Below are 69,671 nucleotides of genomic sequence, written 5' to 3' on the forward strand. Positions count from 1 at the left end.
GAGGCAAAGGATTCCCTGTGGCTGAGGGAGGGTGAGGGGCTGGATGGGCTTGTTCCCCCATCACTGCTCTGCTCAGCCCCCTCTGCTTCCCTGAGCATCTCCCTGGGCATGGACATCCCCTCCTGAGAGGTGCCTTGTCCCTGCCAGCGCTCACAGAGCCCATCCCACCCTGTGTGCCCTCGGCCCGGCCCTACAGAAACCTGCCTGTGTGCAGGGCCCTGGCTGGGGCAGGCTCTGTGTGCAGCTGGGCAAGGGCAGCTCAGGAGAGCACTGCTGGGCCCTGCAGAGGTGATGCTGCTGCTGCCCAGGGCTGAGGAGTGGCTGAAGGCCCTTTGGGAGGCTCCCAGCAGAGACACTGACCACCCAAAGTCACAGTTCTGGAGTCTCTGTAAATGTTCAAACTTTCCTTTGATGATCCTGTGTGTCCCTTTCAATTCAGAATGTTCTGTCATTCTGGGATTATAATTCCTGTTCGCTTCTCTCATCCCCCTGTTGTCTATATAAAGAGAAAAAAAGCCCTTGCAACAGTGTTAGAACAGTAAAGTAAAAACCAGACCTTTATTGGAAGCTTCCAGGTCTCCCAGTGGGGATGAGGCACACCCAGCCCCTGATTTCAATAATTCATTAAGGTTGATTTATTAGAATTTTTAACAAGGACATTCGAAAGGATATTTACTTGTCCCAGTTACACACCCCTGGCTCAGCACATTGGAGGAGGTCCAAGGGCTTTTTTCCCCCAGTTTTTGTTATCACTGCTGGCATACAAAAACCAAAATGTTCTTCTTGTAGGTGCTCATCCTGTTGAAAAGACTATATAATATTCAAAAATGTATTTATACAGTCAGGTTATTTGTCTAAATTCTAAGAGAAACAATATGGAAATATAGTGAACTTAATTAAATATTATAGATCTAGAGGTATATAATAACAGTTTAATTGTGTTCAGTAAGAGTTTAACATAGTTAATCAAGAGTTTAATAGTAATAATAAAGGATTATAGTTTTCTAAGTTTATAAGTATAATCCTAGGCTTACCTTCTTTGGGAAGTATCCTCCGGAGCTGTGCCCAGGCTGGTCTGGAGCTGGGAGCAGCCCTGCCCCAGCCAGCCCCTCTCAGCAGCAGCACCTGCCCTGCTCAGGGTGGCTCCTTCCCCCCACAGCTCCTGGCCAGCGCTGGGAGCAGCTCCAGGGCCGGCTGAGAGCTGTCCCTGGCAGGCAGCAGAGTCCCTGGCCCAGCACAGCGCCCTGGGCTGCAGGACCCTGCTCTGCAGGACAGCCCTGGGCACCCCTGGCTGCTCTGCACAGGAGATGAGCAGAGAATGCACTCACAGGGTCTGTGGGCATTGGCATGTTCCAGCTTTAGGAGATCTCTCCAGGAGCTGCAGCTGCATTGTCCTGCAGCCAGAGGTTCCTGTGCCAAGGGCTGGCAGTGATTCTGCCCCAGGCACTTCTCAGCCCCTTCCCAGCCCTGACTGATTGAAGCTCTCTGTGCCTCTGTGCTGTGCCCAGGCTGGCTGCAGGCAGTGCCCCAGCCCTGCTGGGATGGCAGAAGAGCTGCTCAGCAAGAGAAATGTGCTTTTGAAGCTCTGCTTGGTTACCAGCATCCCCTCTGTGCCAGGAGCCCGGCCCAGCTCAGCAGCACAGACACAGCACAAGGACTTTAATGACCCTCTGAGGCTTTGTGCTCAGGCCCTGAACATCAGGCCCTGAGAGGGAGATGCAGAAACTTCTCCAGAACTCCAAGTCAGAATCCAACTCCAAAGTTTCTTGGACTTTTAATGGGTCCCATTGAGGGACATGACTGAGAAAGTGTCCCCAGGCCCCAGGCAGAGCAGAGAACTGGAGGCACTGATGCCAGGTGGGGACAAAGAGAAGCCAAGTCTTGGTGCCCTGGGGCACAGCAGGGTCTGTGCCACCAAGGGCTGTGAGGAGACACCTTGTCCTGAGGCCCTGGGGCCTCCTGGCACAGCCCCAGCCAGGCTGGGCACAGTCAGCCCCTGGTCCTGCCCTCAGCACCCCCCCCAGCCCACATCCCAGTGGCCTCAAGGATCTGCTGGAAGGAGTCCCTGGGGAGCCTTGGTCAGGAATGGCCCTGGGGGCTCCTTCATGCTCCCAGGGACTGCAGGTTTTTCAAAGGACTTTGGGTTTGGCTTTTGCCTTGCAGTCTCTGAGAGCTTTCTGCAATCCTGGCCTCCAATTATCTGCTTTAATTATTCCCTGGAGAGGCTTTGTCAGGAACAACACTCAGTGGGGCTCATTAATGCTTCAAGGTACTTCAGTTCTTTTAAGGTACTTGGTGTTTCCCTTTTGATACAGACTCTATGCGAAAGATAGTACAGTCACAGCCTCCAATTATCTGCTTTAATGAGTCCCTGGAGAGCTTTCTACTGACACTCAGTGAGGTTCATTAATACTTTGAGATACTCAAGAAATTTAAAGTACTTTGGATTTTCCTTTCCACACTGAGAGATTTTTGTGCCATTTTGAGTCTCTGAGAAGATGTTGTGCAATCCTGGCCTCCAGTTCTCTCCTCCAAGGAGTCCATGAGGAGCCTGTGTTGGGGATGGACCTCAGTGGCACCCATTAATGCCTCGAGAAACTTTGGTTTTTCTTCTGAGTTTGACTCCTGGAAAGGTTTGTGCAATCTCCCCTCAAGCCCTGAGGTTCCAAGGCTCAGCTCCAAATGCACCACGGAGCTCATTAAGATCAAGCAAGTCCTGACAAACCATGGCTGTGCCTCGATTTCCCTCTTGTCTGGAGCAGTTCAACAGGAAGATGTCTATGGTGGTTTTTGTTCACCAATTTGAGATTTCTCGGCCAATGCATCAATTAGTGTGGTGGGTTCAGTGCTGACTAATTACCAGTGCACACACTAGAATATACTTACTCATTTCCTGCTGAGAGATAGGATTAGGAGAAAGGCATATTAGGCACAACTTAAGGAATGTAAAGAAAAGTTTGTTGAAAGTAACTAAAAGAAGGAATAATAAGGATCAGAACAAAATTTCAGAATACATCCACTCTCCATTCAACCTTTTCTTACTTAGTGATTATGTAAAGGGACAAAGCAAAAAAATTTCAGTCACTTTACCACCTCTTGAATAGTCTTTCTTTAGTTCACTTAGAGAGAGGAGTCTCTCTTTCTTGCTATGGAGATTTCTCCACAAGAAAACAGGTCTCTTGTGGCTCTCAATTTGCATGAATAGCAGCCACTCGGAAAAAGTGAAATCATGACACCCCTCCCATTTATTCACAGCCATTCATACAGCTGTGTTTATGGGCCATCCAACTTATGGTATATTAGTTTCAAGATGAGCTGTTTAAGAGCAAAGATTGTCTTAATCTCTTTCTGAAATCATCTTCATCTTTGCAGATATCTTCTTCTCTCCCTGAGGGCACAGGGTCTCATCACTCTTCTCTCCTTCTCTGTTCAAACTTCTCATGGGATCACAGCTACTGCAACATTTGCTCACTTTAGAATGGAGGCCTTTGCTGAACAAAACATCTCCCCATACTTTTCAATGCCTTATAGGGAAAAAGAGAGTCTGATATATATCAATGACATCCTTCTCCATAGTTTTAACAGAGGATTCCAGCCCCAAGATCAAGGCATCTCCTCATCCCTCTCACCTGGGACTCAACTTCCTCTTCCCTGATCTCGGTGTGTTCATGTTGCTCCTCTGTGTGCCTGCCCTGTGTCCTTTTCTCTCACTGGAGGGAGGATGGCAGCACTGGCAGAGTCAATATCTGCCCGGGGTTGCAGATGGTTACATGACCCAGGCCAGGCTCGGTGGCCAATTCTAATTTTGGCCATGGTCCCTGGACATGAAGACCAGTTCTTTTCCATAGGAATGAAGGAACAGAGCGACATTGTTTTAGGGGCAGATGAGAGGTGACCACAATAGGACAAGGCCAGCCAGAGCCACCAGATTGTGTTCTGAGAGATACCCTTGAATACAGGAAATTTTTTAGGCAAAATTTAAGTTTTGGCAATGGGCATCTGAAAAGATGGACAGTTCTTTTCCATAAAGAGGAGAGCATGGAGCCCCAGTGCTCCAGGAGTTGGTGAGAGGTAGCCCTTGACATCCCAAGATCAGCCAGACCTGTCAGGTGGCCGCTGGCAGGCCAAGCCAGCCAGACCTGTTCCATGTTCCCTCGCTTCCATGGGGCCCCTTGCTTCCAGGAGGCCCTGAGGTGTCACAATGCCCCCCTTGGTGACACCAGGCCCTGAAGGGTCAGAATGGTCTCCATGGTTCCATCAGGCCCCACAGAGTCATAATGGTCTCTGGGTCCATGAAGCCCCGCGGTGTCACCATGGCCCCTTGGTTCCAAGGGCTCCAGTGGTGCCACAATGATCCCCTTGGTTCCATGAGGTGCCCACAGTGTCACAGGGATCTCCATGGGAAGGAAAGAACCGAGCCCCAGTGTGGCAGGGGCAGCCACCAGAGGCCAAGGCCAGCCAGACTTGACAGTACTGGCAGATTTTGGCTGGGAGCAACCCTTGGATATAGGTAATTTCAGCCGTGGAATCCCAATTTCATGCATGGACACCCAAAGTAGAAGGACATTTCTTTCCAAAGGATTGAATGGACGGAACACTGGTGTTTGGGAGCCAGATGAAAGGTGGCTACCAGAGGCCTAGACCAGCCATACCTCTCTGTCCTGGTAGCTTTTGTCTAAAAGCAACCCTTGGATATAGGGAATTTGGGATGTGGAATCCCATTTTTGGTCATTACTGTATAAAAAAGAAGAACAGTTCTTTTCCATAGGAAGGAAAGCACAGAGCTCCAGTGTTTCAAAAGCAGGTGAGAAGCAGCCCCCAAGTGTCCAAGGGCAGCCAGACCTGTCTCTCCTGTCTGATTTCACTTGTCAGCAATCCTTGGATCTACGGAGTTTTGGAAGTGGAAGGTCAGTTTTGGCCATGGGTGCCTGGACAGGATGGATGATTTTTTCCTATAGGAAAGAAAAACTTGAAGTCCAAGTGTTCTGGAAGAAGATGAGAGGCGGCCACGGCCAAACCAGCCAGACCTGTCTCTCCTGACACCTTTCGTCTAGGGGCTATCCTTGGACATAGGGCATTTTGGAGGTGGAATCTCAGTTTTGTCTGTGGGTGCCTGGACAGGGAGAAGAGTTCTTTTCATTAGGAATGAAAGCACAGAGTCCCAGAGTTTCAGAGGCAGATGAGTGCCAGCCCTCAGGAAGCCAAGGTCAGACAGATTTGTGATTCTTGGCATCATTTTTCTGGGAGCTATCATTGGATATAGGGAATACTGGAGGCAGATCCCAAATTTTGGCCGTGGGTGCCTAGTTGAGATGGATGGCTTTTCCCATAAGAAAGAAAAGCACATGGTCCCAGTGTCTGAAAGGCAAATGAGAGGTGGCCCTTGGGTGGTCAAGGCAGCCAGACTTGTTTCTCCTGGCAGATTTCATCTGGGAAAAATCTTTGCAATATAAGGAAATTTGCAGAAGGAATCCCAATTTTGGCCCTGGGTCCCTGGAGGAGAAGGAGAAGGACAGTTATCTCTCATAGGAAGGAAAGCCCAGAGCCACAGTGCTTCAGGGAAGACGAGAAGCAGCCCTAATCATGCCAAGGTGGTCAGGTGGTCCCCAGGAGGCCCAGCCAGCCAGACCTGTTCCATGTTCCCTTCGTTTTGTGGGACCCCACAGTGTCACAATGGTCTCCTTGGTTCCATGAGGCCCTGGAGTGTCACGATGTTCCCCTTGCTTCTGCAGTGTCACAATGGCCCCGTGCTTCCATGAGGCCTTGCAATGTCACAATGGCTTTGTGGTTCCACAAAGCCCTGATGTATCACAATGGCCCCTCAGCTCTGTGTGCCCTCGCTGTGTCACAACGGCTCCTCTGTGACACTGCGGCTGCACAAGGTCACCCTGGACCCTTGGTTCCTTGGGGTCACCAAATTCCACGGTGGTTTCCATGATTCCATGAGGCCCCACAGTGTCACAATGGCCCCTTGGTCCCATGGGCCCAACAGTGCCACAATGTTCCCCTTGGTTCCATAACTTCCCACAGTGTCACAGTGGCCCCTTGGTTCCATTTGGATCTGCAGGGTCACACAGGTTTATGACATTTGTCCTTGCTGCCCCTCACATCCCCTGCCCCACAAACATCCCCGAGCCCCCCATGAGGGACAGGCCCTGCTGTGCCAGGCTGGGCTCAGGGCTTGGCCTTTCTGCTTCCCCCAGCCAGCCCAGGCCTTGCTCAGCATTGCAGTTCCCTGCTCTGAGCCTTTGGATCCCTGCAATCCTGGCCTCAAGGATCTGCTCTCACCAGTCCCTGGGGAGCCTTTGGCAGTCTCTGCCCTCAGTAGGGCCCAGTGATGCTCCAAGGGACTTGGAATTTTGTTCCAGACTCCTTCAGCAGCTTCTTCAGCCTTCTCTCAGTGTCTCAGGGTCCTGGACTCAGTCCCAAAACCACGGTGGGATCATCAAAATACAGGAAGCTCTCAGGGGCGGTTTGTCTTCATTCAATTGTCTGCAAGTCTCCAGGGCTTGTGCAGCTGATTGGAGTAAGTTTGGAGTTCTTGTAGGGAGAAAGATTTCCAAGTGGACGTCATGACCTTTTATTCTTCAATTAAATTAGTGTTTTTTTTATTTCCCAGTTTGGAGAAGAGCGGATAGAAGCATTCCCCAGATGATCCTGACACTGAAATTCTCCTTAGGAGGTCTAGACATGTAGAAGAATGAGCCCCCTGAGGGCTGACCCGGTTTGGACAAGCTGCTCCTCACCCCCAGCCTCACCATGTCTGACATCGCCCATCTGGCACTGACATCCCTGTGCCCTGCAGCAGAACCTTGTCCCTGAGCTCTGCAGCTCCATGTCCCAGCCCCTTGCACCGTGTCCCACCTGCTATCCTCAGGGCTCTGCCTGCACACGGGCCCAGGAGAAGTTTTCCTGTTGGGAAAGAAAGAATGGAAATCCTAAGCAGGTTTCCTAAACAACAAACCCCACTCAGGAACCACCTGCTCAGTACAGGCTGCCTGGAGTGGTGTCACCTTTCTACAAGGAAGAGTGTGACCAGAAATGATCTCTGAAAGCAGAATTCTCTGAGTCTCCCAGCTGTATTCTCTGTCCCTGTCCTTTCTCTGGATCCATGCTGCAGGTGGAAGCTGCTGGTGCCAGCCTCACCTTTAACTGCCCTCTGGAATGCAAACAGATGTTCCCAGCTGTGTTAAGCAGGATTTTCTCTATGTTTCTATAAATCTTTTGTGTCCCCCATGGAACGAAGGGGCCATTTTGGAACTGAGGGAGTCACCTGGAAGCAAAGAGTGAATGGTGACCCTGGGGTCCCATGGAACCAAGGGGCCATGGTGACACAGCATGGCCACGTGGATCCAGTGGTCCATTGTGACACTGTGGATCCAAGGAGACCATGGAGACACCCCCAGAACCTCATGGAACCAAGGAGTCCATGGTGACCCAGCGGGGCTGCATGGAGCCAGTGGTCCATGGGGACACTGCCCATGCAAGGAGGCCATTTGGACACTGTGGAAGCTCATGGGGTGAGGTGGCCATTGTGACACTGAAGAACTTCATGACACCAAATATCCATGGGGACACAGCAGGACATCATGGAACCCAGAAACCGCTGTTGGAAGTTTGGAAACTCATGGAACCAGGGGCTGTTGTGGCACTGAAGAACCAGCACAGCTGCTGCACCTTGTCCCCTGCCCTGCACAGCTCCTTGGGAGGCACGGCAGGAGCCGCACCCTGGGAACCTTGGGAATGCCCCTCTGAGATCCATGGCACACACTCCCAGGGGCTGGAATTCCAGTTCCCAGCCAGGAAAAGATGTTCCTGCCCTTGAAGGCAAAGCTCTTAAGGAAGAGTCAAAAGCCAAGTGGAGCAAGATCTTAGAGTGCCATTTTACTGCCAGCCTTCATAATTTCACCTCTGGTTGTCGTACTCCATGGATTGGGACTTAAATCAGGGCAGGGTCTTTGGTGGGAGCTGCCCTGGGTCAAAGGGGACACTGAGAGAGTAACAGAGCAGGCAAAGGAAGGCAGGAGAGAAAGGAGGTGTTTTGGTTTGGAAAGACAGGTGTCTTCTGTGGAAAGCAGGAGCCTCCCCTGAAATGAAATAATGTAGAATTTTTCAGAATTGTCATAAATTTGAAATTAAAGGGGGCTCACAGATAAAAATATGGGAGCAGGAATAACTGTTTTTTATTAGGGAATAAAATAGAACTATAAAATTAACAATGCAGTAAACTGAATTAACACTGACAGTGACAAAATATAACCTTTTTGGACAGGGTATTGGCCACAATCCAATTGGAATTGTGTCTGCAGTCCTGCAGGAGTGTCAGGTGTGGTTCTGTTGGAGAAGTGATCCTATAAGAAAGGGTGTCTTCCTCTGAAGAGGAAGAGGCAGCTGTTCCTCTGGGAAAATCCAGCCCAGAAAAAGCTGTGTTGGTGGGCCAGAATCTCAAGACTAGATGCAGGTAGGAATGCTTGGCTCCTCCCTCTGGGCGGGGCATCTCACAATGGGATGTTATAGTTCTTATCAGTCATGCAGTGACATTCAATAGCCCATTATCAGCAGATGTCTCCCCTGAGGGAGGATTGATTGTGGAAGAGATAAGGAAAAACTGCCCACTTAACACAGGACAACTGCCATACAGATGGCAAAAAGAACACATCTTGCTTTTCAGTCTGGGACAGGAGGCCACAAAATCAGCTGAGAAGGTGGCACTCTGAAAAGCAAACCAGAACTGACAGAAACTGAATGGGACAGAAATCAGTAATTCTGAAAGTTTTATTTATTATAAAAATAAATCACACCCACCCAGCCCCACACAATCCTGACCCCACAACCTCAAATTTGGATCTCACTTCTCCTGATCACCTTCCAACCCCATCTCATCCTGGAGGCTGAGGAATTGAGCAATTTTGGCATGGGACTGAGGTGGGAACCAGCCATTTTGAGGTGGGATTGAGTCACTTTGAGGTGACAGACCAATCCACCTTGGCTTTTGGAGTGCAAAGATATGGAGAATACTCCCAGATATCCCCCAAGAAGCCACAAATCCTCCAGAATATGTTCCCAAACAGTAAATTCCACCTCAAATACCTCTTAAATGGTGGAACTTCTGACATCTCTGGTCCATACTCTTTTTAGTCATTTTTCAGGTGTTTTTAAGTGATAAAGACAAATCAGAAGTAAATTAGGGCCAAACGAAAACCAGAGACCCCTTGAGCATCCCCTGGACACTGGACAAAACAAACTCAGCAGAAATCAAATTTAACCCTCCATAAAATGCCTTGAGGAAGATTTGCTCTTCCCACAAGTCATTTCTGATGGAAACACAAATCATAACATTAATCGACCAACAACAGAATAAATTCTCTGGCAATTCCAAATTTCATCAGTTTCAGCACAGCTCCAGCTCAGATGCTGGCAGGTTCCAAAAAAAACCCAAAAAAAACCCATAGAAATTTGGCCCAATACAGATTATTAAAAGGAAGGGAAAGGTCTGTGTAGCTGTCACAAAGGTGACAGGGACCAAGGAAATAATGCTTCTCTCCCCAAAGCCCGTGAATTCCGGAGTTATTTGGGAATTTAGCTACTTGAGCTGGGCTTCTTGTAGGATTTAAGTAGCCTTGTGTTCCTCACTTTGGGGTGAATGATCCTTGTCAATCTGGCTGGTATCATTTGGTCCCTTTCCTCCAGTGATTTTAACAGACTTTTCAAAGAAGGAAAACAAAATATTTTCTTTACACTGGCCACTCACAAGAGCAATTTTTTTCATAAGTTCTCCCAAAAGTCACTCAGAGGAAGCTGCATCCAAGTTTCCAAGAGTTCCTCCTGAAAGAGCCAGAAGGTCCTCAGAGGAGAGAACCATGCTGTTGTCAAAGGAACTCAGGGTCAGACAACAGAGCCCTGAACTCACTGTACAAAATAATGTTGCAATTCTGGATAATAAAATTGTTAAGGAGATGCCTCTGCCCCAATTAAGGTGCTCACAAGACCAAATCCAAAGTGGATTTTATTGACCAGTAAATGTGAGGTAGAGACAGATGGAAAGAAAGAGACGAGAGAGCAAAGGAGTGACAGAGACAGAAATCTCCCCTGAAGCGGGGCAAGTGTGACATTGTCCCCTGTGTGCGTGGCCTTCCCAGGGTGGGGGTTTTACACCTGAGCCAGTTTGGGTAAGGGGGGTGGTGTTCACCCCCCACCCCGAGCAGGGATTGCCTCACTGTTTCAGGTTTCAGTGTCAGATGTAACCAAAAGTGTTTTCAGTCACCATCTCCATAAACTGTTATCAACAGGTGGGGCAGTGTTCTTTATCTCTTCCATGGCTCAGCCCTGATAATGCCCTCCAGGGGCCATCTTCTGTTAATGGGCCATTGAGTGTCACTGCAGCACTGATAAAATTACATCATCCCATTGTGGGATTCTCCGCCCAGGGGGAGGAACCAAGCATTCCTACCTGGATATAATCTCACCATTTGCAACACCACAACCACCTTTCCTACTGCATTCCCAGAGGACAAGAGCTCCATAACCACCACTGGACCTGCAGAGGAAGACCAGACCCTTCTACAGGATCACTGCTTTGACAGAATCACGTTCATCACTCCAGCTGGACTGCAGCCACCATTTCATCAGACTGCTACCACCACCCTGACCAACGGGGTGTCAGGTTATATCCTGACTCTGTGAGTTTAAAGCAGGGTTTCTGTATCATTGCCTTGATCTTAATTTTCTTACTAATTGTCATTCTGGCTTAGACTCTCTCCCTGGTTTGCCTTCAAACCAGTACAAAACTCACTGTGCTCATCCCCTGTTTTCCTCCCAAAACAGGATTTCCCATACCCAAATATTCACCAGATGGAGAAGAAGGTTGCAAGGAAGAGGAAGATGCCCTGGGACACTGAGGCAGGTGAGGAGGAAGTCAGTGCCCCTTTCCCCTTCTCTCCTGCTCCATCTCCCAGCCCAGCACGGCCCCCAGCTGCAGGACAGCCCCGCTGCTGGTGCCCTCCTGCCGGAGACGCACTGGGGGGATCTCCTTGCCCTTTCCTGTGGCATGGAGGCAAATCCCATCCTCTCTCTATCCTTCCTCCCCCAGACAAGGAGCTGAGGATGGAGAGCAGGAAGGAGAAATCCCCATGGCAGAACCTCATGGAAGAGGCCATTTTGAGCAACTCCACAGTGCAGCAACCCAACGGGGAGGAAAATCCCTGGAGATCTCACAGGAGGAGGTACTGCAAACCCAGCCCTGGGTGCTCTGAGGAGGAAAGGTCCGCTCTGGGCCAGGAAGGTGGGCAGAGCTTCAGCCAGAGCTCAGAGCTGGTGGTCCCTGAGAAGCTTCCTGATGGGGAGAAGCCCTACAAGTGCTTGGAGTGTGGGAAGAGCTTCAGGAAGAGCAACAGTCTGAAACTGCACATGATGATCCACACTGGGGAATGGCCCTACGAGTGTGGGGAGTGTGGGAAGGGCTTCAGCTGCAGCTCTGCCCTTATCAAGCACCAACGCATCCACACTGGGGAGAGGCCATATGAGTGTCCTGAGTGTCAGAAGAGGTTTAAGACCAGCTCCAATCTCTTCAAACACCAGCGGATTCACACAGATGAAAGGCCCTTCCGCTGCCCTGACTGCGGGAAGGGCTTCAAGTGCAACTCCGACCTCATCATACACCAGCGCATCCACTCTGGCGAGAGGCCCTACATGTGCCCCACTTGTGGGAAGACGTTTAACAGCAGCTCAAATCTCCTCCTGCATGAGCGGATTCACACTGAGGAGAGGCGCTTCCTTTGCCCCGACTGTGGCAAGGGCTTCAAGCACAAGTGCAATCTTGTCAGCCACCAACGCATCCACACTGGAGAGAGGCCCTACTTGTGTCCCCAGTGTGGGAAGAGCTTCACCCAAAGCTCTCACTTGACCAAACACCAACGGAGCCACAGGTATAGGAGGCCCTGAAAATTCCCCAGCTGCAGGAAGAGCTTCGTGCACTGCTCCAGTTTCATCCCCCATTGGAAGACCACATTGGGAAGAGCCCTGGTGATCCATGTTCCCTGTGATCCATGCTAGGAAGACACCTGTCCCTTTTCCTGCCCCTGCCAATGACCTGATGTGGGATTGAAGAACATGAGGGTCTGGCCATGGCCCTGTCACTACATTCACTCCCACCTCAGGTCATTGCCAGGGGCAGGAAAGGGACTCTCTCTCTGTCTTTCCCTGAGGAGACAGGTGTACTTTCCATGCAGGAGGAAACACGTGGCCAGGAAGATACAATTGATGGTGATGTGGTTTTCTCCGTAAATAGTTTTTCTTATCCCTTCTGTTTTCAATATTTTTTCTGTTTCTCTTTGTTCCTTATCTTGTTGCTGTTCCCAGTAAATTGTTCTTATCCCAGCTAGGGATCTTTCCCTTTTTTCCTTCAATGGAAGGTGGGAGGGCAACGAGCGCCAGCAGGGTTTTAGCGAGAGCAGGAAATTGGGGAATCCCATTCCTGAACCCCGGCCCCTGGAAATGGAGCATCCCAGCTGGTGCCAGCCCTGGTGGCCATGGCAGCAGCCTTGGGAGCGGGTCCCTGGCTGGGACTGAGGGAACCTCTTCACTCTGGTGCCCAGGGACAGGAGTGGAGGGAGTGGCTGCAGCTGAGTCGGGGCAGGCTTAGGTTGGATCTCGGAAAAGGTTTTTGCCCAGAGGCTGCTGGGGCACTGCCCAGGCTCCCCAGGGAAGGGTGACAGCTCCAGGGCTCTCTGAGCTCCAGCAGCGTTTGGACAGCGCTGCCAGGCCCAGGCTGGCAGTGTTGGGGTGTCCTGTGCAGGGCCAGCAGTTGGACTCGAGGATCCTGATGGGCCCCTCCCAGCTCAGCCAATTCTGTGGTTCTGGGATCCCATGACCCTGGGGATGGGAGTGCCAATGGTTGCCATGGCAACGGGCTCCAGGCCTGAGCTGGTGTCCATGGCAACCACCCCTGGCATGGGGTCTCCATGGAGCTGCCCAGGGACTGACCATAGCAACAGGGGCTGGGGATGGTTGCCATGGAAACTGACCATAGCAACAGGGGCTGGGGATGGTTGCCATGGAAACTGACCATAGAAAAATGTTTCCTGGAGATGGTTGCCATGGAAACTGACCATAGCAACAGGGGCTGGTGATGTTTCCATGGGAACTGACCATAGCAACAGGGGCTGGTATGGTTGCCATGGAAACTGACCAGAGCAACAGGGGATGGGGATGGTTGCCATGGATACTGACCATAGAAACAGGGTTTTCTGATGATGGTTGCCTTCTAAGGATCAGATTTGTTACAGGACCTCAGATGGGTTCCATGGGGACTTTCCAAGAGTCTCCAGGCTGTTCAAGAGCTGGAATGTCACACACAGAGACAGGGGCTCCATGGAGCCCTCCCAAGGGTTTCTGGGGATGGCAAAGAGCCGTGTGGTCGGAGGCAGTCACAGCCATTCCATGGTGACATCCCAGGGCACCTTGGGCTGCAAAGGCACTGATCTGTCACAGGCACTCACGGGGGCTCCACAGTGACATCCCCAGGCTGCCAAAGAGCCAGGATGTCACAGGTACTCACAGGGGTTCCTGTCATGGGCAGAGAGGGAGCTTCAGGCAAAAGCTTTATTTCATTATTGGAGAAACTCCTGCTGAGTCATGAGATGGAGACACACAGCAGCCACCATGGTTTCTAAAAGCCCTGAAGAGCCCCCAGACTTCTAAAATTCCTTTTAAGAGAGGAAACTGGGAGTGACTGGATCCAATCCCGGCCCCAGAATTTGTCAATGGTTTATGTATAAACAATTGGACAGGTAGAATTGAACAATTTGTCAATGCAATTTTTCATACAGGATTAATGATGTAATACCAGATATATTTATATAAATACAATCTGATAATGACTAGACAGTAAGCTCTTAACCAGAGTTATTTACTCCACAGTCCAGAATCTATAACAATTATAGGATATTCTGCTCTAGGAAGCAATTTTGAAGTCAGCAGGGCCTTGCTGGAGTTGTTTGAGCCCATTGCAGGCAGAGCCTCCTGCTCCAGCAGGAACTGCCTTTCCTGTACCAGGAGCAGGGCAGGTCCCGCTGCAGGAACAGCCCCAGGCCAGCCCCAGCACAGGGAAGGCCTCGGGCACAAGGGCAGAGTGCCGTGCTGGGAGCTGTGCCAGGGACAGCCCGAGGCACCAAAGGCACCTTGGCAGCAGCAGCTGCTTGCAGGGCATGGCCAGAAGCCTCCCTTGCAATCCGGCCTGGTGGCCAGCGCTGCAGAGCTGCTGCCTCAGGGCTCATTTCTGGCTGGGCTCTGAAAAGCCACTTCTGCTCCAGGAGCCTGACTGGGAAGCCATTGGCCCAGCACCTTGGGGACAAGATATTATCAACAAAACTCTTCATGCCAGCAGACACAAGGCAGGGGCAGAGGAAAGGGGAGAGCCAAGCCCAGGGGACAGGGCTGCCATGGTGATGGCTGTGAGGTCACTGCCCTGCAGCAGCCTGGCTGCCCTCAGCAGACATTCTGACCAGAAGAGTTGTGAGGGCACCCAGCACATCCCAGAACCCACACAACAGGAATTCCATCCTTGGGGAGGGGATTTCACTGGGTCAGGTTGCAGACACTCCCTGATTTTTGAGCATTCCTGGGATGGGAAATCCACTTCTCTGGAAAAAAAATTGCCGTTTTGTGCCACTCTCATCACTGTAAGTTATTTCCTCCGTCTAACAAATCTAAATTCTCTCTCGTTCAATTTAGAGATATTGACCATTGTTCTGTCACTGCTAGACTTGGGAGAAAATAACTTTGATAACTATTTTTCCATTTTCACAGATCTTGGGGAGGACCCAAATATCTCCCAAGATGGGGTTTGAAGGCTGCATCACATAACGAGCAGGTAGAGGCTGCAGGCTCTGGGCTCAGTTGTGTGCAGACTGAGGACAGAACAGGAGTAGCCTGGGAGGGATTGAAGGGTGGTTCCAGAGATGTTGGAGTTTTATTTCATTGTATAAAACAGCCGGAGAAAGAAATAATGGCACCAAAGGTGTGGAGTGCCCCTGCCCAATGAGGTGGGAATTCTACCCAGACACAGCATCTGGCGAGAGCGTGACTTAAAGAAGATTCCACCCCTCCACGCTGTGAGGTGTGCCCTTGAAATCCTGGGAAAAGACACTCCACCCTATCTGATCAAATGAGGAATGGCCCCAGAATGTTCTTCTTTTTCTGTACCCTTATTGGCTTAAATTGTGCTGCAATGTCCCCACTGTAGTTTTTTCCATTTATTGTCCTCCTCAATCCACCCCTTTGCAGTCTCCTGCTCCTCTTAATATTGGACCTTGATCCTAAACTCCACCCCTACCCTGTAATATAAAAGTCTTGACCCTACCACCTTGTTTCTTGTGTTGGTTCCCGGGAAAATGAAAAATCCTCGGTTTTCTAAACCAAGACCTGTCCTGTTGCCTTCCTTTCCCTGTTGGCCATTGGTGTCTGCCTGAGGTCTGAGACTCTGGGGCCTGGGGCAGTTGTTGTGCCCTTTGCTGCGGCGGAACACAACAGTGCTTTCCTCCCTATGGAAAAAAGAACCGTCCTTATCTATGCAGAAATGGCTGAAATTTGGCTTCCAACTCCCAAATTTCCTATATCCAAGGGATGCTTTCAGACAAAAGCTACCAGGACAGAGAAGTCTGGCTGACCTACGCGTCTGGTGGCCACCTTTCATCTGCCCCCAAAAAACCGGTGTTCCATCCTTTCCTTCCTATGGAGAGAACCATCCTACTACTCTGGGAGTCTATGTGTGAAATTGGGATGCCACCTCTAAAATTCCCTATATCCAAGGGTTCCTCCCAGACAAAATCTGTCAGTACTAGCAAGTCTGGCTGGCCTTGGCCTCTGGTGGCTGCTCCTGCCACACTGGGGCTCAGTTCTTTCCTTCCCATGGAGATCACTGTGACACTGTGGGCACCTCATGGAACCAAGGGGATCATTGTGGCACCACTGGAGCCCATGGAACCAAGGGGCCATGGTGACACCGTGGGGCTCCATGGACCCAGAGACCACCATGACTCTGTGGGGCCTGATGGAACCATGGAGAGCATTCCGACCCTTCAGGGCCTGGTATCACCAAGGGGGCATTGTGACACCTCAGGGCATCCTGGAAGCAAGGGACCATTGGGACACTGTGGGGCCCCATGGAAGCGAGGGAACATGGACCAGGTTTGGCTGGCTTGGCCTGCCAGGGGTCACCTGACAGGTCTGGCTGATGTTGGGATGCCAAGGGCTGCCTCTCATCAGCTCCTGGAGCACTAGGACTCCACACTTTCCTTGCTGTGGAAAAGAACTCTCCCTCTTTTCAGATGCTCATTGCCCAAACTGTTATTCTCCCTAAAAACTTCCTATATGCAAGGGAATCTCTCAGAACAAAATCAGGCAGCTCTGGTTAGCCTCTGGTAGTCACCTGTCATTCCCCCAGGAAACATTGTCACACTGTTCTTTCATTCCTGTGATAAAGAACTGGCCTTCATGTCCAGGGACCATGGCCTAAATTAGAATTTGGCCTCCCAAATTCTGTATATCCAAGGATTGCTCCCAGAGAAGAGTAGCCAGGACAGACAGGTCAGGCTGGTCCTGTCCGCTGGTGATTTCCTTAGACTCTGAGCTGAATGTTTTCATTTGAAAACACCTTGGAGAGGGCCCAGAGATCTCCTAAGGAGGGGTTCTGAGGTCTCGGGCACATGGCCACTACATATGGACAGAGGAGCTCTGTGCTCTGTGCTGCTGTGGTGGTTTTGCATCACAGAAAGGATGTCCTGAGAGAAGCTGCTAGCAGTTTCCTGTGTGTCTGACAAAAACCAATCAGTAATTGACTTTGAGAGTTGACAATCTGTTAAAGCACTAAGGAAGCTGCAGATGCCTCTGTGCAGACACAGGTTACAGATGAGAAAGCCTGGCTGGGTCTCTCTCCCTTCTGGCCCCACAGAGGTGCCAAGGCCGGCCCAGCCCCGTCTCAGCCTTCTGGCCTGGCTGCTGAGATCCTGGCCCTGCCCCAGCATGGCCCAGCCTGACACAGCCCCAGCGCAGCCGCTGCAGAAACCTCCATGGCAAAACAGCTCCGGCCACAAGCACCGAGCCTGGCCGGGCTCACGGAACCATCTGCAGCCCCGGGAGATATTGACTCTGCCAGTGCTGCCATCCTCCCTCCAGTGAGAGAAAAGGACACACGGCAGGCACACAGAGGAGCAACATGGACACACCGAGGGCAGGGAAGAGGAAGTTGAGTCCCAGATGGGAGGGATGAGGAGATGCCTTGATCTTGGGGCTGAAATCCTCTGGTAAAGCTATGGAGAAGGATGTCATTGATACATCAGACTCTCTTGTTCCCCGTAAGGCATTGGAAAGTAAGGGGAGATGACTTGTTTCAGCAAAGGCCTCCATGCTAAAGTGTGCAAATGTTGAAGTAGCTGTGATCCCATGAGAAGTTTGAACACTGAAAGAGAGCAGAGTGATGAGACCCTGTGCCCCAGGGAGAGAAAGAAGACCTCTGTTCCCAGAGATGAAGATGATTTCAAAAGGAGATGAAAAAAACCTTTGTTCTTAAACAGCTCATCTTGAAGCTAATACCCCATAAGTTGGCAAGGCTCATAAACACAGCTGTGGGAAAGGCTGTGAAAGAAATGGGAAGAACTTCACAATTGCAGATTTTCCTGAGCAGCTGCTATTAATGGAAATGAAAAGCCATTAGATAACTGTTATCTTGTGGATAAGTCTCCATAACATTAACAAGAGGAACTTTTCTGCCAAAGTGAACTGCAGAAAGACTATTCTAGATGGTACTTGGCTGAAAATATTAGGTTTTGTCTCTTTACATTGTCAGGTTTTATGGAGAGAGGAAGTGTTCTGAAAGTTTTCTTCTAATTCTTATTACACTTTATTTTAGTTATAATTTATGAACTTTTCTTTATACCCATTTAAAGTACTGAGCCTACTTTGCCTTTCTCCTAATCCTACCTCACAGCAGGAAATGAGTAAATACATTCTAGTAAGTGCACTGGTAATTAGCTAACACTGAACCCACAAAACTAATAAATGCATTGGCTGAGAAATCTCAAATTGCCAAAACAAAAGGACTACAGAAACTTCCTGATGAACTGCATGAGAGCAGAGGGTGATTAAGGCAGAGCCATGGTTTGTCAGGACTTGCTTGATTCTAATGAGCCCTGTGGTGCATTTAGAGCTGAGCCTTGGAACCTCAGGGCCTGAGAGGAGATTGCACAAACATTTCCCGGAGTCAAAGTCAACACCCAAAGTGTCTCAAGGAATTCATGGAACCCACTGAGGTTTGTCCCCAACACAGGCTCCTCATGGATTCCTTGGAGGAGAGAAATGGAGGCCAGAATGGCACAGAAACCTCTCAGATAGACTCAGTGTGGAAAGGAGAATCCAAAGTACCTTAAAAAGTATTTATAAGCCTAACAGGATGTCAGTGCCAAGCTCTCAAGGGACTCATTAAAGCAGATAACTGGGGCCATGATTGCACAAACCTCTCACAGAGTCTGTATCAAAAGGGAAACACCAAGTACCTTAAAAGAACTGAAATACCTTGAAGCATTAATGAGCCCCTATGAGTGTTGTTCCTGACAAAGCCTCTCCAGGGACTAAGTACAGCAGATAATTGGAGGCCATGATTGCAGAAAGCTCTCCAAGAACCAAGGCAAAAGCAAAAGCCAAAGTCCTTTGAAAAACCTGCAGTCCCTGGGAGCATGAAGGAGCCCCCAGGGCCATTCCTGACCAAGGCTCCCCAGGGACTCCTTCCAGCAGATCCTTGAAGCCACTGGGATGTGGGCTAGTGGGGGGATGCTGAGGGCAGGACCAGGGGTGACAGTGCCCAGCCTGGCTGGGGCTGTGCCAGGAGGCCCCAGGGCCTCAGGACAAGGTGTCTCCTCACAGCCCTTGGTGGCACAGACCCTGCTGTGCCCCAGGGCACCAAGACTTGGCTTCTCTTTGTCCCCACCTGGCATCAGTGCCTCCAGTTCTCTGCTCTGCCTGGGGCCTGGGGACATTTTCTCAGTCGTGTCCCTCAGTGGGACCCATTAAAAGTCCAAGAAACTTTGGAGTTGGATTCTGGAGAGGTTTCTGCAGCTCCCTCTCAGGGCCTGATGTTCAGGGCCTGAGCACAAAGCCCCCAGAGGGTCATTAAAATCCTTGTGCTGTGTCTGTGCTGCTGAGCTGGGCTGGGCTCCTGGCACAGAGGGTGATGCTGGTAACCAAGCAGAGCTTCAAAAGCACATTTCTCTTGCTGAGCAGCTCTTCTCCCAGCCCAGCAGGGCTGGGGCACTGCCTGCAGCCAGCCCGGGCACAGCACAGAGGCACAGAGAGCTTCAATCAGTCAGGGCTGGGAAGGGGCTGAGAAGTGCCTGGGGCAGAATCACTGCCAGCCCTTGGCACAGGAACCTCTGGCTGCAGGACAATGCAGCTGCAGCTCCTGCAGTGATCTCCTAAAGCTGGAACATCTCAATGCCCACAGACCCTGTGAATACAACTCTGAGTATTTCTGGTGCAGGGCAGGTGAAATGCTCATGAAGCTCTGACATGCTGAGGGTTTCTGATCAGCCATAGAATATTTCCAACAGAAGGATTTTGAAAAGAATTGAGGAAATTTTCTAACACTTTATATCCAATTTCCTACTGGATATAAAGGGATAGAAGGATAAATATTAAAGTATGATTATGAATTATTATTTATGAATTTTGACAAGTGCCTGAGACATCTGAATTGTTACTTTTAGGAATCAATAAGTTCATAGGAGATCCCTAATGTGCTTTCAGCCACTGTGCCCATGGACAGCAGCAGCATCACCTTTGCTGGAGCCATCAGGCTCAGTCTGAGCTGTCCTTTCTCCAAGCTGCAAACAGAACCTGCCCCCAGCCAGTGCCCTGCAAACAGGCAGGGTTCTGTCAGGCCAAGGAGAGTGCACAGAGATTTGGGGTCTGGGAGTGCTGGCAGGGAGAGATCAGGCACAGGGAAACAGCTGCAGGAGGAAAATCTCCAGGAAGCAGAGAGAAGATCAGGGAAGGGGAGAGAACGAATCCCAGAAATGCTGTGGCAGGGAGAGTTTAGAGATGTCCAGAGGATCCCCTCCAGTGCAGCCCCTCCCTCTGCACAAGCCCCCTCCCTCCTGTGCCCCAGCCAAGCCTCTGCCCTCAGGGCCGGGGCTCCAAGGCGTGCAGCCCCTCCTGTGCAGGCAGAGCTGCAGCAGAGCCGTGGGGCAGCTCTGCAGCCCCGGGCCCAGTTCCCTCTGCAGAGCACAGGGCTGGGAGCAGCTGCCCGGCACTGGGGGCTCTGGCAGGGGGCACAGCTGGCTCAGGGTGACACAGCTGTCCCCAGTGCCCGGCTCTGGGCAATGCTGGCAGTGCAGCCAGGGAAGGAGCTGCACCTCCCTTCATCCAGTGCCATCAGAGGGACACTTGGAAGTGTCCCTGAGATTTCAGTCCAAGCTGGGAGCTTCAATGCAGGGTGCAAACCTGTCCTAGAGCATCTCTGAGTGATAAGATTGATAGGTGAAGGCAAAGGTGTTTTGAGACTGAAAATGTGGTAGGGTTGGTGAAATGATCAATGTGAGTCCTTCGCAACAAATGTGGAGCTGGGCTGTGGTGGATCCATCTGCTCTCAGAAGTACCTGGGGGTTTTTATGGGAAAATGTGGGAAGGTGATCACCTTGCAGCTGATAAAGGGTAAAGCCGAGGGAAATCTGAATAGGTCAGAATGACAAAGCATACACCCTCACTCTCAAGTCCTCACTTTGCCTCATAGAACTCGCTCTGTTCTCCCTGCGGGAAATAGATATGCAGAGATTTCGATATCCAAGAATACTGGGGAAAATATTGGGGAGATTATAATGAAATCCCCATAACTCTTAAACACAAAATGGGTCTGTGTGTGCTACAGAGGAGGGTGTATGGGAAATGGCTTTGATTTTGGTTACAGGTATCTCCTCTATCTCTTCACTGTCCTTTCTCCATGAACAGGTGCCCATGTGCAGCCACAGCAAATGTCCAACAACAGCTCCATCAGCCACTTCCTCCTGCTGGCACTGGCAGACACGCGGCAGCTGCAGCTCCTGCACTTCTGCCTCTTCCTGGGCATCTCCTTGGCTGCCCTCCTGGGCAACGGCCTCATCATCAGCGCCGTAGCCTGCGGCCACCACCTGCACATGCCCATGTTCTTCTTCCTGCTCAACCTGGCCCTCAGCAACCTGGGCTCCATCTGCACCACTGTCCCCAAAGCCATGCACAATTCCCTCTGGGACACCATAAACATCTCCTACACAGGATGTGCTGCTCAGCTCTTTTTCTTTGTCTTTTTCATCTCAGCAGAGCTTTCCCTCCTGACCATCATGTGCTATGACCGCTACGTGTCCATCTGCAAACCCCTGCACTATGGGACCCTCCTGGGCAGCAGAGCTTGTGCCCACATGGCAGCAGCTGCCTGGGCCAGTGCCTTTCTCAATGCTCTGCTGCACACAACCAGTACATTTTCCCTGCCCCTGTGCCATGGCAATACCCTGGGCCACTTCTTCTGTGAGGTGCCCCAGATCCTCAAACTGTCTTGCTTCAAATCCTACATCAGGGAACTTGGGCTCATTGCTGTTAGTGCCTGTTTGGTATTTGGTTGTTTTGTGTTCATTGTTTTCTCCTATGTGCAGATCTTCAGGGCTGTGCTGAGGATCCCCTCTGAGCAGGGACGGCACAAAGCCTTTTCCACCTGCCTCCCTCACCTGGCCGTGGTCTCCCTGTTTGTCAGCACTGCAGTGTTTGCTCACCTAAAGCCCCGCTCCATCTCCTCCCCATCCCTGGATCTGTCAGTGTCAGTTCTGTACTCGGTGGTGCCTCCAGCCCTGAACCCCCTCATCTACAGCCTGAGGAACCAGGAGCTCAAGGCTGCACTGAAGAGACTGATGACTGGATGGTTTCAAGAACATTAAAAAGTTGGCCAATTTTGGCAAATTATTTGTAATAAAAGTCATCTTTGATACTTCTTGTTGTTTTTCTCTGGAGCTTCTTTTCCTTTTTTTTTATATTTTAATATTGTCGACAAAAAATGTCATGGTTTGTGCCATTTCTCATTTTGATTCTCTTCACCTTCCCTGTGGCCACACACTGTGTCAATTAGGGGCTGTGCTCTCAGTGGATGTATAGGAACTAAAGGATCTCCCAGCACAGTTTTCTGCAAAGATGTCATTTTGTTGCCTTCTCTGGAGCTGCAGCAGCAATGTCTGTGTGCAGAGCTGGGGCAGATCAGTGCTGGCACAGCAGCTCTGCTCCTGCTGGCCACACCATTCCTGATCCAGATCAGGAGCCATTGGCCTTCTTGGACACCTGGGCACACAGCTGGCTCATGTCTAGCCTGCTGTCCATCAGTCCCTGCAGGTCCCTTTCTGCCTGGCTGCTGTCCAGCCCCTCTGTCCCCAGCCTGTAGCGCTGCAGGGGTTGTTGTGGCCAAAGTGCAGGACCCGGCACTTGGACTTGTTAAACCTCACCTTGTTGGATTTGGGCCCTGGATCCAGCCTGTCCAGGGCCCTGTGCAGAGCCCTCCTACCCTCCAGCAGATCAACACTCACATCCAGCTTGGTGTCATCTGCAAAGATGTCCTTGGTTCCAAGGGGCCCCTCCGTGTCACAATGTCCCTTTGGTTACACCAGGCCCTGCACTGTCACACTGGTCTCCTTGGTTCCATGGACCCCAAAATGTGACAATGGACTCCTTGGTTCCATGGGGTTCACAGTGTCACAATGTTCTCATGGTGCCGCATTTTCACAGTGGCCCCTTGGTTCCATGGGGCCCCAGGGTGTCACAAAGGCCCCATGGTCACATGAGGTCCCACACTGTCACAATGCTCTCTGTGGTTCCACAAGTCCCCTCAGTGTCACAATGGACTCCTTGTTTTCACAAGGCCACACAGTGTCACAATGTCCTTCCAGATTCCCTGAGGCCCCAGAGTGTCACAGTGGCCCCTTGGTTACACAAGGTCCTGCAGTGTCACAGTGTCCCCTTGGTTCCATGAGGCCCCGCAGTGTCAGAAGGGCCCCTTCATTCCACTTGGCCCTGGACTCTCCCAATGCTCTCCTTGGTTTGGCAGTGTCACAGTGGTGAAACCCCTCGGTCACACGAGGCCCCGCAGTGTCACCATGGCCTCTGTGGTTCCACCAGGACCCAGTGTCACAGGGACTCCCTGGTTCCATTTGGCCCCAGAGCACCACAGTGGAGCCCTGGTTCTATGGGGCTGCACAGGGTCATCGTGGTCCTCTTAGCTCCACGAGGCCCTGCAGGGTCACAATGGTCCCAGAGTGTCCCAATCATCACAGAATGACAGAATCAAATAGGCTGGAAAAGACCTTTGGGATCATCAAGTCCAACCAATGCCCTAATACCGCCTTGTCACCCAGACCATGCCACTGAGTGCCACTGGAGAGGGACAGTGACTCTGCCACCTCCCCCCTGGCCTGCCCATTCCAATGCCCACTCACCCTTTCTGTGAAGAACTTCTTCCTCTTGTCCAGCCCAAACCTCCCCTGGTGCAGCTGGAGGCTGTGTCTTCTTGTCCTGCCCTCCAGCAGATCCACACTCACACCCAGCTTGGTGTCACCTGCAAATCTGGGGATGGTGGGCTCGATCCCCTCCCCCAGATCATCGGTGAAGATGTTAAACAGGACTGGGCCCAACACAGATCCCTGGGGACAGCACCAGGGACTGGATACCAGCTGGGTGCAGCACCATCTCCACCCCTCTCTGGGCCCAGCCTCCAGCCAGCTCTTCCATCTCCCAGACAGGAGGGAACCTGCCCCAGCCGTGGGCTGCAGCTTTTCCAGGGAATGCTGTCAGAGACAGTGTCCAAGGCTTTGCTGAAGTCCAGATGGACACATCCACAGCCTTTCCCACATCCACAGGTGGGTCACCTGGTTATAAAAGGAGATCAGGTTGCTCAGGAAGGACCTGCCCCTCTTAAATCCACGCTGGCTGGCTCTGACCCCTCGGCCATCCTGTGGCTGCCCTGTGGTGGCTCTCAAGGTGATCTGTTCCATAACCTTGCCGTGCACCGAGGTCAGGCTGACAGGCCTGGAGCTCCCCAGATCCTCCTTCCAGCCCTTCTTGGGGATGGGTTCACACTGGCACCTCCAATGCTCTGGGACCTCCCTGGTGAGCCAGGACTGATGGTAAATGATGGGGAGCAGCTTTGGGGAGCTCATCCACCAGCTCCCTCATCCCCTCAGGATGGATCCCATCTGATCCCATACACCTGTGAGCATCTGAGTGGCTCAGCAGGTCAGCAGCTGCTTCCACCTGGATTACAGGGGCCTGTTCTGCTGCCTGTGCCCATCTACCAGCTCAGGAGAACTCTTGTCCTGAGGACAATTTCTCCGTATATTGAAAGTTGAGACAAACAAAGTCTTAAATAGTTTTGCCTTTTCCTTATCTTTACTTACTCTATTTTTCTCTGCATCCAAAAAAGAGTTGAGGTTCTCCTTATCCCACGTTTTGCTATTAATTTATTCATAAAAATATTTTTTATTATTTTTCACAGAAGTGGCCAGGTTAATCTCTTAGTGAGATTTCACCTCTTTCCTTTATTTTCTGCATGACCTAGCAACATCCTTAAACATTTGTTAAGTTGCCTGACCTTCTGTCCAAAGTTGATGCACATTCTTCTTTCCCCTGAGTTCCCACAAAGTCTCCATGGGCAGCTAGGACAGTCATTTTCCTCACCAGGTCATATTTTTGCCACACTGGTACAGGCTGCTCCTTCCCCCTTAAGATTACTTTCTGGAACTCTGTCCATTCTCCCTGGACCCCTTTGTTTTTAAGGGCTGTTTCCCCTAAAAAATCAGTACCTGATTCAGTACTCCCCAAATCTGCATCCTAAATAGGCCAAAGGCTGTCCTTCCTAAATTCCAGTGTGGAAATTTTGTTGCTGCTCCTCCTTCTTTCACAGATCATTGAAAACTTGATTATTTCATGGTCCCTGTGCCCCAGGCAGCCTCTGACGCCCACATTTGATTTTCATATCTATTCAAATTGCATGAGGAGGTGCTTGGATTCAGTGTCAATAGGAGATTGCACATAACAGTGAATTAAAAGGGGAAAAAAAACCTAAATAGGACTTAGGAAATCTTTTCTCACTGACTTGCTACATATAATATATTTCAAATACACTTCTGAATTCTACTTAGCTGCAGAAGATTTGAAAACTTAGATCAAATTGTTTCCAGAGGCTTGATTCCTTAAGGTGTTCTGAATATTAATGAACCCTGGGGCACTGAATTCCTGAACTGAAGAGCTGAAGGCTGAAGAAGCCTCTGGAGCAGTAAAATTCAGCAGCAGCCTCCAAGTGTCTGAGGATGTCAGCAGCCCCCACTGAGGCCATCCCTGCCCAGAGGCCCTGGGGGAATGGGCAGACAAGGAGAGCGTCCCTGGGGCTGGGGCAGCAGAACTCAGAGGCACCAGCGGCTCCAGGTGGGAAATGGAGTGTGGGATGGGGCTGTGAAAGCCCTGCCTGGGCTGTGCCAAGCAGGACACACAAGCCCCGAGCCCCATTCACTAAAAAACTCTCTCAAGGAGACATTTAAAAGGAATGACAATAATTTGTGTCCTCTGAGTTGGATGCACTGGAGCAATACTATCAAGAGTTTCTCAGGAGCTCTAAACAACAAAACAGCCTTTACTAGGAAATTTAGAAAAATCAGAGAAAATTTGGCAAACATTTTAATATGGCATTCAATCAACAAAAAAAACTTCTCTAAGCATTAACTTGGCCCATTCAACTTCACAAACTCTAAGCCTGTTCAATTTAAAGTTAATCAATATTTGCAAGAGTACAGAAATAGAAGAGGTAGATACAGAAAGAGAGAAAAATAAAATACAGAGAAGCACATCTTGACCCTACCTCCTCTTGGATTCCAGCAATGTTCAGATGGAAATTCCAAGAGGAGGTAGGGTCAAGATGTGCACTTGCCTTGTGGTCAGCCTTAAATACCCCTTGGTGTTCCTGGGCCCTTCCCCCAGGTGGGACTTGGGGTCATTTGGTCACTCAGGAGCTGGGCTGGGGCTCCAGAGGTGGCTGTGGAGCATTGCCTGTGCTGTGCCAGGGACTGGCAGACACTGCTGGGCTGGGATAGAGGCTCTGAGGGGATTGGGATTCCAGGGCAGGGCAGGGCTGGGGTTCCAGGGCAGGGCAGGGCTGGACCTGCCCCTTCCTCCCCCACACATGAAATGTTTCCAGCCAACAATCTCCCCCAGTCTGTCACAATAGGCCATGTTGGAGGTGGAACCCAAATTTGGCCATGAGCACTTGGACAAGGACAGTTCTTTTCCATAGGAAGGAAAGCAGGGAGCCCCAGTGTTTCAGCAGCAGATGAGACCCTCCACATAACAAGGTCAGCTGGACGACTCAGGTGGTCCCCAGGAGGCAAAGCCAGACCTCTTTCAGGTTCCCTTGGTTTTATGGTGCCCCATAGTGTCACAGTGGCACCTTGGAACAGGGCCTTGATTCCATGGGCTCCAGCAGTGTCACAATAGCTCTTGGTTTGATGGGCTTCCACAGTGTGGCAATGGCCCCTAGGTTCCAGCCAGCCCTGCAGTGTCCCAAAGGTCCCAATGATTCCATGAGGCCCTGCAGTGTCCCAAAGGTCTCCATGGTTCCCCAGGCCCCACACTGACACGTCACTCCTCTGTTCCATTATCACTGCAGTGTCATAATGGACGTCTGGACCCTGGGGCTTTGCTGTGCCACAAAGGTCTCCTGATCTCCCCCGGCTCCACAGTGTCACAATGGACCATTGATGACAGGAGGCCCCTCTGTGTCACTCTGGAGCTTTGGCTCTCTGCAGCCCTGTCCTAGATTGCAAGGCAAGATGTATTCCATTGCCATCTGCTAGAGGTGTGGCTGTTATCTTCCCTTATTTGGGCAGTTTTCTTTATCTCTTCCACAAACCAACCCTCCCTCTGGCGAGATATCAGCTGTTAATGGGCTACTGAATGTCACTGCATGACTGAGAAAAGTGACAGCATCCTATTGTGAGATGCTCCGCCCAGAGGGAGGAGCCAAGCATTCCTACCTGCATATATAGTCTTGAGACTCTGACCTACCAGCACAGCTTTTTCTGTGCTAGATTTTCTGAGAAGAACAGCTGCCTCTTCCACTGCCTCTTCAGAGGAAGACTACACCCTTTTTCAATAGGATCACTGCTCCAACAGAACCACACCTGACACTCCAGGAGGGTTGCAGCCATAATTCCCAATCGGACTGTGGTCAACACCCTGACCAAGAGGGTGTCAGGTTGTATTCTGACTCTGTCAGTGTTGTTTTGGTTCACTGCATTGCTTATTTTATCTTTTTATGTTTTTCCCTCATAAAAAACTGTTATTCCTGCTCCCATATTTTTGCCTGAGAGCCCACTTAGTTTCAAATTTATAACAATTCGGAGGGAGGGGGTCTACATTTTTTTTCCCATTACAGTGGAGGCTCCTGCTTTCCTTAGCAGACACCTGTCTTTCCAAACCAAAGAAAGCCCTGCAGTATAACAATGAACCTTTGGCCTGATGGGGTTCCATCATGTCACAATGGCCCCTACGTTCCATGCTGCCCTGTGGTGCCACAATGATCTTCTTTGGTTGCCCAGTGTCACAATGGAGCGCTGATGACACGAGGCCCCACAATTTCACAATGGACCTTTGGTTCCCTGCAGCCCTGCAGTGCCACAAAGGCTTCTTGGTCTCACGAGGCCCCACAGTGTCACAATGGTCCTCTTGGTTCTGTGGTCACCCAGGGGGTCACAATGGTCTCACTGGTGCCGTGAAGACTCCCAGTGTCACAATGCTTTGCTTATTCCGTGGGGCCTCATAGTGTCCCAATGGTCCTCATGATCCCATGAGTCCCCTCAGTGTCACAATGGCCTCCATAGTTCCCTGGTGCCCCACAGTGTCACACTGGTCCCTTGGTCTCACAGGGCCCCACAGTGTCACAATGTCCACAGTGGCAGTGGATTGGAGGATGTAATTGCTACTTCTCTAACTTCACTGGTTAAACTAACAGTCCAGCATTTCTCCCTTCTTATAAAGAAGAATGTACAGCAATTATTATTTACATGAACAGTGCATGAGAAGTCTAGTAGAAATATGTAAAAATTAGGAGGCAGATAAAATTTTAAGGTAACTTTAAAACATTTAAAAGAGCATGTTGATATTACACTGCCTTCCTGTGATGTCGCACATGCCTGTGATGTCTCACAGCCTCCTGAGATGTCACAAGGACATTTCTGTGATGTCACACCTCTTCTGATGTTACACTGACATCTCTGTGATGTCACACTGATATCTCTGTGATGTCACACAGCTCTCTGTGATGCCACACAGACATCTCTGTGTTGTCACACTGCCCCTGTGATGTCACATTCACCCTGCAATGTCACAGTCAGTTCTGTGATGTCGCAGCCTGCTGCATGATGTCACACAGCCCCTGAGGTGTCACACAGCATCCTGTGATGACACATGGACATTTCTGTGATGTCACACAACCTCCTGTGATATCACACGGAGTCCTGTGATGACACACTGTTCCTTTGATGTCATACAGCTCTCCGTGATGTCACACAGACATTTATGTGACATCATATTGCCCCTGTGATGTCACACAGCTTCATTTGATGTCACACAGCCCCTGTCATATCATACTGTTGCACTAAACCACAAAATAACTCACATACTCATATGAAGATTAAAAGAGTAAAAGGAAGTAACAATTATTTTTTATTTTTGTACTATATGAAATTTAAAAGCGGCAATGGATTAGAGGATGTAATTGCTACTTCTCTAATTTCACTATTTAAACTAACAGTCCAGCAATTCTCTCTTCTTATAAAGAAGAATGTACATCAATTAGTATTTACATGAACAGTGTATGAGAAATCTAGAAGACATATATACCATTAGGAGGCATAGAAAACCTTAAAAATAACTTTAAAGCATTTAAAAGAGCATGGTGATATTACACAGCCTTCCTGTGACGTCACACAGCCCCTGAGATGTCATACACTCCTGTGAAGTCAGACAAACTTATCTGTCATGTCACACCCCCATGACATCACACAGCCATCTCTGTCATGTCATACTGTCCCTGTGATGTCACACTGACATCTCTGTGATGTCACACAGACATCTCTGCGATTTCATAAGGACATTTTTTGTGATGTCACACTGTTCCTTTGATGTCACACAGACATCTCTGCGATTTCATAAGGACATTTTTTGTGATGTCACACTGTTCCTTTGATGTCACACAGCTCTCTGTGATGTCACACAGACATCTCTGTGATGTCACACAGCCTCTGTGATGTCATAGATCCAGCTCTATGATGTCACCCTGTGATGCCATACAGCAGTGCTGTGATGTCACAGAAGACTCCATGATGTCACAAAGTCACCCTGCAATGACACAGCCTGCTCTATGATGTCACAGCCACCTGGTGATGTCACAACCCTCTCTCTGATGCCACAGAGCCACCCTCGATGATGGCAGAGTCTGATCTATGGCCTCACACCATATTCTGTGACATCACAGCCAGATCTGTGATGTCACAATTGCCTCAGTGATGTCACAAAACCCTCAAGACCTCAGTTACATTGAAACTCCGAAGTTCTTGTACTTTGAAAATATCCCTGTCAGGAACAGGACTGAGAAAGTGTCCCCAGGTTCCAGTCAGAGCAGAACACTGGAGGCACTGGTGACAGCTGGGGACAAGCAAGGGAAAGGTGTCTCTGGTGCTGAGCAAACCTGGATGTGTTTCAGGAATGCAAAGGGCCCAGGCCTGAGCCCCAGCCCCTGGCAAGGCAGATCCTGTCCCTCCCTCATTGCTCAGGGCTCTTCCCGGGATGGGCACTGGCATGTGGGGATGGGCAGTGCCAAGGGCAGGACCATGGGGCGGCCCCTGCCAGGCTGCTGAGCAGGGACAAGGAGGCACTGAGGCCCCAGGGCTGCAAGGGTCACTTGTCCCCTGGTGGCCTCAGGCCCAGGGCCAGCAGCCATGGCCAAAGGGCTGCACAGGTTGGCTCTGTCAGGGCCTTGCAGCTGCTGCACATCCCTGAGCCCTCTGCAGCCCAGGCTGTCCCACGGTGTCCCTGCTCTGCGCCTCTGTCCCTGCAGGCTGTCCTCACCCCCGGCTGCCCCACCTCGCTGGCCCTTCCTTTGCTGGCAGCTCTGCCTCCTGCTGCCCCTGCCTGGCCACACAAAGCCTTGGGCTGCTCCAGGCTCCTTCTGGAGTTGTGTTGCACCACAGCCCTGCCCTGGGAGGGAAATTCCTTTCTCCTGCTGTCCGGTCTGGGCCTCTCCAGCTGCCCTTGGCATTAATTCTTTCTTGCTCTGGCTGTTCTCTGCTATGTCAGAAGGATCCACCATCTCTGCAATCACCCTTCAATCCTTCCCAGGGCTCTCCTCTGCTCTCCTCTGTCTCCACCCCACTGAGCACAGAGCTCCTTTGTCCCTGTAGAGTGGTCAAGTGCCTGAGGCCAAGAACGCCTGGACAAGAGGGACAGTTCTTGTCTATAGGAAGGAAACCACAGAGCCCCAGGGCTTTGAAGGCTGATGTGAAGCTGTCACCAGAGGCCAAGGCAAGTCTGACCTGTCTGTACCTGCAGCTTTTGTCTGAAAGCAGCCTTCGGATATATGGGGAGTTTTAGGGTTGGAATTCCATTTCAGCTGTGGGTTCCTGGACTGGAATGACAGCTCTCATGGGAAGGAAAGGGTGGAGTCCCAGTGTTTCAAAGGCTGATTAGAGGCAGCCCCAAGGAGGGCAAGGCAGCCAGACCTGCCAGCCAGACCTGGGTTCAGGGAAGAATTCTTGGATAGATATAATCTGGGAGGCCAAATCCCACTTTTGACTATGGGCATTGGGACAAGAAGGACAGTTGTGTTCCATACAAAGGAAAGTACACAGCCCCAGTGTTTGAAATGCATATGAGACCTGGCCCAGGGAACCTAGACAGTCCTGGCAGGTTTTGTCTGGGAGCTGTCCATGATATAAGGAATTTTGGAGGTGGATTCTCAATTTTGGCCATGAAAGATATTTTTTTTCCATGGGAAGAAAAGGCACAGCCCCCAGTGTTTTGAAGGCAGATGAGAGGTAGCCCCAAAGAGGCCAAGGCCAGCCCAGAGCTGTCTGTCCTGGCAGCTTTCACATGGGAATAATCCTTGGATATAATCAAATTTAGAGGAATAATCCTAATTTCAGCCATGAACCCCTGGAGGAGAAGGACAGTTCTTCCCACAGGAAGGAAAGCATGGAACTCTAGGGTTTCAGGGACAGATGAGAAACAACCCTCAACACACCAAGGTCACTTGGACCAGTCATGCAACCCCTGGAGGCCCAGCCAGCCAGACCTGTTCCATGTTCTTGGATCCTTGGGGCCCTGCAGCATCACAATTTCCCCTTGGTTCCATGAAGGCCTGTAGGATCGCAACAGATCTTTGTTTCCATGAGGCCCAGTGATATCACAATGGTCTCCTTGGCTCCACAGTGGCACAATGGCCGCTTGCTTCCATGAGGCCTTGCAGTGTCAAAATGGTTTCCTTGTTTCCATGGGAAAATGCCACAATGGCCCCTTGGTTACATGAGGTCACAGAGTCTCAAAATGGTCCCTTGGTTCTGTTGGGTTCCCCAAGGTCACAATGGCCCCTTGGTTCCACCAGGCCTGGATGTGTTTACACTGGCCCCTTGCTTCCATGGGGAAGCAGTGTCACAATGGCCCCTTGCTTCCATGAGACCTGGCAGTGTCACAGTGGTTGCCTTGGTTCTGTGAGGCCCTGTGGTGTCACAATGGCCCCTGGGTTCTATGGGGACGCGGAGTGTCAGAATGGTTTCATTGGTTCCATGGAGCCCCGCAGTGTCACAATGGTCTCATTGGTTCCACAGTGTCACACTGGCACCTTGGTTCCCTGAAGCCCTGCAGTACGGAATGGATCCTTGGTTCCATTGGGCTCCTCACTGTTACATGAGTCCTCAGTGCCACAGAGCCCTGCAGTGTCACAGAGCTCTCCTGGGTTCCATGGTGCCACACAGGGTCACCACGGCCCCTCAGTTCTGCAAGGCCCCACAGTGTCACAAGGCCCCCTGCTCCCATGAGGCTGGGCCATGTCGCAATGGTCTCATTGGTTCCATGAGGCCCTGCAGTTCCATGGTGTCCCTTGAAGTGTCACCATAGTCTCAGCAGGTTCCCCCACGCTTCACAATGGCCTCCTTGGTACCATGATGCCCCATAGTGTAACAATGGTGTGCTTGGTTCCACAATCAGAATGACCCCGTGGTCTCATGGAGACCCACAGCCCCTTATAGAGCCCCATGGCCCTTTATGGAGCCCCACGGGCCCTTATGGAGCCCCACGGCCCCTTATGGAGCCCCACATTGTCACTGTGATCCCCTTGATTCCATGAGGCCATGCCATGCTACAATGACCCTTTGGTTATACAAGTCACCGCAGTGTCACAATGGCCCCTTTGGTTCCAGTGAGTCCTGAAATGTCATAATTTTTGGAGAATGGTTGTTGGAACAAGGCCATGATTCTATGGAATACTTGTTTCAAAAAACCTCTGTTTAAGACCCCAGAATCAGGCTGTGTCTGACCCGGGAACAGAGCTTGGGAACCAGGCTCTGTGTCTAGGCCTGGGAAACCACATTCTGTACAAGGTCTAGGAATGAGATAATAAGGCCAGGCATAGCCTTGAAGATATGCTTGTACAAGAACAGGCTGTAAGACAAGATATGTTCAACAAAGATGAAATGTCCTTGGAAGACGTGACTTAGAGATGAGAACTTAGCTTGAGAAACTTGTCTGCAGCTGTAACTGCATATAGGAGAAATAAAACAAAGACCTTTGCAAATTAACTAATGAGAGCTTACTGCTGATTATGCTTGTAGAATACCTATATAAGCTAAGTGGCTTTTTGATTAAAGTTGGAGCTTGCTATCAATCATATTGATTGTGTGCCTTTTTTCCCACTGCCCATGTCACATAATGGTCTCCATGGTTCCATGAGTCCCCACAATGAACTTTTGGTTCCATGAGCTTTTGTACTGCCAACAGCCGTCTCCTTGTTTCCACAGTGTCACAGTGGACCCTTGGTTCCATCAGGTTCAATAGTGTAACATGGACACCTTGATTCCATGGGGTTGTGTAGTGTCACAATGATCTCCTTGGTTCTGCGGCCCTGCTGTGGCTGCTGTGTAACAATGGACCTGTGGTACCATGAGGTTCCATAGTGCCACCATGGTCCCTTTGGTTCCACAAGGCCTTGCTGTGCCAATGGCCCCTTGGTTCCATGAGGTTCAGTGCTGTCAGCAATGATCTCCTTGGTTCTGCAGTGTCACAATGGACCCTTGGTTCCATGAGGTGCCTGGCCTTTCACAGCCTCTCATGGCCCCTCACAGCCCCAGTTGTGGGGCTCCTCCCCAAGGAGAAGGGGTCGGGCCCTGCTGTTCTCCTTTAATTTCAGTCCCTTCCCAGTGCCGAGCAAAGAACGGCTGGAATGGAGCCTTTCCCAGCCTTTCGCTCTGGGCTGGCTGCGGGCTGAAGCTCTGTGCCGGCGCTGGCCGAGCACCAGCAGCCCTGCAGCCCCGGCCTTTGCTGTGCCGTGTCCGTCCCTGTCCCGACCCCGCCCGGCTCTGGCAGCAGCAGCAGCCGCAGCACAGCGGGCGCCGGCCCGGCCCGGCCGGGGCTCCCGGCAGGAGCAGCAGCAGCGCCGGCCCCTTCCCGCCTGCTCCTGCCTCGGCTGCCGAGGGCTTTTCCAGATGGACTCTGGAGCAGAGCAACAAGCACCCGCACACAGCCCTGGCTCCCCAGGGCCCGCCTGTGCTGCCCCGAGCCAGCCCCCAGGGGAAGGAAGGATCGGGTTCCAGCGCTGTTTTCAGCGCTGTTTTACTCACCCTGAGCTGACAGCAGGAGGCTGCTGCTGCCTTCGCCTTGGGAATTGCAGATCACGGCTGCTCTTGCCCTGCTACTTACCACCTGAATTTTATCCATAAAACTGCAAGTGCCTCTTTCAGTTGGTGCTACCCACAGTGCTTTCATGACAGCAAAGTCAGTATTTTTGTTGCAGGCATAAAGATCAGCAGATACTGGAATGCCCACCAGTTCCTGAGCACTAAGGTGAGGGGAATTAAAGCCACACAGGTCACATTTGCAGTACTCGAACACAGCCCTGTTGCTGGTGCTGATGAAATAGAATAAACTGACAGAGGCCATTACAGAAATTGCCTCTGCAGTGTGGAACTAAATTTAAACATCCACCAAAAGAAACAGAAACCAGAACTTCTCAATTTGCTTCAATTATTCTTCCCAGCAGCAGGAAATGTCAATGCCCAGAGGTGTTTTCCCTGCTGGTGAGCACAGTGAGAGCCCAGCCTGTGCCCAGTCCCAGCGGGAGCCTGAGCCCAGCCCAGGGAGCTCAGCGCACGCGGGGCCAGGCCCAGAGCCCCGGGCACGGCCGCCCATTGCGGGGCAGCGGCGCAGACGGAATGTCCTGCGGCCCAAACCTCCTGCTCCTGCCACACAGCATCCAGCCTTCTCCCCCTCCTCCTCCTCTCCCAGCACAGCACAAATTCCAGCTCAGAGGAGGCTTCCCCAGAGTGGGCTCTGGCTCCTGCTCCAGCCTGAGTGTCCCTGCAGAGGAACAGGGCATCTTTCAGGCACTTCCACAAGCTCAGGCTTCTCATTTCATGGTGAATCTGGGATGGAAATGTGCTTGTTAATAAAGCCAAAAGCCATGGGAATGGACTAGTAATTATTAGAAGAAAAACACCTTTCTTCCAGGCAAGGTTCACCAAGTCATTGCCTGCATTTCTCCTTTTCAGATTCTTTCAGTCGGCTACTCTGAGAGGTCCAGCTTGTTCTAGTGCTTATCAGGAACTGATTGTACTCTTGATTTATGCATCAATGCACCAGATGTGGAATCATCTACACTGAACTCAGAAACAAACTCCCTCTATCAGAGCATTTTCACATTCCAGATAATTTTCAAGATGTCCACTGACAGGCTGGAATGATTATTATTACACAACTCTAAACTTTGGGCTGCAGGCTCTGGAGATTCTTTCTCTGAATTCAGCCAGGTTTGTATTTCCTAACAATTCCTGGTACCACCTCCTCTTTTCTTAGCCTAGAACAGTAACAATGAAAACCTTACCCCCAGCACAACTTCCCAGTCCACCAGTTAAAGAAAGGACAAGCTGTCAACTTCTCCAAACCTTTGTCCTGCTCTGCTGCAAGAATCCTGCAGCACACAGGGTGTGGAAAGCCAAGAGAAGCTGCAGTTGGTGGCACATCCTGTGACAGGAGCTCAACCTCATTTTCCAGGAAGGGTTCTTGAGAAGAGCAAAGAGGACTGTGGAGAAGATTCCTGAAAAACTAAAACAGCTTTCCAGAAGTGAAATGAAAATGAAAAGAAACAATCTGAAATGTTTTCCCCTATTTATTTCTATGCTCCCCTTTTCCATCTTGTTCTCCATCTCATAAATTCCAAATGCATGTCACCTCTAAGACTGGTGACTTAGCAAGTTTTAGACACTCTAACATACCATGAGCTACACACAGTTTGCCTTCCCCTGTGTCTGCTGGAAAGCAGTGCTGGAGCCATAAGAGCAGTGCTTGGGTCGGGCACGAATCCTGCAGCCAGGGAATGTGCCCCGCCGGTGTGTGACCCTCAGCAGGACAATGCACAGCAGCGTTGCTGGGCTGGGTCTCCATGGAGCCATCCCAGGAGCAGCTGCTGAGCTCAGAAGCCATCGCAGCCACCGCCCAGCTCCAAAGGCCCTTGGCAGGGTGGGCTCCTGGCCTTGCTCTGTGTGCCAGGAGCCAGCAGCGCTGAGTGCAGGGAGACCAGGGAGGGCACAGAAACTCTGGGTGAGAAATGCTGGGGCACAGTGAGACGGGCAAGTGCAGCCGGCCAGGGCAGAGGAGCAGCGCACACAGGGGGCACAGCCCCAGGACAGATAGGCAGGGCTGGGCAGGGCTGGGCAGGGCTGGGCAGGGCTGGCAGGGCTGGGCAGGGCTGGGCAGGGACAGAGGCACCCAGGCCTTTGTCCCTGGGCCCAGGCAGCACCTCTGGAGGCCCCAAAGAAGGAACTTTCCTTGGTGGGGCTGCACTTTGGTTCTCCCTTGCCCCTCCCTAAGGAGGATGGCAGGGTTTGCAGGTTTATGGCATTTGTCCTTGCTGCCCCTCACATCCCCCTGCCACACAAACAGCCCCGAGCCACCCGTGAGGGACAGGCCCTGCTGTGCCAGGCTGGGCTCAGGGCTTGGCCTTTCTGCTTCCCCCAGCCAGCCCAGGCCTTGCTCAGCATTGCAGTTCCCTGCTCTGAGCCTTTGGATCCCTGCAATGCTGGCCTCAAGGATCTGCTCTCACCAGTCCCTGGGAGCCTTTGGCAGTCCCTGCCCTCAGTGGGGCCCAGTGATGCTCGAAGGGACTTGGAGTTTTGCTTCTGACTCCTTGAGCAGCTTCTTCAGCCTTCTGTCAGTGACTGAGGATCCTGGACTCAGCCCCAAATCCACCATAGGGATCATAAAATACAGAAAGCCCTCAGGGGCATTTTGTCATCCTTCAATGGTCTGCAAATCTCCAGGGCTTGTGCAGCTGATTGCAGCCAGTTTGGAGTTCTTGTAAGGAGGAAGATTTCCAAGTGCACCTCCTGAATTTTTTTCTTTTATGAAGGCAATATTTTTTTGTTTTCCAGTTTAGAGAAGAGCTTATAGAAGCATTCCCCAGGTGATCTTGATGCTCAGTGTCTCCTTAGGAGGTCTGGGCTTCTAGAAGAATGAGCCCCTTGAGGGCTGACCCTGTTTGGACAAGCTGCTCTTCACCCCCAGCCTCACCATGTCTGACATCGCCCACCTGGCACTGACATCCCTGTGCCCTGCAGCAGAACCTTGTCCCTGAGCTCTGCAGCTCCATGTCCCAGCCCATTACACCATGTCCCACCTGCTCTCCTCAGGGCTCTGCCTGCACACGGGCCCAGGAGAAGTTTTCCTGTTGAGAAAGAAAGAATGGAAAAGCTTGAGCAGGTTTCCTAAACAACAAACCCCACTCAGGAGCCAGCTGCTCAGTACAGGCTGCCTGGAATTGTGTCACCTTTCTACAAGGGACAGTGTGACCAGAGCTGATCTCTAGAAGCAGAATTCTCTGAGTCTCCCAGCTGAATGATCTGTCCCTGTCCTTTCCCTGGATCTCAGTTGCAGATGGAAGCTGCTGGCGCCAGCCTCACCTTGAACCTCTCTTTGGAATGCAAACAGATGTTCCCAGCTGTGTTAAGCAGGATTTGCTCAATGTTTCTATAAATCTTTTGTGTCCCACATGGAACAAATTGGCCATTTTGGCACTGAGGGGGTGATATTGAAGCAAGGAGTCAATTGTGACCCTGGGGTCCCATGAAACCAAGGGGCCATGGTGACACAGCAGGGCCACGTGGATCCAGTGGTCCATTGTGACACTGTGGATCCAAGGAGACCATGGAGACACCCCCAGAACCTCATGGAACCAAGGAGTCCATGGTGACCCAGCGGGGCTGCATGGAGCCAATGGTCCATGGTGACACTGCTCGTCCAAGGAGGGCATTTGTACACTGCAGAAGCTGATGGAGCGAGGTGCCATTGTGACTCTGAAGAACTTCATGACACCAAATATCCATGGGGACACAGCAGGGCATCATGGGAACCCAAGAAGCACTATTGGCAGTACTGAAACTCCTGGAACCAGGGGCCGTGGTGGCACTTGAGCACCAACACAGCTGCTGCACCTTGTCCCCTGCCCTGCACAGCTCCTTGGGAGGTACGGCAGGAGCAGCACACTGGGAGCCTCGGGAATGCCCCTCTGGGATCCATGGCACACACTCCCAGGGGCTGGAATTCCAGTTCCCAGCCAGGAAAAATGTTCCTGCTCTTGAAGGCAAAGCTCTTAACTAGGAGCCACAATCCAAGTGGAGCAAGATCCTACAGTGACATTTCACTACCAGCCTTCATAACTTCACCCATGGTTGTTGCAGCTCCTGCACTGGGAATTAAATCAGGGCAGGGTCTTTGGTGGGAGCTTCCCTGGCTCAAGGGAGACACTGAGAGAGAAACAGAGCAGGCAAAGGAAGGCAGGAGAGAAAGGAGGTGTTTTGGTTTGGAAAGACAGGTGTCTTCTAAGGAAGGCAGGAGCCTCCCCTGAAATGAAATAATGTAGGCTCTTTCTTTCTGAATTGTTATAAATTTGAAATTAAGGGGGGCTCTCAGGTAAAAATATGGGAGGAGGAATAACAGTTTTTTATGAGGGAAGAAGATGAAAATATGAACAATGCAGTGAACCAGAACAACACTGAGAGAGCCAGAATACAACCAGACACTCTGTTGAACAGGTTGTTGGTCACAGTCCAATTGGAATTGTGGCTGCAGTCCTCCTGGAGTGATAGGTGTGGTTCTGTTGGAGTAGTGATCCTGTAGAGAAGGGTGTCTTCTCCGGACGAGGCAGTGCAAGAGGCAGCTGTTCCTCTGGGAAATCCAGCCCAGAAAAAGCTGTGTTGGTGGGCCAGGATCTCAAGACTAGATGCAGGTAGGAATGCTTGGCTCCTCCCTCTGGGTGGAGCATCTCACAATGGGATGTTACAGTTCTTATCAGTCATGCTGTGACATTCAATGGTTCATTATCAGCAGATGTCTCCCCTGAGGGAGGATTGATTGTGGAAGAGATAAGGAAAAACTGCCCACTTAACACAGGACAACTGCCATACACATGGCAAATAGAATACATCTTGCTTTTCAGTCTGGGACAGGAGGTCATAAACAAAAGCAGGTGAGAAGGCAGCACTCTGAAAAGCAAACGAGAACTGACAGAAAATGAATGGAACAGAAATCAATCATTCTGATCATTTTATTTACTATCAAAATAAATCACACCCACCCAGCCCCACACAATCCTGACCCCACAACTTCAGATTTGGATCTCACTTCTCCCAATCTCCTTCCAACCCCATATAACGCTGGAGGCTCTGGAATCGACTAATTTTGGCATGTGACTGAGACGGGAACCAGCCATTTTGAGGTGGGATTGAGTCATTTTGCGGTGACAGACAAATCCACCTTGGCTTTTGGAGTGCAAAAATATGGAGAATACTCCCATATATCCCCCAAGAACACAGAAATCCTGCACAATATGTTCCCAAACCGTAAATCCCACCTTAAATACTTCTTAAATAGTGGGACTTTTGACATCTCTGGTCAATACTCGTTTTAGTCATTTTTCAGGTGTTTTTAAGTGATAAAGAAAAATCAGAAGAAAATTAGGTCCAAACCAAAACCAGAGACCCCTTGAGCATCCCCTGGACACTGGACAAAACAAACTCAGCAGAAATTAAACTTAAGCCTACTTAAAATGCCTTGAGGAAGATTTGTTCTTCCCACAAGTCACTTGTGATTGAAACGCAAACAAATCCCAAACATTAATAAACCAACAACAGAAGGAATTCTGTGGCAATTCCAAATTTCATCAGTTCCAGCACAGTTCCAGCTCAGATGCTGACAGGTTGCAAAAAAAGAAACATGGAAATTTGTCCCAATACAGATTATTAAAAGGAAGTGAAAGTTCTGTGCAGCTGTCACAAAGGTGACAGGGACCAAGAAAGTAATGATTCTCCCCCCAAGCCCCTGAATTCAAGAGTTATTTGGGAATTTAGCTACTTGAGCTGGGCTTCTTCTAGGACTTTAGTGGCCTTGTGTTCTTTATTTTGGGGTGAATGATCCTTGTCAGTCTCGCTGGTATGATTTGCTCCCTTTCTTCCAGTGATTTTAACAAACATAAGAGAGAGATGGAAAGAAAGAGAAAAGGGGGGAGAGCAAGGGAGTGACAGGGACAGAAATCTCCCCTGGGTCAGGGCAAGTGTGACATTGTCCCCTGTGTGCGTGGCCTTCCCAGGGTGGGGGTTTTATACCTGAGCCAGTTTGGGTAAGGGGGGTGGTGTTCACCCCCCACCCCGAGCAGGGATTGCCTCACTGTTTCAGGTTTCAGTGTCAGATGTAACCAAAAGTGTTTTCAGTCCCCATCTCCATAAACTGTTATCAACAGGTGGGGCAGTGTTCTTTATCTCTTCCATGGCTCAGCCCTGATAACGCCCTCCAGGGCCATCTTCTCTTAATGGGCCATTGAGTGTCACTACAGGACTGATAAAATTACATCATCCCATTGTGGGATGTTCCACCCAGGGGGAGGAACCAAGCATTCCTACCTGGATATAATCTCACCCTTGCAACACCACAACTAGCTTGGCTACTGCATTCCCAGAGGACAGGATCTCCATAACCACCACTGGACCTTCAGAGGAAGACCAGACCCTTCTACAGGATCACGGCTTTGGCAGAATCACGGTCATCACTCCAGCCGGACTGCAGCCACCATTTCATCAGACTGCTACCAACACCCTGAGCAACGGCGTGTCAGGTTAAACTCTGTGAGTTTAAACTCTGTGAGTTTAAACCAGTGTTTCTGTATCACTGCTTTGATCTTAATTTTCTTATTCAATTGTCATTCTGGCTTAGACTGTCCCCCTGGTTTGCTTTGAAGCCAGTACAAAACTCACTGTGCTTATCCCTTGTTTTTCTCCCAAAACAGGATTTCCCGTACCCAAACGTTTGCCCGATGGAGGAGAAGGTTGCGAGGAAGAGGAAGATGCCTCAGGACCCCCAAGGAGGTGAGGAGGAAGTCAGTGCCCCTTTCTCCGTCTCTCCTGCTCCATCTCCCAGCCCAGCCTGGCCCCCGGCAGCAGGACAGCCCCACTGCCAGTGCTCTCCTGCCGGGGACGCACTGGGGGGATCTCCTTGCCCTTCCCTCTGTCACGGAGGCACTCCTTGTCCTTCCTCCCCCAGAGCAGGAGCTGAGGATCTTATGGAAGAAGCCGTTTTAAGCAACTCCACAGCGCAGGAATCCAACAGGTAGGAAATCCCCAGCGACACCACAGGAGGAGTGGCTGCAAGCCCAGCGCAGGATGCTCTGAGGAGGAAAGACCCACCCTGGGCCAGGAAGGTGGACAGAGCTTCAGCCAGAGCTCGGAGCTGGTCATCCCTGAGCAGCATCATGATGGGGAGAAGCCCTACAAGTGCTCAGAGTGTGGGAAGAGCTTCAGGCAGAGCAACAATCTGAAACGACACCTGATGATCCACACCAGGGAATGGCCCTACGAGTGTGGGGAGTGTGGGAAGGGATTCAGCTGTAGCTCCCACCTTATCACCCACCAACGCATCCACACTGGGGAGAGGCCCTACGAATGTCCCAAGTGTCAGAAGAGGTTTCACACCAGCTCTGATCTCCTCTGCCACCAGCAGATTCACACAGAGGAGAGGCCCTTTCAATGCCCCGACTGCAGGAAGAGCTTCAAGCGCAACTTCCACCTCATCAGACACAAGCACATCCACACTGTGGAGAGGCCCTATGAGTGCCTCACATGTGGGAAACGATTTCAGACCAGCTCAAATCTCCTCCAGCATGAGCAGATTCACACGGATGAGAGGCCCTACCGCTGCCCCAACTGTGGGAGGAGCTTCCAGCACAACTCAACCCTTGTCAGGCACCAGTGCATCCATACCAGGGAGAGGCCATACTTGTGTCCCCAGTGTGGGAAGAGCTTCACCCAGAGCTCTGACTTGACCAAACACCAACGGAGCCACCGGTAAGGAAAGCTCTGCAAATTCCCCAGCTGCAGGAAGAGCTTTGTGCACTGCTCCAGCTTCATTCCTCATTGGAGGACCATGTTGGGAAGAGCCCTGGTGATCCATGTTCCCTGTGATCCATGCTGGGAAGACACCTGTCCCTTTTCCTGCCCTTGCCAATGACCTGATATGGGATTGAAGGACATGAGGGTCTGGCCATGGCCCTGTCACTGCATTCACTTCCACCTCAGGTCATTGCCAGGGGCAGGAAAGGGACTCTCTCTCTGTCTCTCCCTGAGGAGAAGGGTGTCCTTTCCATGCAGGAGGAAACATGTGGCCAGGAAGAGACAGTCACTGGTGATGTGGTTTTCTGTGGAAATAGTTTTCTTATCCCTTCTGTTGTCAATATTGTTTCTGTTCCTGTTTGTTCCTGGTCTTGTTGCTGTTCCCAGTAAATTGCTCTTATCCCAGATAGGGATCTTTCCCTTTTTCCCTTCAAGGGGAGTTGGGAGGGCAACGAGCGCCAACGGGGTTTTAGCGGGAGCAGGAAACTGGGGAATCCCATTCCTGAACCCCGACCTGTGGAAACCGAGCATCCCAGCTGGTGCCAGCCCTGGTGGCCATGGCAGCAGCCTTGGGAGCGGGTCCCTGGCTGGGGCTGAGGGAACCTCTTCACTCTGGTGCCCAGGGACAGGAGTGGAGGGAGCGGCTGCAGCTGAGTCGGGGCCGGCTTAGGTTGGATCTCAGGAAAAGGTTTTTGCCCAGAGGCTGCTGGGGCACTGCCCAGGCTCCCCAGGGAAGGGTCACAGCTCCAGGGCTCTCTGAGCTCCAGCAGCGTTTGGACAGCGCTGCCAGGCCCAGGCTGGCAGTGTTGGGGTGTCCTGTGCAGGGCCAGCAGTTGGACTCGAGGATCCTGATGGGTCTCTCCCAGCTCAGCCAATTCTGTGGTTCTGGGATCCCATGAGCCTGGGGATGGGAGTGCCAATGGTTGCCATGGCAACGGGCTCCAGGCCTGAGCTGGTGTCCATGGCAACCACCCCTGGCATGGGGTCTCCATGGAGCTGCCCAGGGACTGACCATAGCAACAGGGGCTGGGGATGGTTGCCATGGAAACTGACCATAGCAACAGGGGCTGGGGATGGTTGCCATGGAAACTGACCATAGCAATGGCCATATTGGGATTTCACCTCCAATGTTGACTGTTGTGACGGACTGGAGGAGATTGTTGGCTGGAAACATTTGATGTGTGTGGGGGAGGAAGGGGCAGGTCCAGCCTTGCCCTGCCCTGGAACCCCAGCACTGCCCTGCCCGGGAACCCCAATCCCCCCAGAGCCTCTATCCCAGCCCAGCAGTGTCTGTCAGTCCCTGGCACAGCACAGGCAATGCTCCACAGCCACCTCTGGATCCCCAGCCCAGCTCCTGAGTGACCAAATGACCCCAAGTCCCACCTGGGGGAAGTGCCCAGGAAGACCAAGGAGTATTAAAGGCTGGCCACAAGGCAAGCACACATCTTGACTCTACGTCCTCTTGGAATTTCCATCTGAACATTGCTGGAATCCAGGAGTTGGTAGCTGAGTGTGTGCTTCTCTGTATCTTATTGTTCTCTCTTTTTGTATCTACCTCTTCTATTTCTGTACTCTTGCAAATATTGATTAACTTTAAATTGAACAGGCTTAGAGTTTGTGAAGTTGAATGGGCCAAGTCAATGCTTTGAGAAGTTTTTTTGTTGATTGAATGCCATATTAAAACATTTGCCAAAGTTTCACTGATTTTCTAAATTTCCCAGTAAAGGCTGTTTTGTTGCTTAGAGCTCCTGAGAAACTCTTGATAGTATTGCTCTAGTGCATCCAACTCAGAGTGTTGCAGATGATAGATAGATATGATTGTTCATAAATAATACAGCTAGGATGAGAAAAGTTCTCCCAGCTAGCCGGATGTCACTTCTGTCCTTGGATGAATCCTGGAGTGAAATGGACTGTTCCATCTCACCCCCCAGAAGATGTGTGGCTCATCCCACACCTCTGTACCTGCCCCTAAAACATCAGTGTCTGTAACCCCATTGGCCCATGCCTTATCCCAGCCCACCTAGGAGCCCCTGATAAGGGGGCTCCGAGAAGCCATGCGGCCGCTTGGAACCTCTTCCCGCTCTTGGAACTTCTCCCCTCTCTTAGAACTTCCTCCCCTCTTAGAACCTCTCCCTCCCCCCCTGGAGCTTCCCCTCTCCTAAACCCTCCTTTTGTCTCTCCCCTCCCCTGCCCTCTTAAACCCGGCCACATGCTACACCTGAGAGCACGAGGCTCGGACCTTCCTGCACCCCCAATAAACCTCTTTCCCCAAGAGCAACCTTCAGAGATCTCTGCCTCCCTCCACCCACACCGTGCTGGAGCGTGGTCATCCCGCATTTAGGTCCCTGGGCTGTTATAAACGAGCACAATAGCTGTCAAATCCAATTAAAAGGATTTATTAATAGCAGAAAGCGAAAGCAAACCAGCGCGCGCTGGGCGGCAGTCGGTTCAACTACCGCGCCTAGCTCCCCGTTTCCCCCCCACTTATTGGGTTGTCTCTTCCGGGTGTGTGACGCTCTGGTGACGCTCCAGTGTCTCTTCTGCGCAGGCGCACCCTGTTGTTAGGTGGTCGTTCTCTGCCTCTTGATGGCGCCAGTGGTCTTCTTTAAGGTTGTCTCTGCGACCTGGAAATTCCCTCAAAAACAAGAAATGTTATCTCGAGGCACGTTTACATGTTTTGCCAAGTCTGTAACGGAACTATCCTTGAAACATATCTATTTGCTTAGGTGTTTGGGTGTCTAGTAGCAGCCTTTTCAAAACAGTTCTAACTCCCTAAAAACTTCGTAACGAAGTCAACCTTGAAAGATAGTCACTGGAATGCATGAGATAGACACTGGAATGCATGAGATAGACACTGGAATGCCTGACAAGATGAGAACATGTTCAGACAAGTACAAGCTCTAATTAAAATTCTATTCTGTGAATATGAGAGACTCTATATGAACAAAAAGGCCTTATTTTCCTAACAATATCCCCCCTTTTTATTTTAACCTCCTTTTTGTTCATTAAAGCGTTCTAACTCTTTCTTGCTTAACTCTAAATACTCTTCAGTCTCTACTTCGCTAAGTGGCTCATACTTTGGCTTTACTATCATTAAATGTGCAGCTTCTAACCTATTTTTCACTAGGGTAATAAGTTTGCTAAGGATACATGGTCCAAAAGTAAGTATTAGAATTAGTAAAATTACTGGTCCCGCAAGGGTGGATAATAGAGTGGTCAGCCAGGGAGAATATGTAAACCAGGATTCATACCAACTTTGCTGGGATTCTCTTTCTCTTTTTCGTTGTTCTATTTGTTTGCGTAACTCAGCCATCGTGTCTTTTACAATACCTGTGTGGTCTACATAAGCGCAACATTCTTCTTGTAAAGCAACACATAGTCCCCCTTGCTGTAAGAACAACAAATCTAATCCTCTTCGGTTTTGGAGGACTACCTCAGAAAGGGATTTTACTGATTTAACTAGTTCACTTATGGCTTTATCTATTCTACTTAGATCTTCATCTACAGATGTGCGCAGAGCTTTCATACCTTGGGTTTGACTTACTAGGGAAGCGACCCCTGTTCCGACTCCCGCTCCCCCTATGCTGAGCAAGATTGCTACCGTTAGTGCTGTAAGTGGTTCTCTCTTAACCAAGTAGTGTTCAGGGGTTTGTTGATGTTCTAACACGTATTCTTTTGGGTGGTATACGATTCTGGGGATTATTAGAACTTGAATGCAGAAGTCTGAATTATTAAAGGCTTTTACCGATAGGCAGGGTGTAACTCCAAGTTGTTGACATACCCATTTAGTATTGACTGCTGGCATAAGCCAATCAAAAGGTTTGTCTGTTCTGTTAATGCTTATTGTTGTGTTGCAGAGGTGTCGCATATCTGCAGGAATTTTTCCTACGCATCTTCCTTGCCCACTAACTTGGGACAAGGTAATGCCTGGAACATTATCTCCTTCTTTTTTCCAGAGACACTCCTTTGGATTTGTACCATTTATTTCCCTTGCTTCGGATGTAATCCCAATAGCTTCATAAAAGGGTGGATTTATCATATAGCAAAGCCAACATCCTTTAGTTAGGTTAGGATGGGTATGATTTAGAACCCCAAAAGTAGCTTGCATGATTTTCCATAAAGTTGTATACCTCTGCACTAATAACTGAGGTTCTTGATTACCTTTGTCTATAACATTATCTCTGGCTTTATTACTTTCTTTTAAGTCATTGCTTATTATTGGATTTGGGCCTATAGGGCTAGGGTCGTGCGGTGCTACTTCTTTTTTTATTTGAATCAGATTTCCCGGATCATGTCCTTCTATCCAATGCCTAACCCCCCATGTTTTGCCTATTAACCACCCAGAATCGCTTGGTTGAGTGATATTTAGGTAAAGAAAGGTGCAGTTCCCAAGTAAGTTTTTCCCAGTCCAAGGCCACTCTCGTGGTCGTTTACATCCTACTGGTCCATGTCCTACCTTTAAATATTTATCTAATCCCCCACCCGGAGCCCACGCTGATGCTATTGTTTCACAGCCCCAATAGGCACAGTAATAATGTTTGGGTTAATTACAGTATTGCTTCCCTGGGTTTGAAGCGGGGCACATATAGAAGCTTGTTAAGTTTAACAGTCGCCCGCATTTTAAATTCCGAGTTAAATCACAGATTCCAACTTTGAAGCTCGGTGCTCCAGGTCCCGTTATTGTTTGTAAAATATGACGGGTATCGTGATCTTCCCATCTGCTTAAGGTCCATTTAAAGGGTTCATGTGAGTTAGCTGTAGCACTCTGAAGGGGAAACCATACAAACATAAAAACCCATAGGATTGAGTGATACGCACTGCAGGGGAGGATGCTACTTATCATGCTCAGTTTTACATTCCCATTTTCTCTCATTCCGTTGTCACCATTCTCATACTCATGATGATTTACGTTCTCTTTCAAGGTTTGGGAGGGCCCCTCATCCCCACTATCTACCTCTCTGTCTCGCCTGTCAACTTGGTTGCTACAAGTTACAGGGCAAGCCATCTTCCCGACAGCAGAGATATTCTTCAGGGGTGGGATCGTTCCCTCTCTCCCACTTTGATCTCCGGGAGATCCAATTTTTTGTATTCAACTGTGGAGTGTCGCACCTGAGTTTTTTAACTAATTTGCGACACTTAACCTGGACTATATCCGTGAGAAACGGACCCAGGGGCTCGTTGGAATGGTAACAGTGGAATTCAGGGTTGATTCCCTTTACGAAAACCTCCCACCACTCAGGGGATCCTTTAGTCAATTCCCGAGTGGCAACCTTGTAATTTAGTACTTCAGATGTCAATTTGCGCTGCTCCAGCCAGCAGCGTTGACATACACTTTTTGGAGCTCTCCCCTTTCTGCAGTGAGCCCACCACAATCCTTTACAGATTTTGCAGGAAAAACAGGCAAAAGGGTAACAACGACAATCTAACCAACTACACCTTACTCTAATACTTTGATGTTCAGCGTGGCCCTCCCCTTCCCAAGGTCTCTGTTCTTTTTCAAGTCGGATGAACCGATAGAAGGGCTGCTGGGCTGAATCCTCTAGACGTTTACAGTATCCTGGAGGTTTTGTTTCTCCAACTAGTTGTACTTGCAGTTCCCAGTTATCTCCAACCCAAATGTCTTTAGAGCTGATAGAGCTCATGAAAATTATTTGTAAGTTCTCTTTACTGTTAGCTTTAAATCCCCCGGCTTCCCGTCAATTTTCCAGCTCGCTTCTTTGGAAGCTGTATGAAATCGAGTTGGATCCACTGGCCCCTTTATTCTGCTAGCATGAGTCCATCCCTTCTCTGCTGTACGGACTGCGGAGTCAGTGGTGATTAAAACCAGGTATGGTCCGTCCCACTTTGGGGTGATCGAATCTTCCTTCCAGCTCCGGATGAGGACCCAGTCGCCGGGTTGTACCTGGTGTAACACAAGATCTAGGGGTGGTCTTTGGGCCCACATCCCTTTTTCCCATAACTGTTTTTTATATTTCATTAAAATGGTTAAGTATTTATTAATACTTTGATCAGTAATATTAGGATTGGTTTGAACTTTTTCTAGGGAATAGGGCATCCCATATAGCATTTCAAATGGGGATAGTCCTACATCAGCTCGTGGCTGAGTTCGAACATTTAATAATGCCAACGGCAAACATTTTATCCAGGATAATTTAGTTTCTAGTGTTAATTTGGTGAGTTGTTTCTTAATTTCCCCATTCATTCTTTCTACCCTTCCTGAACTCTGTGGATGCCAGGGAGTATGTTGTTCCCATTTTGTGCCCAGAGCTTCTGCTAGCATCTGTGTTATTTTTGAAGTGAAATGGGGGCCTTTATCAGAGTCTATCGTTTCTGGGACCCCATATCTAGGTATTATTTCTTCCAGCAAGGCTTTTGTTACCGTCCGAGCTGTTTCTCTGGCAGTGGGGATTGCTTCTACATAATGTGTTAAATGGTCCACTATAACCAGAAGATATTTTAGTCTCCCTATCTTGGGGAGCTCAGTAAAGTCTACTTGTAAATTTGAAAAGGGCCTCTTTGCCACTGGCCTCCCACCCAGGGGTAGCTTCCTTAGGTTTCTTCTGTTTACTCGTAGACAGGTTGGACAGCTTCTAGTAATCCCTTTCGCTAAGTCATGTAGGCCCACCGTCATATAATGGGTGGCAAAGTGATCCACCAGTCCTTGAGCGCCCCAGTGTGTTCTCTGGTGTAATTTACTGAGCATCCGCTGGGCTATGGCTCTAGGTAAAACCTCCCTCCCATCCTTTAACAGCCATTTCCCTGATTCCTCTTTTATTCCCAATTTTGTAAGCTTCTCTTGTTCTTCCCTTGTAAATATAAGCTTATCCTGGGTAGTAGACCCAGGGTTCTTTGGGGTATCTACAAGGTCCTTCCTAATTCCCTCACTTAAGGTTAATGTCTTGATAATTGCAGCTTTCTTTGCCTCATAGTCTGCCGCATTGTTACCCCTACTCCGGTAATCCATTCCCCGTTGATGCCCTTTTAAATGGACCACTGCTATCCTAGTAGGGCCTCTCAAGGCCCTCAGGAGGGCTATTATTAGTTTCTGATGGATTAAGTCCTTTCCCTGTGAATTTACGAGGCCTCTCTCTTCCCATAATTTTCCAAAAGTGTGCACCACCCCGTATCCATATTTAGAATCTGTATAGATGGTCCCCTCTTTTCCTTTTAATAGTTCCAAGGCTCTTAGGATAGCGTATATCTCGCAGGCTTGGGCTGACCATGTTTTGTCTAGGGGTCCAGATTCGATTACTTTTAAATCAGCCCCCCCCACTATGGCATATCCTGATCTCCTTTGCCCCTCAACTACTCTGGATGACCCATCAACAAACAATTTTTCTCCAGTCTCTAATTCTTCTTCCTCCAGGTCAGGTCTAATTTTGGTTTGTTCTTCTATAGTAATTACACAGTCATGTATCAGTGATTCAGTTTCGGGCTCTCCGAAGAGGAAGGAGGCTGGATTTTGTAATGAGGTGGTTTCTAAAGTGAAATTAGGGGTTTCTAATAGAATCCCCTCATATTTTAGGAGCCTAGCGTCGGAGATCCATTTGTCTGCTTTTTGTTGCATTACACTCCGTATGTTATGTGGAGTTAATACCTTCAGAGTGGCATTAAAGGTGATCTTCCTTGCTTCTTCTACTAACTCCGCACAGCCTGCAATTATTTGTAAACAGCCCGGCCATCCCCTGCTTACAGGGTCTAAGATTTTAGACAGATATGCAATAGGTTTCTTTTTCCCCGCCCAGTCCTGGGTAAGTACTCCATAAGTTACTCCATCTGCGATATTAACAAATAAAAAGAAGGGCCTCTTTAAATCTGGGAGGCTTAGGACTGGAGCATGGACCAGAGTTTCTTTTAATTCTTGGAATTTAGATTTTTCCTCCTCTGTCCACTTGAGGTGCCCGTCTTGGGTAAGTTTTTGATACAAAAATCTTGCCTTCCCACTATAGTTCTCAATCCACTGCCTACAATATCCTGTAAGTCCTAATACCTGACGAATTTGCCGTTTACTTTGCGGTAGGGGCAGAGATAGGATTGCTTGTACTCTATCTGGATCAATTCTCTTTTCTCCCTTTTTCAAATAATGTCCCAGGTACCTAACTTCTTCTTCTACAAATTGTAGTTTTGCTTTAGAGACTTTTAATCCTTTTAGTCCCAGGAAATTCAATAGTTTAATACTTTCCTTCCGGACTTTGTCTTCTTCTTTACCTGCTATTAACAAATCATCCACATACTGAACTAGCTTTACCTCTGGGTCTGTTTTATAGTCTTGCAAAATTTGTTCCAGGGCTTGCCCGAATAAATTAGGTGATTCCGTAAAGCCTTGTGGAAGTACCGCCCACCTGAGTTGCTGTCGCCTCCCCGTGTCAGGGTCCTCCCATTCAAAGGCAAAATAATCTCGGCTGGATTCGTCCAGAGGGCAAGCCCAAAAGGCATCCTTCAGGTCTATTACACTATACCACTCATTTTCAGGTCCCAGTTTGCTTAAAAGAGTATAGGGATTCGCCACTACTGGGAATCGGGCCACGGTTCGCTTATTAATTTCCCTAAGGTCGTGCACCAGCCGATAGGATCCGTCTGCCTTTTTTACCGGGAGTATAGGGGTGTTAAAAGGCGACATGCAAGGCTCTAGCAGTCCTTGGTTTAACAGCCTTTCAACCTCAGGTTTTAACCCTCTCCTCCCTTCTAGTGAAATTGGATACTGTTTTATTCTTACCGGGATTTCAGGATTTCTGATTTTCACTGTAAATGGGGTTATATTTAATTTGCCCACAGTCCCTGGATTATACCACACTTCGGGGTTTATTTTCTCTTCATCTTCTAAACGGAGGGAACAAAGTCTGATCTTTAATTCCTTCTCTACCACCTCAATTTGAACTCCCAATTCAACAATCAGGTCTCTCCCTAACAAATTGTAATCCGCTTCAGGAACTAATAGGAAGTCACCCAACCCCACTTTAGTTCCCGATTCCACCACCACCCCTTTGATAATTTGTACTTCAAAAGGTTCCCCCTTAGCTCCTATTACCGTGGCTGTCTGTTTTGACAAATTACAGCCCTGAGGCAGAAATTGAATAGTAGATCTTTCTGCCCCTGTATCGACCAGGAAATCTATTTCCTGGCCTTGGGGACCCACCTTCAATTTTATCAAGGGCTCTTTCTGATGTTTCTTGGTCCCCATAAAATAGAGCCCCTGACTCCCCTATTCGATTTTGAACTCCTCCTCGTCCCTTAGCCTCCTCCTGCACTCCCTCTTGAAATGTCCCTTCTTACCGCAATAATAGCATACCCTTTCTCCTACCTTTCCCTTGTCACCCCCCCCTTTCCGAGTAACTCTCTTTTGTTCTTCCTCTACCCGCCTGCTTTCCCTCACTGCAGCAACCATCATTTTCACCTGTCTTTTCTGACTTTCATCCTCTCTGCGGACATAAACCTTCTGCGCCTCTCGCAATAATTCTGCTAAATCCCTGTCCTGCCAATCATCCATTTTCTGTATCTTTCTCCTGATATCATCCCAAGATTTCGAGACAAACTGGACTTTGAGAATTGCCTGTCCCATTGGGTTATTCGGGTCTAATCCCGAGTACAGCTGGAAACTTTTCCTTAACCTCTCTAACCATTCAGTGGGGGTTTCATCCTTCTTTTGTCGGTCGTTAAATGCTTTATTTATATTCTGGCCCCTAGGAACGGACTCTCTTATGCCATCAATTAATATGGTCCGAAAGTCCCGCATGTTAGCTCTATGAGCCTCATCCTGGTTATCCCAATTAGGATTCTGCAGAGGCCATTTGGTATCGGCCCGCTGCTGGGCATGTGCGGGTTGGGCATCCCAGGCTCGCATTCCAGCAACTCTTATCATGTTCCTTTCCTCGGCCGTGAATAAAATGTTAAGTATAGCTTGTAATTCCTCCCAGGTGTATATATTAGGACCTAGAAATTGATCCACCCGCTCTGCCACGCCCAAGGGGTCTTCTAGCAAATTTCCCATCTCCTTCTTAAAGTCTCTAACATCCCCCGAACTTAAGGGCACCGAAATAAATCCAATCCCCGGCTCTGGTCCCCCCATCGGCATTTCCCTTAAGGGAAATAGTTTGCCTTGCGTCTTACTTCGGGTAAGAGGACCACGCGAGCCTGAGGGTTGATCAGAGTCTGAGTCTGATTCTTCCTCATCCGATTGTGGAGGAGGAGGGGGTGCATTTGGTGCAGGGGGAATGTAGGGCGGGGGTGCAATGATTACTTCTTCCGCTCGCCCCTTCTTTTTCTTTCTCCCTGAAGCCTCCGAGAGTTTAAACACGAGCACCTCCGGCTTTTCTATCCAGACTTGGGCATAGGCACTCTCCTCAAGGTTAGAAGGTTGCTTAGCGTGTACCCAACCATTCAACAGTTGCTTTACCCAGTCCTCTGAGGATCCAAAGACGGGCCAAAACACTCCTTTAGAAATCTCTTGTCCTCCCCATACTTCTATGCAATAGTGTATCATCTTTGCCTTATCCTTTCCAGGTGCCCCTGGAAAGTGCTCCCAATTTGTTAGCATAAACCCTAAGGGACTCTCCTTAGGAATTGGGGGAAGTTTTACCCCCACCGGGGAGGGGGATTTATCCTTGCTTCCCCCCTGCCCCATGTCCTCCGGAGTACCTTCAGTCACTCACGACAGCACAATCGCTTCCCCTGGTTCGTGGCCCAGGCCCTCGCGGGCTCTGGAAAACGCACTACTGAGGGTCCACACTCGCTTGGAGAATCCGGCTGCCAGTCCTCCTCTCACACACACACACACTCGCCGTACTCCGGGATCCCGAACCCCGCCCGAACGGATCCCCTTTATACTCACGCGTCCTGCGTCTTCTCTTCGTCCGGACTTTTGTGCACAAAAATTACGGGGTACCCTGGGCCCGCTTCCCTTTCTTTGCTTTCGCTCTCTAGGCTTTTAGGTTCGTCGGTCGGGATGAGGGTAAAAACCCCGGTCTGAGTCCGCTCAAGGGAGCGGAATCGTGGCGCCCCTCTCAGAGAGAGGTTCCCCAGATCCCGATCCGAGTCACGGCACCAAATTGTTATAAACGAGCACAATAGCTGTCAAATCCAATTAAAAGGATTTATTAATAGCAGAAAGCGAAAGCAAACCAGCGCGCGCTGGGCGGCAGTCGGTTCAACTACCGCGCCTAGCTCCCCGTTTCCCCCCCACTTATTGGGTTGTCTCTTCCGGGTGTGTGACGCTCTGGTGACGCTCCAGTGTCTCTTCTGCGCAGGCGCACCCTGTTGTTAGGTGGTCGTTCTCTGCCTCTTGATGGCGCCAGTGGTCTTCTTTAAGGTTGTCTCTGCGACCTGGAAATTCCCTCAAAAACAAGAAATGTTATCTCGAGGCACGTTTACATGTTTTGCCAAGTCTGTAACGGAACTATCCTTGAAACATATCTATTTGCTTAGGTGTTTGGGTGTCTAGTAGCAGCCTTTTCAAAACAGTTCTAACTCCCTAAAAACTTCGTAACGAAGTCAACCTTGAAAGATAGTCACTGGAATGCATGAGATAGACACTGGAATGCATGAGATAGACACTGGAATGCCTGACAAGATGAGAACATGTTCAGACAAGTACAAGCTCTAATTAAAATTCTATTCTGTGAATATGAGAGACTCTATATGAACAAAAAGGCCTTATTTTCCTAACATGGGCTATTTGTTTTTTGAGTTGAAAAGACTAAAGTGGTTTCAGTGGTATAATATACACATCGCTTGTCAGGTTGAGATCAAAGCAGCTTTAGCTATAAGAGAATAGAAGATGTCTGCACTTGGCAAACTCTTATTTTTCCTCCACATATGCTGTACATTCATCAAAGAGCATCTTCACAAGTCATACTTTCAGCTGTCACCCACTCCTAAAACTATTGCAGCTGCCTTCCTTTCTTCCTCAAAAAGATAGAATGGGGCTTTTTTCAGCCCCAGCCATCCTTCTCACTGTGCAGAGATAGGGACTGTGCAGTGCCATACAAGTTCCTCAGCCTGGGGACAGGTGCTCATTCTCTCCTGCCTCCAATGGTGTGAGTAACAAACTTGCAAGCAGGAGACACTAACAGAAGCAGGTGTCTCTCACTTTTTTTTCTTTTTCTCTCTTTTTTTTTGTTGTCACTTTCCAGTATTCTGTGAGCAATAAAAATCCTTAAATATTTGCAGGGGAAACTAAATTTTTTGTTCTTGTTTTTGCTTGACTAAAAATCTGGGGGTTTGCCAAGATACAGATCAAACCAACAGCAATCACTGTCAGTGGGATTTTTTTCCATGTTGAAAAAGTTTAACAATTAAATTCCATCATTTACTCTGACATGTTGAGATATCAGTCACTATTGCATGGGCCAAGCACTTATTCTGGATTATATCTCCCAGTTATATAACCAAGTATTCCTTCAGTACGATGGTCTTTTTGCTAAAAGATTTGATGTTCCATAGAAGATGCAATTACTGTACAGAGTTTGTGCATAAAAAGAAAAATCCTCAATCTCTGACATATGTATAGAGCTGACAAAGGAAAGAAATTCAGTATCAGAGCTGGGTAAAATGGCTCATGGTTCAAGTGGTTGTTTTTAATGCTTTTAATAAAAAAATCCTCTGCTGTTGTTTTTAAATACATGTAGTCAAATCTGGAAATTTGAGCATAAGACCATAATGTAGCCACAGTAGGATAATGGACTGAAAAAAATAACCACTGAAAAGACTGAATAAAAAATAAACACTCCCCACTTTGTCCCCCAATTTTTCTGGAATTGTTTAAAGCTAAAAACTACAAAACCAAAATTTACAGAGCTATTTTTTCTGAAGTGTGGACTATACAGTAGTGATAATGAAAATGAGAACAAGCCTCCTGGGATGGTTGTGCTACTTTGCCCTGCCAGATACAGAAACATTTCTATACTTTAAGTATTTTATGTTGTTTTAAATTTTATTTCATTTCTAGGGAACAACAGTACCTCAGGTCATTTTGATGTCAGATTGTATTTCACATCATTTCTGTATGAGGTGCATTTCTTTTCTTTGGATACTTCAGGAAAACATTATGAGGAGCCTGAAAATTGATTATATGAGCTGTGGTCAGGATGCAGCCTTACAGAAAAATCATGAGCACTAAACTTTCCTTGCCAGCAACAGTTAAAATATGTAAACCAACGTTTAAGTTGAATGGTGATGACTTTAAATGGCTTTTTAAAGATGGTGACAAAAGTACTTATGGGTATTTTCCCCTATACTCATACAATTGTGTCTTTAATGCACTGTAATAATAATAAATATTTCCAGAACTGAAGAAACAGAGCCTGAGAGCTTGTCCATCCTAGAAGTTTCTATTGTTCTCATAAATTTTTCTCTACAATTATCTCTTCTCTTGGAAACACTGTGACATAACCATGCTGCCATAATAAGCATAAGCAGTAGAAATCAAATTCAGAGCTACACAACTTATTTTACAAGGAGAACAGATAATGAAATGGTAAGTAGTGTCAATATACATTAATGGAAAAAATTGCCTAAGCCCTGCATGGCTCTGAAAGAGCAAGCTTTTCAGTTATTTTTGAATATTCTGATCCACATGGAAAATGCAGAGAAGTCCTATTTTGCAGGGCTGATTTGCTTCCTATGTGAGCCATAGCAAGGTCAGAATCCTTGGAAGGACACTGCTTCTTACCTCAAGATTTTTGTGAGCTTCTGCCTTGCTTCTGGCTTGGAAGACCTTGAAAGGCAAAAAAAGAAGAGGAAACAAGTGCACTTTTAACCAGGGGTGACTCAAGAGATTAAATCGCTGCCCACTGGCCATGCTTCACAGAGCACAAAGCGAAGATTGACTGCCCATGACGACATTTGAACCTTGTGTCATTGCTGTGAATCCTCCTGGGTGTACTTTGCTCCTTAGACTGAAGACACTGTCATTGAGCAAGCTGGGGGTTAAAGCAGCCTTTTTATTTTGGATAGTAATTCACTAATACTTGGGGACTGAGAGGATTTGGGTTGCAGTACTTATAACAGCCTATTTCTGCCTTGGTGGAAGGAGGTGAGAAGTACAGAGTACCTGAAGCAAGAAAGAATTGAGATATGCCAAAGAACCAAAAAGCTTGATTGGCCACCTAGAGCAAATTTTGTGGGCTTTAGGAAACTGTGGGGTGGCTGCTCTCACCTGCTTCATGACTGGCCTTTCTTTTCCTGCATATTATTTTCATTTCTACTGTTTGTAGTGTTTTTTTTCTTGCACTTTGCTCCTTACTATGAATTAGTATGCTGCTCAAAGCTAAATATCAGCCAAATTGATAAAGATAGGTTATTTATATCTTCTCAGGATTTAAATGCCACAGAAAAAGTTGGGGGACTTGAGCAGATCAAGCAATGTTTTACCCTGCAGCCCCATGTAAGTGACTAACTGCTTTAATGGCAGGTACATTGACAGCTTTAGTTTGGATATGGAGGGAAAATAGATTGTTTTTTGGAAGACACTGCTACTTTACTCAAATTTGCTGCACTACAGCTCAAGGGTTAGAGCACACCTAGACAGTGTGACCATGCTGTAACTATCACTGTGTTCATTTGTAGTTTTTTACTCAGAAGTTGAAGCTTCTTCTTCTTCCTTTAATTAGCTGCCTCTATCAGGACCTGTTTTGTTTTCTGCTATAAATGGTGGGTCAAATAAAAAGAAGGACAGATTTCAGGCAATTTGAGAAATTTTTCTTCTTTTATTATTTCTTGACACATATATATGTAGATATTGCTGAAGGGCAGCTATTACTGAAGGGTAGCTCAATCTTTTAGGACTAAATTGTTCCCTAGGAGTTGTAAAAGTGACTGTGTAAAGAAAACTTCAGCAATCTTTCCAAAGATTGCTAAAAAAATTCAGGACTACTCTGCTGCAAAATTTCAGGCATTTCAGGGCATTTTCACTTCAAACTTCAAGCATTTCTATGGAAATGCTCTAGAGACAGCATACTTAATATATCCAACATCTCTGTTTGCAAAGAGTCTATTTCAGATAGAGGTATAGGAAGGACATTCTCAAAGATACAGAGGGTTACGTACAAAGAATGACACATTTCAGGCAATTTGAGAAACTTAACTTCTTTTATTAGTTTCTCAAACATAGATATTCAAGTATTATTTAAAAGCAGACAAGCAACTAGGGGAATTCTCTAAACTAAGGGTAATTCTCTAAACTAAGGGTTTAAACTAATCTAGTCTAAACTCTATTTCTCTACACTAAGGGTAGCTTTGCAAAATAGTTATATACTGCCAACACTAAAGGGCCTCTGGAATGAATGCTAAGAAACAAGTCTAATTAAAACTACAACTCACTAAATAACTACATTAAGTCCCTGATAGGCTAGGTTGTTGTCTTCGAGGTATTCCAAGCAACCTCCATCAGTTTCACTGTTCTTCTGCGAGGATGTGCAGGTGGAGCCAGTTTCTGCCTCCTTGACTTAGGCAACAGCACTGTTGCAAATGGAAGGTGAAGGGCAAGGCCACTCATGGAAGTGTCTGCACAACAAAACCATGTGCTGCACCATCTTCCTTTCACAGGAGCAGGAAAGCAGCTTCAGGATTGCCACGGACAAATACAACAATCACAAAGAGTCGACGTCGCAGCAATCGGCTGCGAACTTCTCCATCAGAGCTTTGTGCAGGGAATTCTTCTCAGTGTTGGAGAGCATCATCCAGAGGCGAAAGTGCAGCTGAGCATAAGCCTCCATTGCCTTTCTGTGGGAATCCGGATCTCGGGCCAGGTACTCAAAGAGGTTGAGTGGCTCAACCTTTTGCATTGCTGGCGGCAAGCTGATCTCTGCAGGAAGCTTCTCGTTGCCTAGAACAAAATGATCCAGGCGTTTCCATTTCAGGCAGAGCTGCATGTATGCCATGATGTCCTATAGCCGCAGTGGAAATTCCTTCCTGCGCCAGTAGACCGGTGGTAAGATGTTTAACACATGCATGACCAGAGTCTTCCAGTTAGAGGTGGAAAAACCTGTGCCGCTCAGCATGCAGGTGAAGAGCTGCAGGTATTTCAGGTGCAACCTCTTACATGGTATCTGCCTGGCAATGTGCTGGAAGAATTTTGCCTCCGCCACAGCGAATGTCTCAGGCCATGCTGTTCTTGTGAGGATGTTGGCCTTGGCGGGCTGACTGCTCACAAGGTTACCGGAGTTGCCTTTCTGGGCCTCTAAGGGCTGGTTGACCACAAAGATGTCATAGTCTCCTTGGCACACCCCAAAAAGCATCTCCACCAACAGGGTCCTCTTGCCTCTGCTCAGCTGGAATTGGCAGGACCGGCTGCAGGGCTGAAACACCAAGTGCCATGAGTATGACTGAGGCACATGCAGCCACGAGCATCTCACCATCTGGAAGAACCAGCGGGAGGTTTTCTCCACATCCAGGTAGGAGCCGGTGCAGAGTGTCTCCAGGAAGCTGCGCTGCTGCTTCCGCCGCAGCTCCTCCTGCGAGTGGTGCAGGAGGCACAACAGCTTCTCGCCCAGCTGCTCGCTCTCACACGTGCACACCAGCTCCACACGGACGCTGAAGGTCCTTGCTGCCGTCTGCCCTGCACTGCTTGGCTCTAGGTGGAAGGTGTGCCCTGGCGGGGGATTCAGTGGGACCAGCACACGGTACACCCCATCCCACTCATGGGGGCTCCAGCCCTCAAAGGCGCTGCCCACCCCGATGGCTACTTGAGGCACCGGATCAAAGCTATTGCTCACGCTGTCCACAAAGACACGCGTGAAGCTCTCCATCAGCTCAGCTGTCACTGAGCAGCCTCTCTCCAGGTCCTCCACAGGCCACTCTATACCATCCACTAAAAGGATGTCCTTCTCATTCCCAGCATCTTGGGTGTCTTCTCTGTTTTCAATTCCACCACTGGCATTTTCTTCCCTGCCACCATCACTGCCACCTTTTTCACTGGCAGCCACATTACCTTGTTCCTCTTCTTGTCTATCATTATTCTTGTTTCCCTCCACATTCACATCAGCCTGTTATTCATCCTTGTTTCTATCATTGCCATCTTCTGCTATCACATCCTTATTTACTTCCTCAGGTGCAGGAAAACCACTATGGGCAATTTCATTCCCACATTGATTGCTATCTTCCTGCCCAGTCCAGTCTTTACTTCTTTGGTCATTGGCACGTCTGCTTTCCTGCACCTTCACATCCATGTATTCTTCTGTTCCATCTACATTGTCTTCACCTTCATTTACATCAGTGTTTTTGCCTGCCTTTATAGTAACACTATTGTTTTTTTCTTCATTTCCTTCTCCTTCTTCCTTTCCAGTGTCCTTGTATTGGTCCACCTGTACATCCTTAGTTTTTTCTTTATTTGCTTCTCTAGATCTTCTTTATTTCCAGCAACATTGCCAGGTTCTTCTTCATTTCCTTCAGTGGTAGTGTCTCCTGGCATATCCCCATCACTCTGTCCTTCTTTCTTTAAGTGATAGCCATTGTCGACATCGCTGTCTTCCTTCACATCATAATTGCCACTGTTGACATCGCTGTCCTCCTTCATCTTCACATCATAATTGTCTTCAGTGGCATCATCCTTGTTGCCATCATCTGCAGCCACAGGACTGCCTTCTCTGTCATCTTCAGTGCCGCTGTTTTCTGCCTCCAGAGTTATATCTCTGTCTTCTTCACCTTCCTCTGGATCAGCGGTGTCTTCTTCCTGTTCAGTTATTCTCTCATCTCCCAAGGTCTTGCGGGAGCTCTGGTCCTTGCTGCTGCTGCTGGCCTCACAGCTCCTTCTCCTGCAGCCCAGCCACAGGCCCAAGAGGAGCAGGATGCCAGCAAGAACCCAGAATGGCCACTGCTGCAGGGCACCAAAGAGCATGGCTCCCCAGCCCTCATCCTGCTGCTGCAGGGGCCCCTGCTCCAGCTCCTGCATCAGCCGGGCCATCTCACGCTCCAGCAGCTCCTGACGCTCCCGCATTCTCTGGTGCGTGGCCTCATCCAGCCCATCCCCAGCTGGCTGGGGGTACTGGATCAGGCTTTGCACAAGCACAAACAGCAGTGACAGTAAAGCCATGGTCTGCAGGAGGACACACAGGAGGGGCTCAGTGGGGCCGGAATGGAGACAGTGAGGGGCAGGAGCGGCAGGGATGTGGTGGCAGGAAGGAAAGGGCCCCCGGCAGCTGGCAAGGCTGCACCGCTGCCCCGCGCGCCCCGCGCCCCCAGCAAGGCGCTGCGCCCGGCGCTGGGCCCTGGAGACGGGGCAGCCCCGGGGACCGGCGCTCCTGTCCCAGCCCTCCTCCAGCCCCTCTCCCCTCTGCTGTGTACTCACCGCTTGCCGAGGCTCTACTGGGGCAGCGGCACCAGCCTGGGGCCTTTTATAGTTGCCCCCATTGTGACACGGCCCCTGTGCTGTCACAGAGCCCAGAGCGCATCACAGGCCAGCCCCGCCCGCCGTCCCAGCCCGGTCATGGAACTCATCATGGCCCCGATGCAGAGAAGAAAGGAACTGAAGTCTTTTTGTGTGTTTCAGGCTCTCTTATGTAGTTTGTCTCACAGCCACACAGCACTCCCCCTACCCCAGACTGGATGTGAGACTTCAAAAGGTGATGCATGTAATCTGCATCCTGTTCTGTTCAGCGCTTGAGACAAAACACCTCAACACCTCTTTCTGCTGCTGCTGGAAGGGGCAGATGAGATGGCTTGAGCTATGCTTGTAGGAAGCTACCAAAACAGTAATAGCCTCTTCAGCTGCACACTCACTAGGCAGAGGAATTTACCTCAAGGCACATGTTGGACCTGAAGGCACATCTGGAAGTGAAAAAGCATCTTGAGAAAAAATATCTGCGTTTAGTCTCAGAGGAAGAATTTGAGCCACCTCAGAGCATTTCTGTTTTGTTCTATAATTTTGGGGTTGGCGGCTTTTTTTTTTTTTCTTTTTTTTTGAGGGCAAAATAATTGTAATAAACACTACCAAATGTGAATTTCCCCTCTCCCTTCTTTGATGGAAGACAAGCAATGAAAAAGTGGCAATTGCTCTTTCTCTGCATCTTACTCCAACATTTGCAGTTATTAAAATTTGTATCTTCTTTTCACTAGTCCATCAGTTTGAGGTGATGTCTGCAAATGAATAATAATTTTTCTTACCACTGTATCCTCAGCTTTAAGAGGATTCTCTCCCTTTCATATTCAGATCTTTCATTTTCTGCTTTATGCATCCTTTAAAGACCAGAAGCCTTTTCCCTCTGCTTTTTAATTTACTTAGGAAAAGCACATTAATTAAACAGTTACATTTGGTTGGTTGAAGGTTGCCCATGATATTTATTTAGCTGGAGGTTTATCTGGCTGTCAGAATAACTCACTGGAGAGATCACAATTTTATAACAATGCTGGTCAACCAATGTGACCTTCAACAGGACCACCTGTGGTGAACCTTGTGAGCCCGCCTGTGGCACTCATCCCTGCCTTTTCTGGCATGATTTTATATGCTACTGCACCTCAGGCACACAGTATGTAACTTCTGTCAAGCCTTCAAGACACTAGAAGTGTGATTCTGGAAATGCTGATAAATATAAAAGATATGACTCAGAGATAGCCATGTTACCTCTTCTTCTAAGGTTTCCAGGGCTGTAAATGAGGGGGGACAGGAACAACCAGACAATCAATTTATGGAACACTGAAAAGGTCAAGATATTGTAATATGCTGTATTGCACTGAATCTATGGGATATTAAAATTCAGATGGTTCATTCCTAGAAAATATTTGCAGTTGCACAAATAGAGAAGCACAGATTTCCACCATGGTGGCAATTACACAAACAAATGGATCTACTCCAATTACAGTTCGAGACAAACATCCTTGTGTGAGCTTCTTTGGAGCTTTTATATTTGGAGTACTGAGTTGTTCCACTCAAGCAGAGGAACTTAACCTGATACCAGGGATGGAAGGCTTCTTCCCTTCTTCTTTCTCATAAACAAAATGATGAGAAAACATTAACAGTCAGATCAACCTCTGTTAACCTTTTAACTTCAGCTGTTGATATGATTAAGTCAGGAGCCTCTGTTAGACTATTTTTACCTCTTATTTTCTTTCTCTCCTTTCTGATCCTTAATTTGCACTTGACATTTCGATTGATTTGTTGGGCTAAGGAATTTTGCCACTATTAGCTTTACTTTGACAAACCTCTCTTATTTTAGCATAGAGGGTCCCAGAAATTTAGCTAGGAGCCATTTTGACATAAGGGAAAGATCAGGTTTCTGGTCTATGTGACCCTGTACATTTTACAGGCTTTTGAGGAAAAACTCCTTTTCTACAGGATGCAATTTCTAAACCTCTGGACATTGCTAGTCTAATCGACCCTAAGTGGTGCCCAACATTTTTTAAATCCTTATCAAACTCTGGCCTGCAGCTACAACTGAGGCTGCAGCAGGAACACATGGAGCATAAAGGGTATTATATGTATCTCGCAGAAAATAGTCTTCTCAGTACATCCCTCCTCTCAGTGCTTGCTTATATTAAGCACTGAAAGTCACAGTTCTCTATACACAGCAGAACCTGACTATTTAGAAAGGAAATAATTTAGCCAGCTAACCCAGACAGAGAATTGAGGCATTACTTCAGGAGAAATGAGGAAGGTGATGTCTGCCATTAGTCTTCAGTTACAAGAAGAAATAACTCCTGTCCCAAATTAAAGCAAGAGTTGCAGACCTCTTGCATTGTGACTACAAACAAAGTTGAAAGAGTATTCTGGCAAGAGCTTCTGAATTTAAATACAGAAATGACACAGGTCACATGAGAACCAAAGAATGGAAACATTAATAAAGGAAGCAAAACCCTGTCCATGTCACTCCAAGATGTCTTCTGATATCCATGGCAGAATGGTGAATTTGACAGAAACATTTATGTCTGCCAGGCAGATATCCAGTTATAGGAAAACATTCTGTTTGTCTATGAAAACGCAGTTTTCAGTAAAAAAGATGAAAAGTAATTTTGAATGTATATAAACAATACAAAATCATTCTTCAGGATATCTTTATGTATCAGGAGGCACATCTTTTATAACACTTTTATTGCTATATTTGTGAATAACTGTTTTGCAGTGCTATTTTAACTCAAATAATTAAGCTTTCCTTCTGTTTTATGTTTAAAAGTTTGGGGGTTGGGGTTTTTTGGCATTTGGAAGCAAGTCAACTGGAGAGCATTTTCTGTGCCATCTGAGGTCAAAAGTAACAGCATGGAGTCAGAGAAGGCCATTCAGCAGGCAATTTGTGTCCTCAGTTGGGTATCCCTTCTGTAGAATGCAGCTGGTATAAACTATACAGGGTCTGGGGCTACAGAAACAGCAGAAATTAAGAAAGTGAATTTTCTAGAAAAGCTTGAAGTATAGAAAACTTTGAGCATGCTGTTAAAGAAGTTGTGAGTTTGGTTCAGGGGACTGCAGAGATGATCCCTTCTTCAGTCATATTTCAGTTGTTAATACAAGAGGAAATAGATCTTTTGATCACTTTTTCCTGTTAATAATCTGTTTTTAAACACTTCTAATAGATTGTTTTGCACTCATAGTATGATAAAAAACACAATTCTTGAAAAATTCAGCTACATGTGAAAATTAGATTTGGAAAAAATGGTGCTTCTTTACAAGTGTTGAAGTAGTTCTCTCTTCTTTGAGTAACTCCAGCTTTAGAGCAGGTATTTGAAAGTTACTAGTGAATCATACCTATGTCCTTCACCATTCTAAACAGACATCTGCACTTTGAGCCACTTTGGAAGCCTCAGCTGTTATGTGCAGTGCCTTCTCCATAAATAGCCAAAAGTTAGGGTGCTGGAGACTCCATCTTCACTGAGAAAATCCATTCTAAAACTTGCTGAAACTATTACTATCTAATCCCCAGCTTCTAAAGGTGTTTCTTTTTATCCCCATTCATTCTTTGTACCCAGCCTGAGCTCTGGGGGTGCCAGGGGTTCTGGAGGTCCCATTTGTATTCCTAAAGCTGCCATAACCCCCTGGAGGAACTCTCCTGCAAAATTAGTTCTGCTCTCTGAGTCTATGGCTTCCACAATCCCTTTTATTGGAATTATGTCTTTTAGAAATGCCTTAGTAAGTGATCCAGTGGTTGCTGAGCAATCAAGAATTGCTTTTTGCCCCCCTGTTAGGTGAGATGGTGTCACCAGAAGATATTGAAGCCTTCCTGCTCAGGGCATTTCAGTGCCAGGCTCTTACAAGCACACACAGCTGTGCTGGTTGAGCTGACCATGGGGGTAACCTGCGCTTTGTCTGATTCCCTTTCCTCAATAACAGTGTGTCTTGGAACTCTTTTCCCTTCTGCTGCCCTTGAAGAGCCATCCACAAAGACGTTTTCTGCCTCAGGCCAGGCAATGTCTCCTGAATCTCCCCCAGGCTGGGTCTGGAGCTGTGTCACTTGAATGCAGTGCTGGGTTTCTTCCCAGCCCCTCTGTGGGCTGTTCAAACAGGAGGCTGGGTTAAACCCTTCCCCTGTCCTCAGTTCTGAATCCTCCTGTGCCACTGAACAAGTTTCACACTGTAATAACCGAGCACTGCTCATCCATTGCGAGGCTCCTTTGGTGATCAAAGCTTGAACTTGATGGCAGACTGGAACAGTTGGAGATCCTGTTGTCATCAGGTTTTGGGCCTCGGTTCCCATTGAAGCTGTGGCTGCACAATTCTGCAGGCAATGAGGCCACTCTGGCCACTGGGTGAAATATTTTGGCCCAAGTATTCCTTTGGCATGGCCCTGTTGAACATTCACCTACAATTCCAATTTCTTTTGTGAGTCTGGAAGAGCCAGAGCTGAGGCATCAATATTTTTGGTTGTTCATTTTCTCAAGGTTTGCTCTCTTTCTTCTGTCCGTGACACAGCATGGAGGCTGTCTGCGGTTAAAAAGTCCTACAAGGTTCTGGCTGGAACAGAGAATCCTTAATCCATGTTGTGTAATTCCTATTAATCCTCAGAATTGTCCAGCTCCTTTTTGGTACTGGGAAATGTTACTTCCGTGATTGCCCAGACCCTCTCTGGGTCAATCCACCGGGAATCTTCAGTCCCACTATTTCCCAAATATTTAACCTTTTTCTCCATCATTTGCCTTTTTTTTATTTCAAAAACTAAAAGATGATTTTTAGACAGGAAATTCAGCCATTTCACAGAGGCTTTGTCTACCACTTGTTCTTGTCCTCCTCATTGGAGCCATCTGATTCCCTGACTGGCAGGATAGGAGTGCTGTAGGGAGACATCCCTGGCTCCAAGGGCCCTGCCTTTAGCAGGGACTCCATACCAGGCTGTGAGCCCTTCCTTCCCTCCCCTGGAACAGGGTGTTGCTTTTAGACACCACTTGTCCTGGTTGCTTCCAAGTAGTTTGGAGAGGCTCCACATCAAATTTTCCCTGGGGCTGCCCACACCTCTGGGTTCCCTTCAGCACAGGCCTTGCCAGACATTTGACACAAAGGTACAGCAGCAATAGCCTCTGTATCACCTTTTACGATATTCCAATGCCACCATCAAATTCCTTCCTAGTTAATTACAATCAGAGTAGGAAGAAAAAGAATTTAGTTTATTTCAAACCTATCCCCCACAGCTCCTAATAGTGATTGAACAAATGACACCAGCTCAGCTTTCCCATTTATTCCCTTAATAATGAAAACACTCCTTTACAATTTTCCCCCGTTAGGTGTAAGATTCAGAGTGGAGGGAGAGGCCCCTGTGTCCATCAGGAGAGGCCTCCTCTGGATGCAGACCCAGCCTGAATGTTCTCCAGGGCTCCAGTGTGGTGGGTCCCCGGTGGGATGGGAGCTCAGAGAGCCCTGACAATCCATGTCCATGCAGGGGTGGACTTGCTCCTGCTGAGGGTGCTGCTGTCTGTGCTTGCAGTGTCCTTGTGGGCTGCAGCTGGAGCCCTGACTCCTTCCCAGGGGCTGTTTGGGTGGGCTCTGCCCTGGCCAGGAGGGCAATGCCTCTGCCAGGTGCTTGTGGCCGACCCCGTCATGCCCTGGGTGCTGGGGCCCCCTTGGGCCCTGGGGTTGATCCCTCAGGGGCTGTGGGAACTCTGCCGTGGCCTTTGCCTTCAGCTTGGCCTTTTGCTCATCCCTTCTTGCCTTCAGCTGCTGTGCCTTTGTGCCCAAGTGCTGCAGGGCTTCTTGTGCCACTCCTGCAGCCCCGGTCACTGCCTGTGGGTGCTCATCCTCTGAGAGCTGCTGAGCTTTCTGCAAAACCTTTCCTTTCTGCAGGGACCCAAACCAAATCCTGAACAGCAAATCCTGATCCTTCATGTGCACTCTGCATTTCCCAGCTGTTCCTTTGTGTTCCCCCCTGTGCTCAGGGTCCCTGCCCAGCCCGTGTGGCAGAGCCGGTGCCTGTCCTGCCGCAGTGTCCAAAGGCGGCCCCCCCGGCGGGCAGGGCCGGCAGCTCCCCGGGGCCGGGCAGCGGCCGGGGCGTCCCGCAGCCTCCTGGGGGCCGGGGGCCACTGCCGGCCCTGCCCGGGGCTGGTGGGGTCAGGCAGCGCCCGGCGCTGAGCCCCGGCTGCCCCACAGCCCCGGCCCGGCCCCGCAGCTCCCCACAGGCCCCAGCCCGTGCTCCCGGTGCCGCACCTCTGCGCCCGGTGCTGCCGCTGCCAGCACAGAGAAACCCCTGCCATCCTGACCTCCTGCTTTTCCTCTCCTGGAAACCGGGGATGGAAAGGATCTGGATCAGCTGGCAAATTTCGAGAATAAGACCCTGCTGAAAATCATCCCAATCCTGAGTATTTTTCTCCTTCTCCTCTTTTCCGTCATCCTTTTTATTACCACATAGATTCCTCCTGCTGCCTCTTGCTGTAATGATATTGCTGCACACTCCCCCTTCACCTGATCCCTTCCCAGCACACCAACACCCTCCATTCCCTTGTTTTCCAAATGCCTTCTCAATTTCCCTTATTTCCTCCCTGGGTGTCCATGTCCTTAATTACCTCTGGGGGAATGTGCAAACTACCTCAACATTCTCCCAGGGGACCCTTCAGAGACATTTTGGGATCATCATCCCTTTGGCCAGGACCCTCCCTGGCTTTCCCTTTTCTCCCCTCCATGGGTGCCCTGCCATGTTCACTCCCCGAGGATCCCAGGGCACTCACTGATGAGATTTTCAGTGCTCTCTCCCTGCTGACTCTTCACAGACCCCCCTGATGTGTCACTCGTCTGTCTCCTGGTCACTCCCGGGTCCCCAATCAATCCCCGGTGCTGCCGCCAGCCAAGGGAGCCGATCACCCAAAGTGGGTGAGGCACCTTCAGCTGCACTCCCTGCCCGCCGCCCCGGACAGTGTTGGAGGACACAGCCTCCTTTTCATCCTAATTCTCCTGGCCACATCTTCCTCTCCCTTTCCGCATTGACTGAAGTACTTGAGAGGTACAGACTTCCCAATCCACCTACTACATACTCCCATAATATGCTCCCTGTTTTTATATAGCAAATGATATTCATGGCTCTGTTAAGTCTTTGTCGTTCTTCTGGAACTTCTGAGCAGGACCTTGGCTGAGGAGCAGTCTGTGTCATCAGTTAATAACATTTTCTGAGACAGATTGTGTCTGCTGTCACTTCCTTATGTACAGGTCCCTGGCCCTATCTCCGAGCAGCTTCAGAGCATCTGTTTGTAAAGACACTTTCCTGTGGTTCCTTCCATGGGGTCCCCCGTTTGTGGGACATCCCCCCTGGAGCAGGGTGTCCCCTCTGTGCTGCAGCCCCAGGGCTCGGGCCGAGCTCAGCCAATCAGAGCCCGCGGCGCTGATGACTCACCAGTTGCCAGGCAGACTCGCAGCTCCCCGCGTTCCCCACCTGGACCCACCTGCGCCCCCCCTCGGCCCCATGGCCCCGCGAGGGGAATTTGGGGAGGTGGGAGTGGGGCAGCGCCAAGGCCGGGCCCCCCCGCGCTGTCCTGGCGGGAGCGGCTGCAGTGGGGACCGAGTGCGGGCGGGAGCGGCCGAGAGCCCAGCGCTGCCCCAGCCCGACCTGCCCCAGCTCCATCCCTGCCCCTGCGCTGGGATGCTGTGGGGCTGGGGGGAAGAGGGAGCCGGCAGTGGGTGCTGGGCCTGGGGGCAGGAGGAGAAGGGAAGGAGAAGCAGGGTGGAGGAACAGAATGGTCAAACGATGCAGGTGGCAGAAGAGGTGGGATTGTGCAGGAGAAGGAGGAATAGGAGGAGGAAGAGGAGTGTGAGGAAGAATAGGGACACAGGAGGAGGAGGAGCAGAAACAAGGATCACCACGAGGTTCCATCCCTCCTTGTATCTATAGCCTCCCCTTAGCCCCAGGAGCATTGCCACCCCACATGCAGCAGGTGACTGTTGAGGGGTTCCACGATTTTCACAGGGGTGAGTCATAGCATTCCTTAGCTTTATTGGATTAAATGTTGGTGATTTATTTTTTTTTAGGGGCTGAATCTTTTTGTTTTGGAGGAATTTTTTGCTGAATCTTGATGTTTGGGGAGGTTTTGATCTGTGTCTTAAAGTTTCGAGGATTTTTATGCTGAACCTTGGTGTTTTGGAGGTTCTTATAGACACACAATGCCCAATGACTTGGTGAGACGAAGTGGGGACAGGAGGAACTCCCAGTCCAAGATGCTCTGTTCTTTTTTTTCCCCCCAGACCAGGATTTTTCATTCCCAGGGAGGAATGAAAATGGAGGAAATGGAGGAGGAGGAAAAGCCCTGGAGGTCCCGCACAAGGAGTGGCAGCAAACCCAGCCCAGGGAGCTGCGGGGAGGAAAGAGCCCCCCTGAGCCAGGAAGGCAGGCAGAGATCCAGCCAGAGCTCAGAGCTGGTGGAGAAGCCTCGTGGCAGGGAGAAGCCCCACAAGTGCTTGGAATGTGGGAAGGGTTTCAGGCGGAGCTTGGATCTGATCCAGCACCAGGTGATCCACACTGGGGAATGGCCCTACGAGTGTGAGGAATGTGGGAAGCGTTTCCTCTGGAGCTCCAGCCTGAGACATCACCAGAGGATCCACACCGGGGAGAGGCCCTTTGAGTGTGGGGAGTGTGGGAGGAGCTTCAGCCTCAACTCCCAGCTTACGGAACACAAAAAGATCCATACTGGGGAAAAGCCCTACAAGTGTGGGGAATGTGGGAAGAGTTTCAGGGAAAGCTCAGCCCTGATTCGGCACCAGGTGATCCACACTGGGGAACGGCCCTACACCTGCTTGGAATGTGGGAAGAGCTATGGGTGGCACTCAGACCTGAGAAAGCACCAGCGCATCCACAGCGGGGAGAAGCCCTACGAGTGTCCCCAGTGTGGGAAGAGGTTTCAGATCAGCTCCAGTCTCCTCGTACATCAGCGGAGTCACACCGAGGAGAGGCCCTACCGCTGCCCCGACTGTGGGAAGGGCTTCAAGCACAACTCCAATCTCACTGTGCACCGGCGCATCCACACCGGGGAGAGGCCCTACGAGTGTGGGAAGTGTGGGAAGAGCTTCTCAGAGAGATCAAACTTGATCAAACACCAACGGAGGCGCCACTAAGGGGGGAAGCCCTGTGAGTTCCCCAAGGGTGGGAAGAGCTTCTTATGCTCCTTCCAGCTCCATTCCCTATGGGAGGATCCACATTGGATGATCCTCAGTGACATTCATTGGGCAGTCTTGGTGATCTATGGGCCTGGTCATCTGTGTTGGGAAGACTCTTGGCTGGGAGGCTCCACATCTTCCTCGTTCCCTGTGGGCACCTAGATAAACCCAGTGGCAGGAACATCCACTGGGGCACAGACCAACAATGGGAATTCCTTGGGGAGAGCAGATTTAATGACTTCCAACTCCATAAAATCTTTTGCATTCAATCCTATCTTCTGGTGGCATCAAGGAATACTGAATGGTCTTGGAGGTATGCCCTAGGTTGACTATATGATGCTTGTATCTCCAGTTGTTTGTTGTGTTTATGGTGAATTATAATTTTTGCACCTTTAAGACTTGTTCCGAGAGCAAAGGAGGGAGAGAAGGGCAGAGTTTGTTTTCAGAAACTG

At 49.3% G+C, this 69,671-nt stretch overlaps 5 protein-coding genes and 1 long non-coding RNA gene across 6 annotated transcripts; 2 read left to right on the forward strand and 4 right to left on the reverse strand.

The window, feature by feature from the left end:
• The first annotated feature begins 10,731 nt into the window (after positions 1-10,731).
• On the forward strand, positions 10,732-12,076 carry LOC146767126 (uncharacterized). Its single transcript, XM_085581114.1, has 2 exons — positions 10,732-10,903; positions 11,090-12,076. The coding sequence occupies exons 1-2, from the start codon at positions 10,852-10,854 to the stop codon at positions 11,938-11,940; spliced, it is 903 nt and encodes a 300-aa protein (XP_085437240.1). The 5' UTR covers positions 10,732-10,851; the 3' UTR covers positions 11,941-12,076.
• Positions 12,077-21,017: 8,941 nt separating this feature from the next.
• LOC146767127 (olfactory receptor 14J1-like) lies at positions 21,018-22,273 on the forward strand. Its single transcript, XM_085582374.1, has one exon. The coding sequence runs from the start codon at positions 21,018-21,020 to the stop codon at positions 21,948-21,950; it is 933 nt and encodes a 310-aa protein (XP_085438500.1). The 3' UTR covers positions 21,951-22,273.
• Positions 22,274-44,121: 21,848 nt separating this feature from the next.
• On the reverse strand, positions 44,122-52,570 carry LOC146767128 (uncharacterized). The gene has a single exon (XM_085581102.1). The coding sequence runs from the start codon at positions 52,360-52,362 to the stop codon at positions 50,944-50,946; it is 1,419 nt and encodes a 472-aa protein (XP_085437228.1). The 5' UTR covers positions 52,363-52,570; the 3' UTR covers positions 44,122-50,943.
• LOC144247570 (uncharacterized) lies at positions 44,122-54,949 on the reverse strand. Its single transcript, XR_013341206.2, has 2 exons — positions 52,570-54,949; positions 44,122-47,643 (listed from the first exon to the last, which is right to left on the reverse strand). It is a non-coding gene; the product is annotated as an uncharacterized LOC144247570 (long non-coding RNA).
• Positions 54,950-57,622: 2,673 nt separating this feature from the next.
• LOC146767129 (inositol 1,4,5-trisphosphate receptor-interacting protein-like 1) lies at positions 57,623-58,869 on the reverse strand. The gene is made up of 3 exons (XM_085582340.1): positions 58,778-58,869; positions 58,091-58,682; positions 57,623-58,006 (listed from the first exon to the last, which is right to left on the reverse strand). The coding sequence occupies exons 1-3, from the start codon at positions 58,867-58,869 to the stop codon at positions 57,623-57,625; spliced, it is 1,068 nt and encodes a 355-aa protein (XP_085438466.1).
• Positions 58,870-58,965: 96 nt separating this feature from the next.
• LOC146767130 (uncharacterized) lies at positions 58,966-64,112 on the reverse strand. Its single transcript, XM_085581129.1, has one exon. It carries the CDS (start codon positions 59,764-59,766, stop codon positions 58,966-58,968), a length of 801 nt encoding a protein of 266 aa, XP_085437255.1. The 5' UTR covers positions 59,767-64,112.
• Between the last annotated feature and the right edge of the window lie 5,559 nt (positions 64,113-69,671).

The sequence above is a fragment of the Lonchura striata genome, chromosome 5 (genome assembly GCF_050655825.1).
Source record: "Lonchura striata isolate lonStrDom1 chromosome 5, ASM5065582v1, whole genome shotgun sequence".
Taxonomy (NCBI): Eukaryota; Metazoa; Chordata; class Aves; order Passeriformes; family Estrildidae; genus Lonchura; species Lonchura striata.

What these genes read in the sequence shown, in the direction of transcription:
- LOC146767128 (XM_085581102.1), bottom strand. Translation starts at nt 52,362, where the DNA reads ATGGGGCAGGGGGGAAGCAAGGATAAATCCCCCTCCCCGGTGGGGGTA.
- LOC146767129 (XM_085582340.1), bottom strand. Translation starts at nt 58,869, where the DNA reads ATGACCAAAGAAGTAAAGACTGGACTGGGCAGGAAGATAGCAATCAAT. An exon ending in GTTTTCCTGCACCTGAGGAA is followed by an intron (nt 58,683 to 58,777) that starts GTAAATAAGGAT and finishes GAATAATGATAG; the next exon opens with ACAAGAAGAGGAACAAGGTA. An exon ending in CCCGCTGGTTCTTCCAGATG is followed by an intron (nt 58,007 to 58,090) that starts GTGAGATGCTCG and finishes TGCCAATTCCAG; the next exon opens with CTGAGCAGAGGCAAGAGGAC.
- LOC146767127 (XM_085582374.1), top strand. Translation starts at nt 21,018, where the DNA reads ATGTCCAACAACAGCTCCATCAGCCACTTCCTCCTGCTGGCACTGGCA.
- LOC146767130 (XM_085581129.1), bottom strand. Translation starts at nt 59,766, where the DNA reads ATGGCTTTACTGTCACTGCTGTTTGTGCTTGTGCAAAGCCTGATCCAG.
- LOC146767126 (XM_085581114.1), top strand. Translation starts at nt 10,852, where the DNA reads ATGGAGAAGAAGGTTGCAAGGAAGAGGAAGATGCCCTGGGACACTGAG. An exon ending in GCCCTGGGACACTGAGGCAG is followed by an intron (nt 10,904 to 11,089) that starts GTGAGGAGGAAG and finishes TTCCTCCCCCAG; the next exon opens with ACAAGGAGCTGAGGATGGAG.